At 44.2% G+C, this 66,110-nt stretch overlaps 1 protein-coding gene across 2 annotated transcripts; it reads left to right on the top strand.

The window, feature by feature from the left end:
- Positions 1 to 15,321: 15,321 nt before the first annotated feature.
- Positions 15,322 to 39,957, top strand: LOC103276277 (zinc finger protein 343-like). Of its 2 annotated transcripts, none has more exons than XM_008073685.1 (6): positions 15,322 to 15,579; positions 17,781 to 17,962; positions 27,709 to 27,855; positions 28,036 to 28,085; positions 29,480 to 29,606; positions 37,569 to 39,957. In XM_008073685.1, the coding sequence occupies exons 3-6, from the start codon at positions 27,741 to 27,743 to the stop codon at positions 38,555 to 38,557; spliced, it is 1,281 nt and encodes a 426-aa protein (XP_008071876.1). In that variant the 5' UTR covers positions 15,322 to 15,579; positions 17,781 to 17,962; positions 27,709 to 27,740; the 3' UTR covers positions 38,558 to 39,957. The 2 variants fall into 2 exon arrangements, with proteins under 2 accessions (XP_008071876.1, XP_008071877.1); XM_008073686.1 differs by having other exon boundaries at positions 17,777 to 17,962.
- Positions 39,958 to 66,110: the final 26,153 nt, after the last annotated feature.

The raw sequence follows: 66,110 nt of genomic DNA, 5'->3' as shown, positions 1-66,110 counted from the left end.
TTTCCAGTTCAATTTTTGGAAGTAATGGCGGGGGCCGTCCAAACAGAATTTCGAAGGGGGTTAGACACTTGATGGAGGGGGTACACTTGGCCCTTAAGAGGGCATAGGGAAGGAATGTTACACAACCTTCGCCAGTTTCCAGGGTTAATTTGGTCAAGGTCTCTTTAAGCGTCCGATTCATTCTTTCTACCTGTCCTGAACTCTGGGGATGATAAGCACAATGTAAGTTCCAATTTATCCCCAAGGTTTTTGCAATACCTTCAGTAAGTTTAGAAATAAATGCTGGACCATTATCTGAGCCTATTGAGATAGGTAGACCATATCTTGGTATGATGTCATTTAAGAGTTTATTTACTGTTACAGAAGCAGTTTCAGTTTTTGTAGGAAATGCCTCGACCCATCCCGAGAAGGTGTCTAACAAGAATATGTATATTCATATTGCCCAGGTTTGGCTTCTGTAAAGTATATTTTCCAATGTCTCCTGGGGGTTAGTCCCCTATCTCGGACCCCTTGGGTGGATACACTGACCTTAGCATTGTTAGTCTGGCATGACACTCAGCTTTGAATGAGCTCCTGGGCGAGCTGGTCCAGATGAGGGAGATAGAATTTTTTTCTCACAAGTTTGGTTAGTTTTGTCCTTCCCAAATGAGTACCCTTGTGGAGCTGCCTTAGGATTTGTTGTCCCAGGACTTGAGGGAGGAAGGTTCTGCCATCCTGAAGTTGAGGCATCTGTCTGGGTTTGAGGTTGTCTGCAATTTTTGTGCAGCGAGGAGGTCCTCTTCTGTATACTTTGGTGGCTTACATAGAACTGGAGGATGCTGTGCCAACAGGCAGGTGGTTTTGCAGTAAGTAGCTTCTCTGGCTGCTTGATCTGCTTTTCTATTTCCTATTGCCTCTTTTGAGTTTCCTTTTTGGTGGCCTGGGCAATGATGATGGCGACTTGTTTGGGGGCCCATATTGCTGCCAGGAGGTCTAAGACCTCCGCTTTATATTTTATAGTTTTCCCCGCTGTGGTGAGCAATCCCTGCTCCCTGTAAATTGTCCCATGAATGTGCAGTTGCAAAAGTGTACCTGCTGTCAATGTAGATGTTGACAACTTTTCTTTCACCTGCTTTTAGGGCCCCAGTTAGGACAGTCAGTTCTGCTTTTTGGGCTGATGTTCCCTGCAGAAGAGGCTCAGCCCAAATAGTTCACTGTAGAGTGACCACCGCTGCCCCTGCATACCTTACCCCATTCTGGATGAAACTGCTGCCAACTGAGAAAAGTGTTAGATTGGGGTTTGTTCTCGGGACATCGGTTAGGTCCCAGCGCAGCTTCTGGAACTCAGTTGTTTAATAACAACAATGCAGCGGCCCCGTGGGACTTTCTTCCGGTAGCAAAGTTGCGGGGTTTAAGCTGGAGGTATGCTGGAACTTGATGCGGGGTTGATTTAAAAGCAGCGCTTGATAATGGGTTATTCGGGTGTTTGACATCCATTTGTTAGGGGCCCCTCGGAGTAAAGACTCTACTGCATGCATGGCCGTGACAGTCGGATTCTGCCCCAATGTTAGTTTGTCTGAGTCCTTTACTAACATGGCAATGGCTGCTATAACCCGCAGGCAGGGCAGCCATCTCGAGGCTACTGGGTCCAGTTTTTTGACAGGGAGGCTACCGGCCTGTTCCATGGGCCGAGCTTTTGGGTTAGGACCCCCCAGGCAACACCTCATCTTTCTCCACATAAAGATGGAATGGTTTTTCAATATCCAGCAAGGCCAGGGCCAGAACTGAGACCAGGATGTTTTTAAGGGCTTGGAAAGCTTTGTCCCCTTCCAGTGTCCATTTAAACTTAGCCTCTGGTCTCTTGGTTATTTCATAGAGGGGTTTTGCAAGTTCAGCAAACTTAGGGATCCATAGTTGGCAGTATCCTACAGCTCCCAAGAATTCCCAGACCTGCCTTTTGCTTCCTGGGGCCAGGATACCTGCTGTAGCCTGAATGCGCTGGGCAGTCAGGGATTTTTTGCCTCCTTCGAGGTTATACTCAAGGTTTGTGTCTACAGTTACACAGAGCTGAGGCTTTTTTGCTGACACCTGATACCTCAGAGTCTGAAGTTCTTTAAGCAGGTGCCTAGTGGCACGCAGGCACTCACCTTCTGATGTAGCTGTGATTAACAGATCATCTACATACTGTAGCAGAGTCACTTCAGGGTGCTGTTGCTGGAAAGCTTGGAGGTCTTGGTGGAGAGCTTCATCGATCAGCGTGAGAGAGTTTTTAAATCCTTGTGGGGGTCGTGTCCAGGTTAACTATTTTCCCCTTTTTCAGGATCTGTCCATTCAAAGGCAAACAATTGTTGGCTCTGCTTAGCCAATGGGATGCTGAAGAAGGCATCCTTAAGGTCCAGGACAGTGTATACCTGCCTCTCTGGAGTTAACCCGCTGAGGAGGGTGTACGGGTTGGGGACTGTGGGATGGATATCCTCCACTTACCTGTTGACTTCCCTGAGGTCCTGGACAGGGCGGTAGTCTCCCATGCCTGCCTTTTTGACAGGAAGAAGCAGGGCGTTCCAGAATGAGTGGCACGGCACTAGGATTTCAGCTTCCCAGAGACGCTGGATGTGGATTGCTATGCCTTTTCAGGGCTCTGGGGATATAGGGTACTGTTTTACCCTAATGGGCATTGCCTGACTATTGAGCTGTACAATGACTGTCGGTTGATGGGATGCCAGCCCAGGGGAGTTTAATTTGACCCAGATTTGGGGAAACGCAGTCTACAGCTGAGCCAACAGTATGACTGAGCCAGCAGTATGGCGCTTGAAGAGTCAAGAGGGGCCCCACCTTCTGTTAACACCTATTCCTGACTTAGGGGAACAGTAACAATAATTTTTGATGCCCCTGGTGGGTTTAGGTTTACTGCTGCCGTGGATTCCTCAAAACCTATGTTGGCCTTAGGCTTGTGTAAGAGGTCACATCCCAGGAGCGGGTATGGGCAATCTGGCCTTACTAGGAATGAATGAGTTACTTTCCCTTTTCCCAAATTTATTGTTCTTTCAGTGGCCCAGGGGCATAATTGAGTCCCGGTTGCCCCCTGGACCAAGGAATGCTTATTCTGAAGCAGGCCATTGTACTTTTGGAGAACTGAATACTCAGCTCCTGTGTCCACTAAGAAGTGGACGGGGCTTCCCCCCACCATAAGTTTCACACTGGGTTCTGGGGGGGAATTGACAGAGCCCTGGCTCTATCAGTCAGTTTGTAATTGAAGCACAGGAGCAGATTTCGGTGGGCACACCCCCGGAGGGCACTCTTATGGTTGGGGTGGCCTGTCTGGGCAGTCTTTTACCCAGTGACCAATTTTTTTTACCGTAGATGCATTGATTGTTTGCTAGTGGAGTTTTTCACCCGGTGCCAGTTCCTCTTTTCCCTGTTGGCTGCTTGGGCTTAACTCCTGTAAACTGCTGGTACTGCTTTGGCCATCTTTTTGGCTTGTTGGTTTTCAAGTGAGTCCCTGCTATTAAAGACCTTCTGGGCTACCTCGGTTAATTCTGATAAACTTTTTCCTTCAAATCCTTCAATTTTCTGCAACTTTTTTCTTATATCAGGGGCCCACTGGAAGACAAAGGCTATAACTAAAGCCCTCCAGTTTTCTGGAGCCTCTGGGTCTGTGTGAGTATACATCCGATAGGCCTCCATAAGGTGTTCCAGAAAAGCCATGGGAGATTCCTGTGGGCTCTGAGTTACCTCACTTACCTTAGACACATTTGTGGGCCGCCTGGTGGTGGCCCAGAGACCCCTAATTAGAGTCTGGTGATAGGTGGTGAGACACTCCCTACCGTGATTGGTGTTCAGGTTCCAATTAGGCCTCTCAGCTGGGAAGACATGGTCCACATGGTCCTGCTCTGCTAGTCTGCTGTCCGGTCCCAGGACCAATTTCCTTGCCTCCTGACGGAATTGTTCTCTTTCCTCTACAGTAAAAAGGGCTTGAAGGAGCTATTGGCAGTCATCCCAAGTGGGCTGGTGGGTGAAGAAAATAGTCTCTAAAAGGCCTATGAGGCTCTGAGGTTTTTTAGAGAATGCCGGATTTTGGTGCTTCCAAATGTAAAGATCACTAGTAGAGAAAGGGATAAAAACCATAAAGGGCTGGCCTCCCAAACCTCCTGTGTCTAGTCCCGGGGCTTGTCTCGGGGGGGGACTGTGGAAGTTTGTGGTTCTGAGTTCCCTGAAGATGAGTCAGGGCTAGTCGGTTTATCAGGGGTGGTGGGCCCTCGGGTGACACATGGGGAAGAGGGGGGTGGAGGGGCTGATACGAGAACCCACTCCTGGAGAGTAATGGGCTGAGAACCTTGTGGGCCCACTGTTCCTGCTCAGATGTAGAATGGGGTGAGGGAATTTCATCATCCTCCAGTGGGCTCTGGAGGACCGAAGGTTTGGCTTTTAGAGTTTCCTGTAGGGCTAAAACACAAGAAGAATTAGCTTTCTTTTTGGCTTTCTTCATCCATGATGGCTGCTGCATTACCAGGAGGTACCAGGCAGTGATGTACAGGATCTGGTCCGGGTGGTGTCGATAGATGAACTGTTGGACCTTCCCCACTATGGCAGAGCTGAAGGTCCCCTCTGGTGGCCAGCCGCAATTAGGAAATGTGGGCCATTCGAGGGAACAGAAGGTGGTTAGGATTCCTTGGTTTACCTGATAACCCGACTGCCGTGCCGCTCCTTGGAAATCCTTGAAGTGGCATAAAACCAGTTGCAGATGGTTGTCAGGCTTAGAGCACTGCTGCCCCATAATATTGGTAGCAATGACAGACACAACAGTGACTAACACTGAACAAATAAAGACAATAACACAAACTGAACAGACAGACCTAACTACCCAAGGGCAATACCAGAGGGCCCAGTGATATCTCACTGGGACCTCAGACCCAGGAATTAGTACTGCATCCAGCTTTCCTGTGGGTCCAACCAGAAGTGCACACAAACAGAACAGGAACTTGACTCACCTCTCAGAGGGCTCTGGGGATGTTGTGCATCTGCCAGAGGTGTCAGTCAGTCGTTTGCGAGTTCACAGACAAATACTGAGGTTCATGGGTATGCAGACCCACAAGGTCAGCTGGTGATTGGGGCTGGGGATGAAGCTCTCGGATATCCCAGACGAGCTCCCAAATGAAATAGGGACTGAGCGCTTAATTCACAGACATTGACACCAAAAGTACAAGTTATAAAAAGGAGAGGTTTATTATCCAAGAGCCGGCAGGCGACCACTTGCCTGCTGGACATGCAAGTCCCACAGCAAGGGCCCCCATTTGCTGTAGGGTCTTGCTTAAATGGGGCAAAACCACATTGGGACTTTCCAAGTGGGTCAAACTGCAACATCCTAGAAGCCTAGGTACTTTTCAAGCAATGCTAGCGGGGTTCACAGAAGTGAAAAAAAGCTGTTAAACAGTTTAACCTAGCCAGCAGGTGCTGTTGTCAGTTTCCAGAAGAGAACTTTTAACTGTGCAAAGGCTGAGTACATGCTTAACTGTGCAAGGGCTGAGTTCATGCTTAGTCTAATTTTTGACATTATAGATGTCTTTTTAAGCCCCCTTCCATAGTACTTCTCCAAGAGATTTATTTCCTTAAGCAACAAAAACCAACAAAGACAGCAGGGGTCCAACTGAATCCATTTCTTTTCCCCCCTTTTCCTGTAGTTTACTAAAAAGTAAATTAAAACCTTTTATTATCTGTTGATGAGAACAAACTGTTTGGAAAGATGGGTTATTTTTGTATTTAAGGCATTTTTAAAATATAAGAGCATTAAGTTTATTTAAATGGTTGGTTTTCATTCATTTTCAATTGTGAGCAGGCAGATTTGCTAGGAACCACACCCCCCCCCACCCCATCCCCCCAGACACACAGATCACTGAACCAAAATTTGAGAGGTGCTGGAGAATGCAAAAGGTTGTCACTAGGCTTTTGGAGAAGTTAGGAGGTGTGGGTAGTTAGCCAGGAGTGGCAAGTTTCCAGGCCCACATCCCACAGACTATACCCAGTTTATAAGACTTTCTCTGTCAGTAGAAGTTAGTGGTGGTAAAGTTATCAGATTTTTTTTTTTTAACAAGTATCACATTACAAACAATGGAACAATGGTGTGCTGATATGGAGAAGGGACACTGGGCTTAGTGGTTAGTTTCTTCGAGAGATGGGCCTGTGGTATATTAAAGAAGGAATTAATTAGAATGTTGAAAAGAGTTAGTGACCAGCCTGGGCAATTTGGCAAGACCTTGTCTCTACAATAAATCAGAAAAATTAGCTGGATGTGGTGGCATGCACCTGTAGTTTCAGCTACTTGGAAAGTTGAGACTGAAGGCTCACCTAGCCAGCAGGTCGAGGCTGCCATGGCCGTGAGCATACCACTGCATTCCAGCCTGGGTGACAGAGTGAGACTCTGATTCAGAAAGGAAAAAAAAAAGAACCCAAACCACAGTTTATCTTGGGGTGTCTTCCTGAGGGAGAGAGGTTCACTTTACTTAGAGATGAACTTTCCAAAGGGGTGTTATTGGAAGAGATCTCTCTGATGTCTGGAGCAACATGAGTTTACTCTTCATAGGGGTATCCCACCTGATAGAGGGGAATCCTGGCCATAGACCAAGATGCTTAAGTCTGGACCTAAAGCTAGTGACCCTGGGTGATCAGACCAGGTCATGGAAAGAGGGTTGAGAAGAGACTCACCAATCTGGCACTGGCTGGGCTTACTAAGTTCAATGGGGTTCAGAGCAGGAAGCCCAGCTGTCCTCAAAGAATATTTGGGGAAAGAGAGAGCGAGGTCTGAGTCTCCCTAAACACGTGTGGGTTTGCTCTAGATGAGTTTGCAGCTGCCAGTTGTGCCACACATTGGAATTAAGGACCTCTGACCAAGAGAGATAGGCGAGAGCCTTCCTCCCTTCCAGGCAAAGCAGTCAAATCCGTTCACCCTCTGGTCTTCAGACTACACCAAGGAGTTCCCTGGCCAGAAACCATCAGTTACCAGAGAGTTACTAGAAGTACTCTGCTGGAAGACTTATAAAGGAAAGTAAACTCTTGTCTCACCCAACTGAGCAATGGTGGTATGATGCCTTCCCTTCAGAACATTCTGATCCACTGGGGAGTCACCCCGGCCAAAAACCTACTGATGTCTCTGGTTTTGGATGCAGTTAACTTAAGCAAGAGTCTTGAGTTGGAAGAGGAAAGAGAGTGGGGATAAGGTCCTCTTAGAAGGGATCCCTGTGTGGGCCACCAAAATGCCAAGTGTGGTGGCAGACTAGGTATGGCCTGAGTCATGGGTTGGTAAGAAGAATTTATCAAAACAGTTAAAAACCAAGAAAGGTAGATTTATTAAAGTGAAATATGTTATGAGAGGCACAACAGGCAGAGACAGCAGAAAGTGTCTGCTGTTTGCAAAGAAGCAGGGTCTTAAGGGGTATTTTTATAAAAGAGGTGTGAGGGTTTAGTGGACTGGAATTGTCTTTGGGAGGAGTCTGCAGTGACTGACTGATTGTGGTGTTTTGTATCTTTAAGTTAGTTAACAGAAATAGTTAACTGCAAGAAATGATTAACTACTTTTTGTTTACTGCAAAGGTTTTGCAGCTGGCTAACCAGCCTTTACAGTTCTTTGTGGTTATCAGTAAGTTTCCTTGTAACATTTGTAAAATCTCACCCTGAAATTTACTTCCTCAATTTACCCAATTGATGCTAGCCTAATTGGACCTCATATTCTTGCACAGTTTTTCAGGAAAGGGTCTATTGACCTCACCAAGTTGCCAACGAATTTTGTGACACAAACAGGATTAACAACTTGCCCCAGGACAAATCTCATATGAGTGTCAAGAACAAATCCAGCCTCTGACCCTGCCCACGCCCTTCCTTAGAGGATCAGAGGAGAAGTGCCTGTCACCAAGCAACCTTGGTGAGCAGAGGTGACAAAGGAACTACCATGTTGGTAGCCTCTGAAATACACACAGGACAGTTCAGCTCAAGCTTTTAACCTTTTCTCTTTGTCACACAACCTTGGTCTTGGACCTAACTGGTTCCTGCAGTACCTTCTTCCTAGCCCCAGAGAATAAGGGCAGTGAGGGGACACTCAGCTGCATTCCCTGGTTTCCTGCTGTAGGACTGCTGCACCTAACCCCTCTCTCCACTAAGGCTATCCCATTGCAGGAGCCCTGTCCATGTGGGGTACAGTGTGGGCTGACAGTGCAGCCACTGGGCAACCTTACCCAGGGCAATGAGGAGCAAGCTCTTTGCTGGGGGGTGCTCCAAGTGTCTCCCCTGATGAGTGAGGACCCTCAGGAGTCCTTTGCCCTGCCATTTAGAGTTCTCTTTTTCCAAAGGAGAAAGGTTTTTTACAGCATCTTCATTTCTGGAGGAAAATTCCCTCCAGATACGCTTATCACTTCTCTCATTCCTGTCTGTCTGCACTGTGGCATATACCACTTTTTTTTTCCACAAAAGATAATTAGCACCCTAGGCTCTGGGGATTCACCAGTGAATGAAACAGGGACCACTGTCTTCAGGGTATGATGACTTTATGCTGTCTTTTTGCTAGTCTTAGCCTTGGTGCGTGTAGGGGCAATCTAGGAAGCTACAGAATTCTTCTCTCCCGTAACAAATTCTGTCTTTCACAATAATTGCTATGGAATTCAAAATCCAATGTGGGGAGTCAGAGGCTGAACACAGAATATTTTGCTTTTTTCTTTGCATACCTTTCATATCAACTCCAACGGCTCCTGAGATAAATACACACCGAGGAAAGAGGGAGTTCTCTCTCCTTTTTTTTTTTGAATTGGAGTCTCACCCTTGTCGCCCAGGCTAGAGTGCAGTAGCATGCTCATGGCCACCACATCCTCGGCCCACTGGGCTCAGGTGATCCTTCTGCCTCAGTCTTCCAAGTAGCTGGAACTATAGGTGTACGCTACCACGCCCAGCTAATTTTTTGATTTATTGTAGAGACAAGGTCTCGCCAAGTTGCTTAGGCTGGTCTCGAACCCCTGGGTTCAGGCCCTCTTGCCTCAGCCTCCCAAAGTGCCACTGCCGCCTGACCAAGGGAATATGAACAAGAAAACCACAGTGATGTGTGAAAATGATTCCCCATGTTGCATGCATGTAGTGCAATGCTCTGCACTAGGTTCCTCCCCGGAGCACTCCCATCGGCCTCTTTATTCCTCACAGTAGCCTAGTAGGTGGTGTTGTCACCCCCATGTTTTAGGTGGAGAAAATGAAAACAACACAGAGTCCTTGTGTCCCCTGGGCAAGTAATGACAAGAGATTAACTGAGCAGTGGCCTGAAAGTTAGAATATGTGATTTTATCTTGGGTCAACCATTACATCTTCAAGTGCTTTTGGAAAGGTGTCTCCTTTTTGGATCTCAGTTCCTCGTTGTTCAGAGTTAGATTCTGCAGTGGACATGATTGGTGTCCTGCCCAGACTCCCTTTCAGAGAAAGTTTAAACAACCCCCTGGGCTGAAGGCTCATAGCTGGCTCCTTCCATGAAGAAGAACTTTTCTTAAATGAGCAGAAGCCCCCAAATCCTGAGGTAACCCCACCATCATGCCTGAGGCAGCCTGAAGACACCAACAGACTGACATGAAGGTATGACAGCCTGGTCTCTGTCAAAAGGTGGGACAACATTTAGTGTCATTCACATTCCAGAGCTCCCTGTAGGATCAGCCAAAAGCTAGACTGTAGCACGGTCTTTGCTCATCCCCTTGCCCTGCCCTGTCCTCCTTCTTACTCCTTCTTCTGAGCGCACCACCTCCCCCAGTTCCACCTCAGGCTCTGCTGCCAGAGCTCCAGACCTACAGTTACCATTCCTAGAATAAAGGGCAAGAGCCACCCATCCTCCACTCTAGGCTCGGCCAGGAACTGGGTGAGCTAGACTGGCAGGGATGCAGGGCACAGGGAGGTGAGGGCAGGGACGAGGATGTCCACCTGACCAAGAGGAGACAGGAGCTGAGAAGAGGGCAGGACAGGCTCGGGTACTACTCCCCCACCGACTTGTTAGCTCACCTATTGAACATGGTGTATCTCTGGACCAAAAGGCAAGGCTTCAATAACCTATCTGTCCTCCTAGCCTCTAAGGACTACTAGGAGTCTACTGCCTTCTCCCCTGGGAACTGAAGGTGCACTTGTTACTCCAAGGGCAGGTGACGATTATTGCCAGATATTAGCTATACAGACACGAGCAGCACGGCCTGCACAGCCCACGTGCAAAACTGTGTGGGTGACTATGTGTGGTGACCATAACCAGAACACCCCGAAACCCTGAACAGTTAAGAGAGGGCTTTTGGGGGTTCCTGCTGTTACTTTTCCCCCCCACCAGCCTAGGAGACAGAGTCAGGGAAAGAAAGTAGGGAACCAAGACTTAGCTCTGTTACCTCTGCCCATGCAAGGTAAGAACAGTCAAGAACTGCAGAACTCCTCAAAGCACATATGTTAAAGGAGCAAAATTAAATCTATTTCTAGGTGTCAACTGAATCAGACAGGCGATAAATCCCTCTTCAGTCTCTCACTACTATGAACAAGTTACCGAAGCTTCCCATGCCTTTTTTTTCATCTGCCATGTGGAGGTAAATCTGCTAGACTCCTACAAGACCCCTTTAGGGACTGAGTGAGACGATGTGACCATAACCAGAACACCCCGAAAGCCTGAATAGTTAAGAGAGGGATTTTGGGAGTTCCTGCTGTTACTTTGCTCCTAGCCTGAGCCTGCAGTGCTCTGGGCCCCTCTTTTACCAGGGCATGGCCGAGCACTTTACTCCTGGTCCACAATGCTCCTGCTACAAAAATCCTTATTTCACTGCCTCACGGAGACATGGCCACATGGTAGTAGAGGGGTGACCCTCACCTTGTCAGCTGTCTCATCTCCGGCCTCTGCTGTGTTCTGTCCATCCCATTGGGCTCTAGGGTTCATCTTCTATTCCACAGAGCAGCAGTAAGCCCAAGCTGTGGTGTGTGATTGCTCATCCCCAACACTTTGGGAATAATTCAGTGTGGTCAAACCCAGTGTGTGTATAGCAGAACCCAGGGCAAGATGGCCCCAAAAGACAACTAAACAGCTTTCAGATTTTTGGCCACTTGTGCCACAGGAAGTACCCCCATCCCCACTCCACCCTCTTTGGGTGTTTTGAATTCCACCTACCACTTTATTTCTAGAGCTCATTCCTGCTAGGAAGACACAGCTCATCTGCTACACTGGAACATGGTATTCATGTGCACAGCTCAGGGTGGAGAAAAAGACCTTCACTGACACTGAGGGTCCCCCTGTTTTTATTTTATTTTATTTTTTGCATCGGAGTCTCACTCTGTCACCAAGGCTGGAGGGCAGTGGCACGCTAACGATCACCGCAATCTTGACCAGCTGGCTCCGGGGATCCTTCCGCCTCAGCCTTCCAAGTAGCTGTAACTACAGGTGTACACTACCATGCATGACTTTTTTTTTTTTTTTTTAATTTATTGTAGAGATGAAGTCTCACCAAGTTGCCTGGGCTGGTCTCGAACCCTTGGGCTCAGGCAATCCTCTCATCTCTGCCTCCCAAAGTGCTGGGATTACAGGCATGAGCCACCACACCTGGCTTGTTTGCTATTGTAAAATTCATTATTGAATCATAAGACTTCTTTATGTCCTCTGAACACTAGATCCTTATCAGCTACAGGACTTGAAAATACTATCTTTCATTCTATGGGTTGCCTCTTTCTTTTGGTAGTATCCTTTGGGGCCCAATATTTTAAGTTTTGATAAATTCCTATTTACTTTTTTCTTTTGTTGCTTGTGCTGTTGATGTCAGATCTAAGAAACTGTTTCCAGATGCAAGGTCATGAATATATACTCCTTTGTTTTTTTTCTGAGTTTTAGTGTTTATATTTATGTCTTTATGTATTGTAAACACTTTTTGTATAAAGTGGAAGATAGAAGTTCAACTTCACTCTTTTGCATGTGGTTATCAAGTTGCCATCATAATTTGTTGAAAAGACTATTCTTTCCCCATTAGGTGGTCTTGGCACTCTTGCTGAAAATCAACTGACCATTGTGTATGGGTTGATTTCTTGACTCTCAATTGTATCCATTAGTTTAATAATCTATCAGTGCCGCAGGGTTTTGATAATCAAAACTTGGCATTAAGTTTGAAATTAAGAAGAGTCCTTTAACTTTGTTCTTCTTTTTCAAAACTGTGTTGGCTATTTGGGATCCCTTGAAATTTCATGACTTTTAGGATTAGGTTTTTTCATTTCTACAAAAAGGCCACTGGAATTTTGACAGGGATAACTTGTAGATTGCTTTGAATATTGCCATCTTAACAATGTTATGTCTTCCCATATGTAAACACAGGATGTAGTTTCATTCGTTTAGATCTTTTGTTGTTGAGATCATAGTTACTTATAGAAATATAAGGTTTACTATATGTAACATCATTTATGAATATAGTTTTACTTCTTCCTTTTCAATTTGCAAGGCTTTAATTTCTCTTTCTTCTCTAATTTCTCTGGACAGACCTTCAAGTACAATGTTGAATAGAAGTGGCAAAAGTGGGCATTCTTGTCTTGTCACTACCCTTAGGGAAAAAACTTTCAGTTTTCACTGTAGAATAAAATGTGAACTGTTGGTCTGTCATTAATGCATCCCACGCTGTGAATGGAGGCTTCAAGTTGGCTGGGGATCCAGAGAAGGAGGTGGGGCAAGGGTAAGCGAACACTCTGCAAAGTTTTCCTAACTTTTCTTTTTAACAAATCGACTATAAGCTTTGGAGCAATTTTAGGTTCTTAGCAAAATTAAACAGAAGGGAGAGAGATTTCCCATAGACATCATCTCTCCTTGTGTTTTTATTTTAATTGTTCATGTATGTGATTCACATGATGAATAACTGTCACAATAGAGCACAGAGAGATGTTGAGGAAAGACCCCAGATCCAGGGCTGGATTCTGCCCACAACTCACATGACAGCCTCCAAGTCAAGTGAAGAATTCTGTGAATTCTGTCAGGACTCAGGAAACTTATGTCTGTCTCCTGGCTCGCAGTGGCCTTAGGGGTCATTTTATCTGTCTCTTAAGTATTGGAAAACAGAGAAGTCTCAGAAGGCTGAAATAGGGAAGGTAAAGAGAAATAAGAGAGTGGAAGGAGGGATGCTGTTGGACAAAAGAAAAATAAAACCTGCCAACCCAGAAAATCCTCTACACAAATGTAGAAAACAGCATTTTTTTTTTTTGAGTTGGAGTCTCACTCTGTTGCCCAGAAGTGCAGTGGCAAACTCACGGCCACTGCGGCCTCCACCTGCTGGGCTCAGGCGATCCTTCCACCTCAGCCTTCTAAGTAGCTGGAACTACAGGCACGCATCACCATGCCCGGCTAATTGTTTGATCTATTGTAGAGATGAGGTCTCACCAAGTTGCCCAGACTGGTCTCTATCCTGTGGGCTCAGGCAATCCTCTCACCTTGGCGTTCTATATTTGATTTTTTTGTAGCTACAAGTTCTCATTGCCCGGGTTTGTCTCGAACTCCAGGGCTCAAGAAATCCTCTTGTCTCTCCCTCACAAAGTGCTGAAATAGGCATGAGCCACAGAGTACAGCCCAGGTTTATTATTTAATAACTTAAACCAGAGAGCAAAGCACACCATAGGCAATCTGATAATGAGATTTCAAAGACAGAAAAAAAATCTATTTATCTACTTGAGTAGATACAATCCATGATAAACATGTTCTCAAGATTAATGGCAATTTGTCCTCCTGGAAGAGGATTTGATATTCTTTGCTGTGCAATTTTTCTTTCTTTTTTTGAGTTGGAGTCCCACTCTGTTGCCCAGGCTGGAGTGCAGTGGCATGATCACAGCCAATACAGCCTCGACTGCTGGGCTCAGGCAATCCTTCCGCTTCAGCCTTCTAAGTACCTGGAACTACAGACACATGCCACCACGCCTGGCTAATTTTTGATTTATTGTAGAGAAGAGGTCTTGCTAAGTTGCCCAGGCGGGTCTCTAACCCAGGGGCTCAGGCAATCCTCTCACCTCGGCCTCCCAAAGTGCTGGGATTATAGGTGTGAGCCACTGCACCCAGCCTGTTGTGCATTTTTTCCTTGTTCATTCTAAATTCACCTGGTAATTGGGATAGGCATCTGTGCTAGTTAATTGCCCTTATCAATGAGAAAAATAAGACTCCTGTTGATGACTACCATGTGGTTACCATTTGGAGCTAGTACCTAAGCTAAATTCCCATGGAGACCTTAACGTTTACACATGAAATAACTGGCTCAAGAGGCCTTTAAGAAATAGATTCTTATTTCTTAATAAGTGTTGTGTTGTGGGGGTGTTGTGGCTCAAGTCTGTAATCTCAGCACTGTGGGAGGCAGAGGAGAGAGGATTGCCTGAATTCAGGGACTTGAAACTAGCCTGTGCATCATGGCGAGACCTCGTCTCTACAATAAATCAAAAAATCAGCCCGGTGTGGTGGCACATGCCTGTGGTTCCAGCTACCTGGAAGGCTAAGGCTGGAAGGATTACCTGAGCCCAGCAAGTTGAGACTGCCGTGGCTGTGAGCATGCCGTGCTGCTTCAGTCCAGCCTGGGCGACAGAGTGAGACTCCAACTCGAAAAAAGAAACAGAGTCCTACTTTGTAAAAGCTGGCAAAAAGCTTATCCAGCCTTTCAAAAGAATTATATCATGTCAAAAGGGCACTTACAGATAGATTTCTCATGGAAACACTCTAAGGGAGGCAGGGCAGCTTGACTTCCTTCTGGCTACAGGAAAAATTCAACTTAAGTTTTACTTATCGTTACGACTTAAACTCTCCCCCCAGGAGGTGAAGAAGGCCTGCTTTGCGGAACTCTAATTGACATGGTGAAGATGGAATCCGTTAGTTGAGCTCTCCAACAGAATCTCAGATAAGAGGCCAGAGAGCCAGACTCCAGCCTATGTGAGGCTTCCACCCTCCAGGATGAGAGTCTGTCACTGATATGAGGACTTCGGCAGCAGGAAAATGACTACAGGGCACCTAAGGGGGTGCACAAGAGTTGAGGATAAGGGATCGAGTGTGAAAGACGGCTCTGCCCAGTGTCTCCCCCTCAGGGACAATGGAGATGATCCCAGGGGCTCGCGGGCAGCACGAAACGGAGCCGGAGCCCAGGAAATTGCGCTCCGCAAAAGCCGGAAAATCAGAACTCAAAGCATCAGCGACACCCAGCGCAGCACCGGCCAGATTCGCCAACCTGCAGTGCCTTCGGCGCGGAGCCCCCGGATCTGGAAGCGACGGGGAAAGCTGCCGCAGAGGCTTGTGGGGGCTGAGGCCCTGGTGGAGAATGAGTGAAGGCTACGGAGGCTTCGCTGCGGAGCCGACCCTATTAGTGGCATGGGAATTTTAGGAGGGGCGAGGAGGCTGTCGCAGCAGCAGCCGCTGTCCGGGTACTTTAACCTCTGCGCGGCCCAGAAGCAGCTCGTGGCGGCCAGTGGGAGCCGGAACCTGCGGGATTCTGGAAACTGCTTCTGGGTGGGTCGGCGACCGACGGCGGAAGGGCCGGTCCCGCGGGCTCCGGTAGGCGAGGCCTGCCTGGGTCTCTGGCCCCAGGATGCCCTTTCCGGTTGGAGGAGGAGGTCGGGAAAGGCCGGGCCGAGGTTAGGACTCGGGGTAGAGTGTGGCGAGTAGGAAGTACGGGCAGCGGGCGGCGCGCTGGGGTAGCTCGGGATGGCGGGTTGGGAAGTTTCGTTTTGGGCTGAGGGAGCGCAGCTAGGGGCTCACGCTTGGGGAGGGGCAATCTGGTGAGACCTGGACAGCCGGGAACCTCGGGGTGGCTGGGCTCCCCGCGGACCCCCCTTCCCGGCTGGCCAATAGTGATCTGAACTCTGTCTTTTTTGAAAAGGGTGGGTCTATTCTGTGCCACACTCCTTTGAATTAGACTGGCGGCCCCAGGCGTGCATCCTGTGGCTTATTTGGCCTGTGCGGATGCGTTCGGCCGGACCAACAGAGCGACATCCTCTGTTTCCGGCGTGAGGACGTGGCTAGGTTCTTATATCCTCGTGTGCTTTGTGTGCAAGTGGTGCGTTAGGTCGGAGTACCAGCGGGGCCTCTAAAATGTTAGGTCAGACCCACCGGGGGCTTGTCTGCGATCTGGTACCCGCAAAAGATGCAAAGAACTGCACAGAAGTTAGATTGCAAAATGTAGTTTATTTTAGACAGCGAAGCGATTCACCTCCCCAAGACAGGAGACGTGGCCAAAGCTAGGGATCATAGCGTCCATAGATCCGGGTGCCACAAGGCCCAAGCATTGCCGAGCAAAGCAATAGCAAGTGAATGCTCCAAGTTGCGTGCTTTTAAGCCTTCTTTTTGACGATGGCGGGCAGGTCGTTAAGGTGATTGGCTGGTCGCCTGCCGCACGTCATCACGCAGGGGACGGGTAAACACAGGCGCTGACGTCAGGTGATGGTCGGTAGGCAAATTGGTTGCCATGGTAATAGGGTCTGTGTCGCGAAGGTCAGGAGGAATTGTAGGTTAGCTTGATTTTTTTATTCAAATATTTGGAATAGAAAAGCGAATTAGTAAAATACAAGCTGGGAGGTGTTGTAAAACAACATGCAGTAGCCACCTCTGAGAAACTGATTGTGTCGTTGGCTGGTGATCAGCGTTGGCTAGTGATTAGCGGGTAAATTCAACTGTTAGGAAAACATGACAGAAGCTAAGCAATGTGAAATGGCTGCTCATTGGGTATACTGACTCCATCGTATGTCCTGAACAGTGTATATTGGTCCTGCATGTGCGAGTGGTTGTGGGAACCCAGAACTGATGGTGAATGTGAAGGTTTTTGTCTTTGTGGTTTTTTGGGATGGTGCTGGATATGTCCCAAGTGGTGACTGGGTGAGTGGTAGTGGGAGAAGGAGTGTGTCAGGTCTTGGTATATCTTGCTTTGTCGAGGTTGGGAGGAGGGGTGGATGGAGGTGACCCTGACTTTAGCAAAATATCTCAGGGGGTCTGGTGGAGTGTCTTGGGTCTGGAGTCTCTGGGGTTTCGGGGGGTGGTGTCCTCTAGTAATGATGGACTGCATTACTGTGACCTGTATCTAAGGCAGTTTTTTGAATGAGGGCAGGCATTCTCTGAGACCTGTTATCCTAGGGTTTGCTGTGCGGCAGGTGGCCACTCTGTTTGTGCCAAAATTCCCGAGTTTGGGTGTCATGTGGGTAGCCATTTTGGCTGAATCCCTGTTTCCTTTTCTGTTCTTCTCCCAAATGATGGAGCCAGACCTCTGGCTTGGGGTTGTAAGAGGTAGGGTGGTAACTTCTGAGGGCACCTAGTGGGGCCCAGATATTAGGTCTGTAATTTTGTGTTTAATTTTTTCGTAATCCCCATGGATCTATCACCAGATTCAACATTTAACTTATCGCCATTCTTGTTTCATCTACATTCCTTCAACCCTTTGTGTAGATACTGTCTGCGATTTGTCTGACCCTCAGGGGGATGGTCACTACTGACCACTGACCAAACTGGCTAAGGGCATGGCATTCCACAACTAGGCTTCGAATCTCAGCACTTTGTAGCTTTGTCAGTTTGAGCAAGATTGTTAACTGAGTCTCAGGTTATCAGAAGACCTAACTCATGGAACTTTGGGAGATGAAACTTGTACAGTGCCTGAAATTGTCTCTGATATACAGTAAACTTTAGTATGCATTGACTATTACTAATATTATTAGAACTTGAGGCCCGCAGGCATTAGAAGGATGACTATTTAGCAGCAGCATGTCAGGATAGGCTCTGTCCCCTAGGAGCTGTCTACATTCTTTTTTCCTGACAGGTCTGAGGCATTTTTTTTTTTCCTTAAAGGAAGAGGAGACCCCCTCAGTTTAACCTTGGAGATTTCCTGCCTGGTATCTAGAGGCCAAGAGACATTCATGATGCTCACACTATCTGTTCCATTTTCGTGTCCACGTTCTCAAATTCCTGCCTGTCAGGAGAGGCCTGTCTGTTGAGCAAGAGAGGACTTCCGTGCTTCTGACAAGCTACTTTCAGGTGGGTGCTGCTTACCTTTGATGGTCCTATAGTGTTACCATGACTGAATTTCCTTTGTGCATGTTGAATACCTTGTGCCCTGCAGTGTACCATTAGAGACTTGAGGTTCTGTTTGCTTCCCCAGGATAGAAGGGCTTTTTAAGGGCAAGGGCCTGCCCAGGGAATACTATCCTGGACCGAAGCTGTCATTCATATAACCACCATCTTTACCTCAGCAACATTTCTTCCTGGCTGCTGGATTTCCAGGTCTGTGTCAACTGCTACGAAATGAAACATGATGGTAAATACCGTCTATCAAGCTGTCGTTTGGTGCCAGGCATTTGGTTTACAGTCACCACAGTGTTTTAATCCCTCTCAATTTGAAAGTTAGGAATCAAAATTGCCATTTTACAGATGTGACATTTTATCGATGTTAAGAAACTTACCTGTATAACATGCCTGGATTAGGTGGAATCAATATTTATAGCTTCTTTAGTTTTTAATAGTATACAATTCTTTTCGAGTTGGAGTCTCACTGCGTCACCCAGGCTGGAATGCAGTGGCACGCTCACAGTCACCCTAGCATCTGCCTGCTGGACTCCAGCGATCCTTCAACCTCAGTCTTCCAAGTAGCTGGAACTACAGGCGAGTACTATCATGCCCAGCTAATTTTTTTTTTTATTGTAGAGGTGAGATCTCACCATGTTGCCCAGGCTGGTCTTGAACCCTCAGGCTCAGGCAATCTTATCGCCTTGGCCTCCCAAAGTGCTGGAATTACAGGTTTGAGCCACTGTGCCCGGCCCAATATTGTACAATTCTTAATAGTGTTTTTTGAAGAGCAAAAATAAAATCATTTTGTTTCATAGTTATTAGAATGTATATTTTATTTAAGAATTCTTTGCCTACAGCAAAGTCATGATGATATTCTCCTGTGGTTTTGTTTTTTTTTTTAAGAAACTTAAAGGTTTAGCATTAACGTTTAGGTTTATGATCCAACTTGAGTTAATTTTTGTGTGTGGTTTGAGGTTTTGAGGTTTGAGGTGATACTTGCTGCATCACATTTGTTCAGCAGCCCTCCTCTTAGGCTGAATTGCTTTGCTGAGTGTTGCATTTTCCTGTGTTGAAAATTTTGATCCATTGTTCATAAGCATGACAATTGGGTTTTCATGCACATATGTGAGATGTGTCTTCTGTAACCTATTTACAACATTGGCAAATTACCCAATATACATAAAACAATATGATAAAAAAACAAAATCTCTTGACTGTGTAAACATGAGTCTATTTCTGGAAATCTCTTCTTTTCATTAATGTAATCATCTTACATAGAGAACACACTGTGTTGATAAGTGCAGCTTTATGTTAAGTCTTGGAATCATGTACCCTAAGTCCTCCAGCTTTATTCTTTTTTGAGGTTGTCTTAGCTATTCTAGGTCCTTTAATTTTCTTTGTTTGTTTGTTTGTTTGTTTTTTGAGTCAGAGTCTCACTCTGTCACCCAGGCTGGAGTGCAGTGGTGTGCTCACAGCCATCGCAGCCTTGACCTGCTGGGCTCAGGCAATCCTTCTGCCTCAACCTTTTGTTTTGTTTTTTTTGAGTTGGAGTCTCGCTCTGTCGCCCAGACTGGAGTGCAGTGGCACGTTCCCAGCCACCGCAGCCTCGACCTGCTGGGCTCCGGCGATCCTTCTGCCTCAGCCTTCCAAGTAGCTAGAACTATAGGCGCACGCTACCACGCCCGGCTAATTTTTCATTTTTTATTGTAGAGATGAGATCTCACCAAGTTGCCCAGGCAGGTCTCAAACCCGCAGGCTCAGGCAATCCACTCACCTCAGACTCCCAAGGCACGGGATTACAGGCTGAGCCATCAAGCCCGGCTGTGCCTCAACCTTTCATGTTGCTGAAACCACAGGTACACGTCACCATGCCCGGTTAATGTTTGGATTTATTGTAGAGACTAGATCTCACCAAGTTGCCTAGGCTGGTCTCAAACCCCTGGGCTCAGGTAATCCTCTTGCCTCAGCCTCCCAAAGTGTTGGGATTAAAGGCATGAGCCACCATGTGGGCTCAGCCTGCTCATTTTTATGTGAGTGTGTAGTAGTCTCTCATTGGGGTTTTGATTTTCTCTAATGATCATTGACATGGATGATCTTTCCATGTGCTTGTTGACTATTTGCTTAATTTTTTTGAAGAGTCTATCCAAATCTTTTTGCCTAGTTTTAATTTGGTTACCTGTTTATATCTACCTATTGTCGAGTATCTATTTTACCAAGACTTTCTGTGAATCTGTGGCTTGCCTTTTCATTTTCTTGACGTTTTTGAAGGAGAAAAAAGGAAATCATTTTGTTTGACAACTATTAGAATTTGCTTCTTAAGAATTCTTTGCCTACACCAAAGTCATGATGATATTCTCCTGGTTTGTTTTTTTTTTTGAGTCAGAGTCTCACTCTGTCACTCAGGCTGGAGTGCAGTGGCACGCTCACAGCCACTGCAGCCTCGACCTACTGGGCTCAGGTGATCCTTCTGCTTCAGCCTTCCAAGTAGCTGGAACCACAGGCATGTGCCACCATGTCCAGCTATTTTTTTTGATTTATTGTAGAGATGAGGTCTTGCCATGTTGCTTAGGCTGATCTCGAACCCCTGAGCTCAGACAATCCTCTCACCTCTGCCTCCTCTGCTGGGATTACAGGCTTGAGCCACTGCACCTGGCAGTCTCCTATGATTTTTTTTTTGAAGCTTAAAGTTTAAGCTTTTACTTGAGTTAATGTTTGTGTGGTTTGAGGCTTTGAAGTTTGAGGTGATACTTGTTGCATCACATTGGCATATAAAATTATGTGAAGCTGATGTCTCTTGGTATGGCAGGTGTGGGGACTGTGTCCTTTATTTTTGTATTATAGGCACAGCCATAGATCCTCCCACCTTGAAGTTGCAACTGATAGTGGAGACTGGGGCTAGAGCAGAATGAGTTAATGGTCTTGGGACCTTGTGGCAATATGCTTCACTACTCATCAAATATCCTGGCATCTTGCCATGTGGCCTCTCCTTATTGGTGTGTAGTCAACCCTGTTGAACTCTGGAGTGATACTGAGACTTGATTTGCCAGTGAGCTATGGACAGAATTCTCTCTTTGGGTAGAATGTTTAAGAGCCATGTATTGTTTTCCATCCTGTTTCTCCCTTGAGCACTTCTGACCATTTTTCAAACAGCAGTTGCACTATTGGCTTCATTCCTGGAGTTAAGAGGACTTTGAGCACACGTAAGTTGCCAGATGGATTGACATGGAGCCCGAGTGAGAAATAAGCCCTCGTTACATTAAGCCACTGAGATTATGAGGGAGGTTGTTTGTTATTACAGAACAACTCAGTTCATCCTGACTGATACAGACCCCTTTCTTCACTTGACTCAAGATTCTGTTCTGGATGAATTTCAAAGTGTATTTGCTTACTTTTTGTCCTTTCATTGAGTTATTTTTTCAGTGGGCATTATTTTAGGTAATGTTAAAGAAAAGGGGCCTTGGAATAAGAATTTTTTAGTTGAGACCTTGCTTTATAAATGTTAGCTACAGCTGGGCATGGTGGCTCATGCCTGTAATCCCAGCAGAGGAGGCAGAGGTGAGAAGATTGCCTGAGCTCAGGGGTTCAAGACCAGCCTGGGCAACTTGGCAAGACCTCATCTCTACATCAAAAAATTACCTGGGTGTGGTGGCACGTGTCTGTATCTCCAGCTACTTGGAAGGCTGAGGCAGAAAGATCACCTGAGTCCAGCAGGTGGAGTGTGCCACTAAACTCCCGGCTAGGGGACAAAGTGAGACCTCAACTCAAAAAATAATAAGAAAAACTGTTAGCTACAGATACTAGTATTGCTAGGAGGGGAAGAGCTATCTTTATCAGCTGAGACTAAGTTTTTCTGCTATAAAACATGGCCCCTAAATCTTAGTAGCTCACACAGCAATCTAACCTCAAACACAATGTTACTTTTCCTCCTTTGTAGGTTAGCTTTAGCTCTGCATCATGACCTTTAACAGTAGGACCACTGGGAACATGCTGTTCTCAGATCAAGATAAATGGTGAAGTTATGCAATGCTCAGAAATGGCATTGTTGACTGAGCATGATGACTCATGCCTATAATCCCAGTGTTTGGGAGGTGAAAGCAAGAGGACTGTCTGAGTCCGGGAGTTAGAGACCAGCCTGTGAAACTTGGTGAGATCTCATTTCTAGAGTACATGAAAAAAAATTAGCCAGGCAGGGTGGCATGTGCCTATAGTTCCAGGTACTTGGAAGACTGAGGCAGGATTGCCTAAGCCCAGCAGGTCAGGGCTGCGCTAGCCATGAGTGTGCCACTGCACTCTTCCTAAGTGACAGAGGGAGATTTTGACTCAAAAAAATAAAAACAGAAGATTGATGGTGGCTCATGCCTGTATCCCAGCACTTTGGGAGATGGAGGTGAGAGGATTGCCTGAGCCCACAGGTTTAAGACTAGCCTGGGCAACATAGCAAGACCTCATCTCTACAATAAATAGTAATTAAAAAAAAATTAGCAACACATGGTGGCACATGCCCATAGTTCCATCTACTTGGAAGGCTGAGACGGAAGAATTGCCTGAGCTCAGCATGAGCATGCCACTGCACTTCTGCCTGGGCAACAGAGTGAGACTCTGACTCAAAAAAAAAAAAGATAAATATTTCAACATTTCATGCTGATATTTCCAATCCAAATTTAGGAATTCTGGACTTTTAGAAGCTAATTTTTTCAGTGTCATGTTTATATCTCCTTTCTTCTACACCAAAAATCCTATTTCTCTAGTGCAAGGAATTGATAGAATTTAAATATTCCATAATTACTCATTTGCTTTAGAAGGAGACTTGGTTCAGATAACTTCTCTAAATTCACAGAATTTCCTCCTCTGTTACATGTTTATTCCTTTGGCTCTATCATTACACGGTCACCCCAGTTAATTGTATACCTCTTGTGAAAGCCAAAACTTCTGTTCAGGAACCCTTTCTTCATGGCTCTAGCTCATGATTCTGGTGACTACTTCCTCCACCTGTAAACCTGGTGTTGGTAAAAACCCTTTTGCTTTTGTTGCAGATCATGCCTCTGAATAGCCATTACACTCCAACCTGGGCAACATAGCTAGACTCCATCTCTAAATTTAAAATAGAAAAAGTGTCACTGGTATTAGAAACAAATAGTGTAATAGCTTAGTGCTCTTGGGAAGTAATATTGACCAAGAATTGAGAGAAAGTTGGAATGTTCATGTTTTATGTCAGACAGTTAGCTGGAAAAGGTGGCATGTACCTATAGTTCTAGTTTCTTTTCTTTTTTGAGTTGGAGTCTCACTCTGTAGCCCAGGCTGGAATACAGTGACATGCTGCTCACTGCCACTGCAGCCTCACCCTGGTGGGCTCAGGTGATCCTTCTGCCTTAGCCTTCAAGTAGCTGGAACTGCAGGCATGTGTCACCATGCCCAGCTAATTTTTTTATTTATTGTAGTGATGAGGTCTTGCGAAGATGCCCAGTCTGGACTCAATCTCGTGAGCTCAGGCATTCCTCTCACCTTGGCCCCCCAAAGTGCTAGGATGATAAGCATGAGCCACTGTGCCAAGCCTACTTTTCTTTTCTGTAGTGCTCTTGCTTGTTTTTGGTGTCCATGATATAATATGTTAGGAAGCATTTCTAAAGATGTTTTGGAGCCCTAAATATTCATTACAGGAATGACTTATTTCTCAAAGTTTTGCTAGAATTGGCCAGTAAAATTATGTGAAGCTTATATCTTTTGGTGTATCAGGTTTCGGGACTACTTCTTTACTTTTGTTTTCTAGGCACAGCCATAGATCCTCACACCTTGAAGTAGCGATTAATAGTAGGGACTGGGGCTAGGGGAGAATGAGTTAATGGGCTTGGGACATTGTTGCAGCATGTTTCACTGTTCACCAAATATCCTAATATGCACTCCGTGTGGCCTCTTACAGATATATGGCCTACTCAGTAGTGTCGCCGAGACTTGATTTGCCAATGAGCCATGGACAGAATTGTCTCTTTGGGTAGAATTTTTAAGAAAGTCTGTGTGTTAGCCGGGCTCAGTGGCTCAGCCTGTAATCCTGCGCTTTGGGAGGCTGAGGTGAGTGGATTCCCTGATCCCGGAGGTGCGAGACCCGCCTGGGCAACTTGGCGAGACCTCATTTCTACAATAAATCAAAAATTAGCCGGGCGTGGTAGTGTGTGCCTGTAATTCCAGCTACTCAGAAGGCTGAGGCGGAAAGTTCTCCGGAGCCCAGCAGGTCGAGGCTGTGGTGGCCAGGAGCAGCCACTGCACTCCAGTCTGGGCGACAGAGTGAGACTCCAACTCAAAAAAAAAAAAAAGAGTCTGTGTGTTGTTCTCTATCATGTTTCTCCCTTGTGGATTTATTCTGGCCATTTTCCAAGTAGCGACTGCACTGTTAACTTCATCCTGGAGGTAAGAGAACTTGGAGCACAATTGCAGTTGCCAGATGGATTGACATGGAGCCCGAGTGAGAAATAAGCCTTCAGTACATTAAGCTACTGAGACTCCAGGGGAGTTTATTGGTTACTACAGAACAACTCAGTCCATCTGACTGATGCACACCCATTCTTTACTTCACTCTGAAGGTCCTATCTTCTGGGTGAATTTCAAACCCTATCTGCTTACATTTTGCCTTTTCATTTAGTCATTTGTTTAGTGGGCATTGTTTTAGGCACTGGTGAAGAAATAAGAAATGAGGTGAGAAAAGGGTTGATGGAACTTTGTGATTAGTTCAGACCCTGTTCCTTTGTGTTTGGGGTTTTTTTTTTTGAGCTGGGTTCTAACTGCCGCCCAGGCTGGAGTGCAGAGGCACGTTCCTGGCCACTGCATCCTCGACCTGCAGGGCTCTGGCGATCCTTCTACCTCAGCCTTCCAATTAGCTGGAACTACAGGCGTGTGCCACCACGCCCAGCTCACTTTTAGATTTATTGTAGAAATGAGTTCTCGCCAAGTTGCAGAGGCCAGTCTTGAACCCCTGGGCTCTGGCAATCCTCACCTCAGCTTCCCAAAGTGCTGGGTTTATAGGCATGAGCCACTGCCCCTGGCCTCTGTTTTATAACTGTTAGCTACAGATAAGAGCTATCTTTTTCTGCGGAGGTTAAGTTGTATTACTGTGATACATGACCCCTAAATCTCAGTAGCTCACACAGCCATGTAACTTCAAACCCAGTCTTGACTCTTCCTCCTTTGCCTGTTAGCTTCTGCTCTGTTCCATCACCTTTTACAATAGGACCACAGTACCCTTTAGGAGCATGCTGTTCTCAGATCAAGAGAAATGGTGAAGTTATACAGTTTACAGAAATGGCATTGTCAGTTGGACATAGTGACTGATTCCTGTAATCCCAGCAATTTGGGAGGCGAAGGCAAGCGGATTGTCTGAACCCAGGGAGTTGAGACCCGCCTGTGCAACTCTAGAATAAATGAAGAAAAATTAGGCAGGTGTGATGGTATTTGTCTGTAGTTCCAGCTACTTGGAAGGCTAAGGCAGAAGGACTGTCTGAGCCCAGCAGGTCAAGGCTACAGCAGCCAAGAGTATACTGCCTAAGTAACAGAATGAAATTTTGACTCAAATAAATAGTATGCTATCTTAAAGACATAAATAAATAAACAGACACATAAAAATTAAAGAAATGCCAGCCAGGCACAGGAGTCACACCTATAATCCCAGCACTTTAGGGGGCCGAGGTGAGAGGATTGCCTGAGCCCTCGGGTTTGAGACCAGCCTGGGCAACTTGGTAAGACCTCATCTCTACAATAAATCAAAAATAAGCTGGGCATGGTAGCATGCGCCTATACTTCCAGCTATTTGAAAGGCTGAAGCGGACGGTACAACTGAGCCCAGTAGGCTGAGGCTTCGGTGGCTGTGAGCATGCCACTGCACTCCAACTTGGGCAACAGAGTGATTCCAACTCAATAAATAAATAAATCAAACGAAATAAATAAATAAACAAACAAATAATAATTTAAAAAGAAATGGCAGCCGGGCACAGTGGCTCACTCCTATAATCCCAGCACTTGGGAGGCTTAGGCGAGAGGATTGCTTGAACCCATGGATTTGAGACCAACCTGGGCAACTTGGTGAGACCTCATCTCTATAATAAAAAAAAAAAAAAAATTAGCTGGGCTCGGTAGCTCAGCCTGTAATCCCAGCACTTTGGGAGGCCGAGGTGAGTGGATTGCCTGAGCCTGCGGGTTCGAGACCTGCCTGGGCAACTTGACAAGACCTCATCTCTACAATAAATCAAAAATTAGCTGGGTGTGGTAGCGCGTGCCTGTAATTCCGGCTACTCGGAAGGCTGAGGCGGAAGGATCGCCGGAGCCCAGCAGGTCAAGGCTGCGGTGGCCAGGAGCGGCCACTGCACTCCAGTCTGGGTGACAGAGTGAGACTCCAACTCAAAAAAAAAAAAAAATTAGCCAGGTATGGTGGCATGTGCCTGTAGTTCCAGCTACTTGGAAGACTAAGATAAGAGGATCGTCTGAGCCCAGTAGGTTGAAGCTGCGGTGGCACGCTCATGGCCGTGAGCAGAATGAGACTCCAACTCAAAAAAAAAAATGGCACTTTCAATTTCATTCACGTTTAACTTGCAGGGCAAATAACAATGTCAAGCCTAATGCCAGCATTTCAGGGAGGATGAATTATTTTGTAGAGAAACAAATAACTGGAAACAAATATGATAAAATCTACCATAAAGGACTATTTTATTCTAATCACTAGGATTAGATTAGCAAAAGAAGAAGATGCATTTCTTCTTACAAGACGCTCACATTTTACTAAAGATGGACATGTAAATAGAGAAATTGCAATATGGTGTGATTAAGATGAGATGTTCAGGTTGGACAGAAGAGAAACTGATCAACTCTGTCCATGGTATTGGGGAATGAATTACTAAGAGTTTCTTAGAAGAACCCATCTGGTACTACAAGGCCATGAGGCCACAGTTGGCTTCATTTGGGCTGAGATTCTGGACAGTCTCTGAGGAGCTTCTGAAGGTGGCATAGCTTCTAATAGTACTTGGCCCCTTTGGGCCCACATGAGTGGAGGCTCTGACTCGAGCCCATCTAGAGACAAAAATGCATATGTCTGATGAGGTCATTTGGTGTACAGATGTGACAGGTGGGGGATTATAATTTCAGAATCATTGTGAGGTCTGGAGCTGTCTCAAGTAAGAAGGACTCAGTTTAGAGCCTCTAAACTCCTAGAGTGCAGAGACATAGGAAATTGAACATATGTGGGAGCTTCTGCCAGGGCAGTCAGAAGCTGATTGGTCTGGAAGGAGACATTCAGAGACTTTATCTACTGGCACTATATTGTGTCTTCTTTCTGACTCAGGCTCTCAGTAGCCAAGACATGGAGTTTGAATCTGAGATACAGAGGTGGAAGAAGTTATAAATTTTGAAAGCCAAGGGATGGTGGAATAAGACAGATTTGAGGGCCTAAAAATGAAGGCAGAATGAGTGAAGGGGAAAAAAAAAATCCAGGAAACCCCTGTAGATGGAGACTCCATGTTTGTTGATTGAGGAGGGTGTGAGAGGACAGGATCCCTGCTGAAGAGGCATAGGCTTAGGGCCTCCAATAAATGCCCCAGCAGTGTCAATTGCCTCTCCATCCCACAGGTCCTGGCTGCATGGAAACGAGATGGACTTTTACAATTGAGGTTGGAAGAAGTCACCCCAGGCAGCAGAAATCCATCTTGAGATGAAATAACATCTGTTTTGCTCTCTTGCAGGATTTCAAGTTTGGGCTACCTCTGGGGCCACGATGTTGTCTGATCCTTCTGCACTGGGAGAGCAAGACCAGGAGAAGATTTTGCCTTCAAAGAATGGGAAAGATAGGGAGATCCTGAAGAAATTGACTCAAAATCATAAGGCGAAAGGTGGGAATTGTTGAGGGCTTAGAAGGGTAAGGAGGGGGCCATACTCCAGGTTCACCTGAGAATGCTATTGAGGTAACAGTTGAGTAAAGTGACTGCTTCTTCAATTTTAGAGCTCAGAAGAGTTACTCCGAGAACATAATGAGAGGCCTGGTTTCTCATAGCCTCTTTATTTTCTCTTAGCTTTGACTTCTAACTATACTGAAGAAAAGGAGGGAAAGCCCCAAATGCTGGTGAGTAGGGTTACATTTTTTATTTCTGAACTGATGACTCATTTCCTAGAGAACAGACATATATTCTCTTTTTTGGGAAAGGAGAATGTGTCCAACATTTAGGTACTGGCAGAAATATTAGGGCTTTATTTAAAAAAGGTGCTTGCCTGGTGCGGTGGTTCATGCCTATAATCCCAGCATTTTGGGAGGCAGAGGTGAGAGCATTGCCTGAGCCCAAGGGTTCAAGACCAGCCTGGGTAACTTGGAAAGACCTCATCTCTACAATGAGAAAAAAAATTAGCTGGGCATGGCAGTGTGCACCTGTAGTTCCAGCCACTTGGAAGGCTGAGGCAGAAGGACTGCCTGAGCCCAGTAGGTTGAGGGTACATTGGCTATGAGCATGACACTGCACTCCAGCCTGGGCATCAGAGTGAGACTCTGACTCAAAAATATAAAAAGGAAAGAAAAAAGGTGGTTGAAATATATAGAGAAAACAGAGATTTTACAGAACCCATCTAGTAACCTGAACTTTTCAAAAATGCTCATGCCAGAATGATGTTCAGGTCTTGTGTATTCATACTCTCCAGAGCCTGCTTATGAGAATACGTGGTATTTAGTTTTTTGTTTCTGTGATAGTTCACTTAGAACAATGGTCTCCACCTACATCCATGTTGCTGCAAAAGACTTGTTCTTCTTTATTGCTATGTAGTATTCTATTGTGTATATGTGCCACATTTTCTTTATCCAGTGCACCCTCAATGGACGTCTGTTTTGTTCCATGTTTTTACTAGTATTAATAAGCTGCAATGAACATACCTATGCAGGTGTGTTTTTGGTGGGATAATTTATATTCCTCTGGGTATATTCCCAGAAATGTAATTGCTGGATCTTGTGGTAACTCAGTTTTACCAGGGGAGAGAGGGCTCGCTAGAAGCCCAGACTTCACCCACTTGCTGTTTTCTTGTTTAGCAAATCCTCACATGTATCCCACAACTTGAAAATAAAATTAAAAATTTTGAAAAAAGGCAAGACAAAATAAAGAAGATCATACTGACCCTATCTGTTCACGTCCATTTTTCTCTGTAGTCTTCTATTGTCTCCTTTATTTGTCTTTGTATTCTTCTATGGTGTTCACTTCTATTGTGTTAACTCCCAGTTTTCTCTGTATTCTATTGTTTCCTCTAACACTTCCCCACTCCCTGCTGCCCAAGCACAAGTCCAAAGTCTGTAATGCTTTTTCTAGCCTCTTTCTCAGTGTTCCCAAGTGCTGGGGTTACAGGCGTGATCCACCATGCCCAACAAGAATGATGTTCAGGTCTTGGGTATTCATACTCTCCAGGGCCCACCAGCTGTGTTCCTCACACGGGGAAAATTGAAGGTGGCTTGTTGTACACTAATTGACTGCTTGTTTGTAGGTACCTGTTACATTCAGGGATGTGGCTTTGATCTTCACGGAAGCAGAATGGAAGAGTCTGAGTTTAGAGCAGAGGAATCTGTACAAAGAAGTGATGCTGGAGAATTACTGGAATCTGCTCTCATTGGGTGAGGCTGTGCTCTTTCTTTAATTCAGTGGAGATTCCTTGATCACATATACTGTACAAAAAATGTCCTAGACACTTAGAATAATGAGTAAGTGAAGCGGTAATCCGTTGGGTTTACTTTGTAGTGGAAGGAAACTGACACCAAGCAAAAAGCTTCATATATATAGATATTGTATTGTATGTTAAAGAGTAATAATAGTATATAGTAAAAAATAATATGAAAATAAAGCAGGGCAAGGGGTTTTGGGTGTGACAGAGTGGCTGGCTGAACTTTATAATTGGGCACTTGAAATCAGTGAGGAGAACACATTTGATCAAAGAAATAATGTTGTGAGGAAGTTAAAACTCTACATATCTAAAATAAGAGCATTTCAGGTGGAGGGAATCACTGATGTGAAGACCTTATAAAAAGATGTGGTCTTCCAGTATAAGGAACTGCCAGGAGGCCAGTGAGGCTGGGGGCCCATTTACAAGGGGAAGGGAAGTGAGAGATGCCTTCTGCAACAGAAGTTAAAAGGAAGCACCAAACTTTTTATGGCTTTTGAGTTTTATAAACCCATTTTTTTGTCTTGAAACCTATAATGATTCTTTAAATCTAGGTTGATAAAAGCTATCAATTGCAAGATGACTCTTTTGTAAAGGACCAAACAGTAACTCTTTAAAGTTTTGTAGTTGATAAAGCCTCTGTAACAAAATATGATTAATTTGATATCTTACTCATTTTGTTATAAATCTTCAAAATCTGGTGTGCATTTTACACTAACCACAGGCCAGGCATGGTGGCTCATCCTGTAATCCCAGCATTTTGAGAGGCTGAGGTGAGAGGGTTGCCTGAGCCCGGGGGTTCGAGACCAGCCTGGGCAACTTGGTGAGACTCCATCTCTATAATAAATCAAAAAATAAGCCAGGCATGGCAGCGTGTTCCTTAGTTCCAGCTACTTAGAAGGCTGAGGCAGAAGGATTGCATGAACCCAGAAGGTCAAGGTTGTGGTGGCCGTGAGCATGCTACTGCATTCCAGCCTGGGCAACAGAGTAAGACTCCAATTAAAAAAAAAAAAATAGACTAACCACATTTGAAGTGCTCAGTAGACATGGCTTGTGGCTACTATACAGGATAGTGTTGTTCTAGATAGTCCTATTTTTGGATAAATCTTGTAGAGATGAATCCCATTTCGGAGATACATAATAGTTTTAGGCAGGAGTTTCTGTAGGAGTGTCCTTCATTGGCATGGCTGTTTCCCTGACATGAATGAATCATGTTTTCTTTGTTTCATTTTCACCTTCTTTGATGTGTTTTTTATCTGATCCCTTCTGGTTTGAACTAGCCCCTTCGATTTGCTTCATCTAATTCATTATAGATTCATCCATTTCAGTCTGGTTCTTATATTTTTTATCTTTTAAAAAAAGGATTTGTTATTATGTTTAATGGTTCTAGTGTTTTCCTTTATTATTAGCTAGTCAGTATTATTAGATGTTGTTATATTTTTATTATTCTTTGGTCATATTCTCTCTCCCACTGTATATACATTTAACTGGTTTGGAGGAAAATGTTAGGATAACCTGGTTCAAATTAAACTTGACATTGAAAACCTGGATCCCTACCCAGCAGCCCAGTGGCTCATGCCTTTAATCCCAGCACTTTTGGAAGGTGGAGGCAAGAGGATTGCCTGAGGCCATGGATTCAAGACCAACCTGGGCAACTTGGTGAGACCTTGTCTCTATAGCAAAATAAAAAAAAGTTAGCCGGATGTGGTGGTGCGCATCTGTGGTTCCAGCTACTTGTAAGGCAGAGGCACAAAGATCACCTGAGCCCAGCAGGTCAAGGCTGTGGTGGCCATGGACATTCCACTGCACTACAGCCTGGGCGACAGAGTAAAACTCCTACTCAAAAAAAAAAAAAAGAAAAGAAAAGAAAACCTGTATTCCAATTGCATTCCTAAAATTGCTTCCTTTGTTTTGCTTGGCACCATAGTACTCTGTGGTTCTCCACTGTCTTATGTCTCTCTTTTGGGCTTTTTTCTTTTCATTGAATTGTAGGGGTTCATTGAAATTAATATTACATATTCCCTATCTGTGTCTGTATTCAGACCCTTTACCAATTTGTGAACTGTAATGATTTTCCTCATCACATATTATAATGAACCCGTATTCTATCACTATCTCATCTGTGCTTTAATTGTCATAGTTCTACTTGACTGCAAAACAGCACAAGTTTACTCTCAAACTTAGAAAAAATTGAGAGCATACTATTTTTTCTCCAAAACTCAACTTTTTTTCTTCATATATTCTATAATAACTGACAAGATTGGGTGCATTCCAGGGTGGTATAGCCATAGACTATTCTGTAATATAATGTCTCTTCTTCAAGAGCACTTTCAGAACTAAATAGCTGGATTATCCTTGAAATAATCTTTAATGCCTCCACAGGGAAACCTGCTGGGCTCAAGTGATCCTTCTGCCTCAGCCTTCCAAGTAGCTGGAGCTATAGGCGCATGTGAACACACCCAGCTAGTTTTTTTGATTTATTGGAGAGACAAGGTCTTGCCATGTTACCCAGGCTTGTCTAGAGAACTTCTGGGTCCAGGCAATCCTCTCACCTCTGTCTCCTAAAGTGCTGAGATTACAGGCATGAGCCCCTGCGCCTGGCCGTTTTTTCACTTATATTACCTTTGCTTGCAGTTTTTGTGTTGCTCAACTCTACTGATTCTGGATCCAAGCAAAAGGAGCAGCCTCTATCTGGGTCACAGGGTTCTCAAGGTATAGGGCAAAAGGGCAATGGCGGACCCCACATAGTGGCTCTTAAAACTTGTTTGAGCTGGGCATAGTGTCTCAAACCTGTAATCCCTGCACTTTGGGAGGCCAAGGTGAGAGAATTGCCTGAATCTAGGGGTTCAAGACCAGCCTGGGCAACTTGACGAGACCTCGTCTCTACAATAAATCAAAAAATTAGCCAGGCGTGGTAGCATGCACCTCTAGTTCCAGCTACTTGGATGACTGAGGCAGAAGAATCGCCTGAGCCCAGCAGGTCGAGGCTGTGATGGCTGTGAGCGTGCCACTGCCCTCCAGCCTGGGCGACAGAGTGATACTCCAACTCAAAAAAACAAACAAAAAAGTGAACTAACTTCCCACTAACTTTCAGTGGCCAAAGCAAATCCCCCAGCCAAGTCTGATATCATTGTGGCAGGCTCAATAGAGAGATAGTCAATATTTGATCAAAATACAATTTACTGTAAGAGGGAAGCTTACATTAAATCTTAAGAAAGAAATAAAGATCGTGGAGCTCACTGAGGTCTAGGAGGAGCATGAATCATCTAGAGTTATTACTATATTACCCACTTACTCATTCATCCCTTCTCCCTTTTTTTTGCCACATAATTTTATTTTATTGATTTCAATACCTTGGGAGATACAAATAGGTTTCGGTATGGACTTTTTAAGAGTACCCACCACTCGTGCCTGTGCATACTGTCCCCAATAGGTAATTTTCTTGTCCCTCTACTTCTCCACTTCTGAGTCTCCAGTGTTTATTATGCTATTCTCTATGTCTTTACATAGCTTTCATTTGGGGAACATACCTGTGAACTGATGTGGAGCATGTTCTTTGACACATGAAGTGAAAATAGTTGCAAAGAATATTTTAAAAACTGAGAAATGAGAATATTCGTCTTTTTCTTTCTTTCTTTCTTTCTTTCTTTCTTTCTTTCTTTCTTTCTTTCTTTCTTTTCTTTCTTTCTTTTCTTTCTTTCTTTCTTTCTTTCCTTCAACAAGGTGACACAGGATGAATCAACCAGATGCTAATAAGATTGGTTGTTTGTGAAGTTCTTAGTAGTTTTTCGCTTGGAACATACTAGTGTTTTACATACTCAAAGAAAAGAATGACATCAACAAAGAGAAGAAAAATCCCTATATCCCTAAAATAGAATACAGAGAGAAATAAATCTATCTATGTCAAAATAATAACATGACCACAGGGAACAGGGGAATACAAAAAAACCTAATTAACTTTAATCAGAGAGTTTTGAACACATTTCCTAAGTAAAACTGGGGCTGTCAAAGTATGGCCTACAGGTCAGATGTGTCTTAGTGGTTTTTTGTTTTTTGTTTTTTTTGTAAATAAAGTATTTGGAACATAACTATACTCATTCATGTATGTATTATTATGGCTGCTTTTGTTCTACACTGGCAGAGTTCAGTAGTTGTGACAGAGACCATGTAGCCTACAAAGCCTGAATATTTACTCTTTAGTGCTTTCCATAAAAAATTGACCAACTCCATCTTTACTGACAAACAGTTGCATACAGATCTTAAACTGCTTTTTTTTTTTTTTTTTTGAGTAATGGTTCACTCTGTCGCCCATGCTGCAGTGTAGTGGTATCATCCTGGCTCACTGCAACCTTGACTTCCATGGCTAAGTGATCCTCCCACCTCAGCCTCCAAGTAGCTTGGATTATAGGCCACAATGCCTGACTTTTTTTTTTGAGTTGCAGTCTCACTCTTGCCCAGGCTGGAGTGCAGTGGCATGCTCAAAACCACCCCAGCATCAACCTGCTGAGCTCCGGCGATCCTTCTGCCTCTGCCTTCCAAGTAGCTGGAACTACAGGCACATGTTACTGCGCCCAGCTAATTTTTGATTTATTGTCGAGATGAGGTTTCGCCAAGTTGCCCGGGCTAGTATTGAATCTGCAGGCTCAGGCAATCCTCTTGCCTCGGTCTTTCAACGTGCTGGGATTATAGGCTGAGCCACCAAGCCTGACCGCCTGACTAATTTTTAAATTTTTGTAGAGATGAGATCTCACTGTGTTGCCCAGGCTGATCTCGAACTCCTGGGCTCAAGCAATCTTCCCACCTCGGCCTCTCAAAGTACTAGTATTACAGGTGTGCGAGCCACCACACCTGGTTCTTGAATTGTATTTTATGTATTTTTAATAAGATTGTGGGTCAACTCTTCTGAAATTACATTCCTTGTATTTTAAGATAAAACAAATGAATAAATACTTTGATGATGCTTAGAGCCAAGTTTCTTAACTATATAGTTGTTCCTTAGAAATAAGTACTGTGGCTGGGCATGGTGGCTCACACCTATAATCCCAGCCCTTTGAGAGGCCGAGGTGAGAGAATTGCCTGAGTCCACAGGTTCGAGACCAGCCTGGGCAACTTGGCGAGACCTCGTCTCTACAATAAATCAACAATTAGCCGGACATGGTAGTGCCCGCCTGTAGTTCTGGCTACTTGGAAGACTGAGGTGGAAGGATTGCCAGAGCCCAGCAGGTCGATTCTGGGATGACTGTGAGTGTACCACTGCACTCCAGCCTGGGTGACAGAGTGAGACTCTAACTCCAAAAGAAAAAATAATGATACCTTACTAGTAAGATGTGGGGATTGGAATTATAATGAGTATACATGAAGTTCCTTTAGCAGGGTGTTAACTATAATGAGCTCTTCTATTTAACACAGAATAGGCACAAATAGCATTTCTTGTCCTTTCAGTGATGTGGAGTGTTGCAGACTGTGATCTGAATGATGTGGAATGTTTCTGGATAAGCCAAAGGAACAGCAACAAATCATAGTCAAAAAAAGACTGAGCTGAACGCAGTGGCTCACTTCTGTAATCCCAGCATTTTGGGAGGTGGAGGTGAGAGGATTGCCAGAGCCCAGGGGCTCTAGACCAGCCTTGGCAACTTGGCGAGACCTCATCTCTACAAAAAATAAATTAAAAAAAAAATTTAGCCAGATGTCATGGCATATGCCTGTGGTTTCAGCTACTTGGAAGACTAAGGTGGAAGGATCGCCCGAGCCCAGCAGGTGTACTGTACTCCAGCCTCTGTGGCAAAGTGAGGAACAAAAAAACCCCAAGACTGAAAGTTCAGGTTACACAAGTCTAGAATTATCACAAAATCTTTTAAACAGTTTTTGGTTTTTTTGAGTTAGAATCTTACTCTAGGGGGATGCGGAGGGAGATGGGATTAATAGTAGCAAATATCTGTCTGGGGATGGGGAAACACCTCTTATCAACAGGGTGCCTGAATGAAACATAATTGTACACCTAACCTTTAACTGTACCCCACAAAACCATAATAAAAAATATTGATTATAAAAAAAAAAGAATCTTACTCTGTTGCCCAGGCTGGGTTGCAGTGGCACAGTCATGCCCACTGTAGCTTCGACCTGCTGGGCTCAGGTGATCCTTCTGCCTCAGCCTTCCAAGTAGCCGGAACTACTACAGGCATGCACTACTGTGTCTGGCTAATATATATATTTGAGTTGGAGTCTCATTCTGTCACCCAGGCTGGAGTGCAGTGGCACGCTCACGGCCACCATAGCCTTGACCTACTAGACTCAGGCGATCCTTCCTCTCAGCCTTCCAAGTAGCTGGAACTACAGGCATGTGCCACCGTACCTGGCTAATTTTTTGATTTACTGTAGAGATGAGGTTTCACCAAGTTGCCCAGGCTGGACTTGAACCCATGGGCTCAACTCACTTCTAGCCTCCCAAAGTGCTGAGATTATAGACTGAGCCACTGAGCCTAGCCTTTAATTTATTTTTATGTTTATTTTTTATTTTTCAGGTAGGGTCTCACTCTGTTATTCAGGCTGAAGTGTAGTGATGACACATCCACAGCTCATCACAGCCTGGAATTCCTGGGCTCAAGTGATCCCCACCCCTCAGCCTCCCAAGTTGTTGGGATTACAGGGGTGTGCCATCACACCCAGCTAGTTTTTCTTATATCATTTACTTTACAGGCAAGGAGACACCCCAGTGAAGAAATATACTGTATAGTTTGGTAAAGAGGAAAAACATGAAAGGTTTTTAACTATTAAGCTGTGGTTTTATGGTGTTTGTGGTAATGAAAGTTTGAAAGCTAGCACTCTGGATAGGATAGAATGAGTTTTTAGGGACATAGTTGAATATAAAGATTCCACTGTCATTTGTCAGGCAGGAGCCTTCAATGAGGTGCAACAGGATTTTGGGGCCAATTACATGGTCATTTATCAGCATCAACTGCCTAGATCCAGTTGTGATAAAATACAACATTTAGTGCTAGTCATAGTGTCTCATGCCTGTAATCAATTCTAGCACTTTGGGAGGCAGAGGTGAGAGGATTGCTTGACCCAGGGGTTCAAGACCGACCTGTGCAGCTTGGCAAGACTTCGTCTCTATAGTAAGTCAAGAACTTAGCCGGGCTTGGTGTCACATACCTGTATTTTCAGTTACATGAATGGCTAAGGTGGAAGGATTGTCTGAACTCAGCAGGTCAAGGCTGCAGAAGCTGTGAGCATGCTACTGCACTGCTGCCTTAGTAACAGAGTGAGACTCTGACTCAAAAAAAAGTACCACATCTAGTTTTGATAATTTGTAGGTAGATGCTGCTGTAAATAAAAACATTTTCTTTTGTATTGATTTTTGAAAAACTGAAAGAAGGGCAAGTATTAGATTGGTCTGGTGCCAGAATCCTGAAATCATGGAGTTCGTTTTTCTTGTTCACTGCCGAATTCACAATACTAATACTAATAGTACTTAGAAATTGTCTCATAATTCTAGGCCTCCTAAAATTCAGATGTATTTTATGTCTATCAAGTCCTTTTTATACTAAGAAAAGTGATGGATTTTCCACATGTGTCTTAGAGACTGTTATCTGCAAGCAGAACAAAGAGTTGTAGACAGTATGTATCCATGTAAGATTTTATGGCTCAGATGGTTTCTAAAAAAGGAAAAGATTAACTATGATTGAACCTGTTTACAGAGCACAATGACAGATAGAAGATGTTTTTGTTGTGATTTTCTGGATTGCAATGGAAAATGTGATACGTAAAAATGGAATGTAAAGAAATTATTTGTCAGAAGCAAATTGTGTTGCCAATGAGAGTCGTGGCATTAGGACACTCTCTGTGCTAAGACAAGGCAGAACAGCCTGGCAGCCCCATTGATGGCTTTTCTAACTGAAGACTTTTCTTTCTTCAACAGAGACAAAGCCAGGAACCTACCCTTGTTCTTCCTGTCTTCTGGTCTCCTGTCTGCAAGTACTCAGCCAACACATGCTTCAGGTCTTCTGGGGCTTATGTGCAGAAAATCATTCCCATCCAGGGAATTCCAGCTCAGGCCTTCAGGAACTGCAGGTGCACCAGTATTCTGATCAGAACTGCTGGAGTGAAAATGCAGAAGGTCAAGAGAGAGAAGGTGGTTGCAAACCCTGGTCAGCAAGGACAAAGGAGAGAGAGACATCAAGGTCATTTTTCAGCCCACTCCAAGGACAGTCAGCGAGTCCAAGAGAGGGCAACATGGTGGTAGAAATAGAGTCCAATTCGGCCCAAAGGGTAAACCCTGTGCAGTCAGACAAAGGAATGAAGGAATTAGAAGCCTCAAGATTTGGAGCAATCAACTGTAGAGAATACAGCTCAGAATCAAACTTCATTAGAAACTCCAGGACCTTCTTAGGTGAGAAGCCCTATGTTTGCAGTAATTGTGGGCGAGGATTTAAAAACAGGTCATACCTCAACAGACACTACCAGACACACTCGATGGAGAAGCCCTATATTTGCAGTGATTGTGGGCGAAGCTTTAAAGGTTGGTCAGCCTTCAAGAGACACCATCAGACACACTTGATGGAAAAGCCCTATGTTTGCAGTGATTGTGGACGAAGCTTTAAACATAGGTCAGCCCACAACAGACACCATCAGACACACTCCAAGGTGAAGCCCTATGTTTGTAGTGATTGTGGGCGAGGCTTTAAAAAGAGGTCAGCCCTCAACAGACACCATTACACACACTCAGTGAAGAAGCCCTATATTTGCAGTGATTGCGGACGAGGCTTTGAAGGTTGGTCAACCCTTAAGAGACACCATCAGACCCACTCGATGGAGAAACCATGTGTTTGCAGTGATTGTGGACGAGGCTTTAAACACAGGTCTGCTCTCAACAGTCACCACCAGATACACTCAATGGAGAGGCTCTGAGTTTGCCGTGATTGTGAGTAAATAAGTCAGCCCTCAACAGTCACCACCAGACACACGATGTTTGCAATGATTGTGGGTGAGGCTTTCACCAAAAGTCACCAGAGAACACATTCAGAAGCGAAGCCTTATTTGTATGGGGAGTGTGGGAAGAGCTTTAGAAAGAAGTTCATCCTTAATAGACATCAGTGGACTCACTCAGGAAAGCCTTATGATTGCAGCAATTGTGGGAAAGGCTTAAGCTGAAAGTCACACTTCATCACACACAAATGGTCACATTCAGGGGAGAAGCCTATGTCTGCAGTGATTTGGGGTGAGGCTTTAGCAAGAAGTCACATCTCATCACACACCAGAGGATAGACTCAGTGGAGAAGGCTTATATTTGCAGGGAGTGTGGGTGAAGCTTTAGTTGGAAGCCATATCTCGCCAGACACCAGAGGAGAGAAGCCCTATGTATGCAAGGTGTATGGGCGAGGCTTTTGTCACAAACCAACTTTTGCCATACATAGTAGTAAATAAATACTTGAGAGAGAAGTATTTTCAGGGAGTGTGAGAAGAACTTTAAAAGTAAATCCATGCGTAATAGACATCAGTGCATTCACTCGGGAGAAGTCTATGTCTGCAGGGAATGTGAGCGAGGCTTTATCCAGGAGGCACTTCTCACCAACCGCCAGAGGACACACACTGAGATGAGAAATTCTTTTCGGGGGGTTGGGGTATGGGCAAGACTTTAATGACAAATTGACCTTTGTCATTCAGGAGGGGACACACTTGGGAGAGAAGCCTTAAGTGTACAGTGAGTTGGCCAAGGCTTTATCTGGAAATTACTCCTCATTAATCAGAGGACACACTCAGGGGAGAAGCTTTACGTGTGCAGGGAGTGTGGGCGAGGCTTTAGCCGGAACTCAGGTCTCATCAAACATCAGAGGACACACTGAGGGTACTGCAGGACAGCTAGCATAGCTCAGATATAGACAGTTTCTCACAGGCAGACTTAGATAATTAGGAAGCTAGGTGGTCAGGTATCTGTATCTGTGTACTGTCTTATTGGGACATAACTCTTAAGCAACTACATACTGACTGAAATCCATACCCATCCTTGGAATATGGGGCAGCTGGCTGTAAGAACCAAGAACAGGACAGTATACTAGAGACAGGCACAGTGCGCTAAGAGAAAACTTAATTACAGCAACTTTTCTGATTTTCTTAACAGTTCCTTGTGACACTAGCAAAATTTAGAAATAAAATAAGAATTGACACCTGATCAAAGCTTAGCTTAGAAACAGTTTCTTTAATCATCATTTTGGAAATACATAAAGCCCTTTTTAACATAAAGTCCACCCACATTCTCTCTTGAATGTGTCATTTGATTTTCTTTTCTAATAAACCATACTTGAAACCTCTCTGTGTCTCACTCTGAAATGCCTTCCAGCGGCAAGCCAAGGACCCACAGGACAACTACATCCCATGCCGCCCGGCACTATCTCTGGCTCCCAACTATGGGGCTTAAGAGACTTGGGAGTCACAGTTGTCACCCCATGGATTTGTAAGTGGTGCCACATCCCCTGATTTCCTCTTCCCAGGCTCTGCTTATTGCCTGTTACTCTTTCTTTTCAGCGTGATATGGGATCTCTTTCCTGTTGCCATGTTTCTGCTCCCTCCATCCAGGTGACTGGCCCTCCCTGACCAAAGTCTGGTGAGGCGGGGAGATGCCAGATTCCTGCATCATGTAGACTTGAGACACAGGTGATCTTTCCTGATGGAAGACATCGAGAGGGTGGAAGAAGCTAAAGCTTCGTTCCAAGTAGCTACTGGAAGGCCCATTCCATACTTCATCCCTTGTTTATACTTCTCTTATAACAGTGGGAAGTAAGGTTTTCTTTGATGTGTGAGGAGTCAAATAATTCTTAGTTTCAGCATTTTGCCTGCTGGTTATATTAAATTTTTAAAACGCAGTTGAGCCAGGTGTGTTGACTTTCACCTGTAATCCCACCATCTTGGGAGGTTGAGGTGGGAGGATCACTTAAGCCCAGTAGTTAAGACTAGGCTAGGCAACATAAAGCTTATTTCTAAAAAAAAGAAAAAGAAGACTGGGCTCGGTGGCTCAGCCTGTAATCCCAGCACTTTGTGAGGCTGAGGTGAGTGAATTGCCTGAACCCGCGGATTCGAGACCAGCCCGGGCAACTTGGCGAGACCTCATCTCTACAGTAAAAAAAAATAGCCGGGTGTGGTAGCGCACACCTGTAGTTCCGGCTTCTTGGAAGGCTGAGGTGAAAGGATCGCCAGAGCCCAGCTGGGGTGGCTGTGGCCATGCATGCCACTGCACTCCAGCCTGGGTGAAGGAGTGAGTGAGACTCCAACTCAAATAAAATGAAAAGAAATGCCGTTTATATAGGTTTTTTTGCAAAAGGGAATTTGGTCATCTTACTGTCTCTGGCTGCTTACTTCCAGAAAAATAAAGCCTTAGATTCTGGGTGCTGTTTGTGTGGTGTGGTAAGGCATGGAAACTGGCCATTCCTATCTGATTGCCCACCCCTTAACTCTACAAAAGCCCCATGCCAGCCTCTCGTGTCCTCTGGAACCATCTCAAATGCAGTTCTGTGATGTACAGTGATGGAGATGTGTAGAAACAGACCGTTTATTTAAGTTCAATTCTCTTAGATTTCTTAAATGTTTTTAATACAAAGATGCTAGCCAGGTGCGGTGGCTCACGCCTGTAATTCCAGCACTTTGGGAGACAGAGGCAAGAGGATTGTCTGAGCCCAGGGATTTGAGACCAGCCTGGTCAACTTGCTGAGACCTCATCTCTACAATAAAAAGCCAGGTGTGGTGGCACGTGCCTGTAGTCCCAGCTGCTTGGAAGGCTGTGGTGGAAGGATTGCCTGAGTCCAGCAGGTTGAGGGTACAGTGGCTATGAGCAGGCCACTGCACTCCAGCCTGGGCAACAGAGTGAGACTCCAGCTAAAACATAATAATAATACAAAGATGCCCTGTCCATCTAAACAGTTTATTCAAATCACCTTGATTAAATATAATTTGTGCAAAAAATGTATAGGTAAAAAGGAAATTACAACCAAGAGTTTAGTTCATGGCCTCAAGTCCCAAGGAATTCATGGGAAGTCCTGCAGGGTCAGTCAAGGGGACTTGAAGATGCTTGGATGTCCAGGGACCTTCAGAGATACAGGGATGCCTGGCATAACTGATTATTGTCCTTATCTTGTTCAGAATTTGCCTTTGAAGTATGTAAACGGTTACATTCCAAATCTATTTTCGCAAGGGTTCAAAGGCAAAACAGCATTTTTTCTTGAGGAAAACAAACAGAAACATGGGTAATAATCTATGCCCTTGAACTCTTCATTAGGTCTTTTTATATATATATAAATTGAGAGTATTTAAAATGGACAGTTTAAATAAAAGAAGTTAATATTTTGTTGTAATGAAGCCTGGCTTCAATATAAATGAACATAGAAGCCTTCAGGAATGCCAGAGGAGTCACCCAAACCCAGAGCTAGGTACTTGCAGGGGTCCATTGCAGCCCCCAGGACTTTGTGCTTCTTGGGCGGTTCTGATTATTTTCTGCTAAGCCTATGTCCTGCTTTTAGGTCAGTGGTACCTTGTTTATTCTCTGCTGGTTTTCACTTCCTAGGGAATTGTTTAGAATCCAAAAATTTGATTCTGAAGTACATTTGAATGGTCCTCTCCATTGCCTTTTTCTCCCTCCCTTTAGCCAGGAACAAAAGAATTAAAAAGGAAATCTTTAAAAGAGAATGGAAGCTGGGCACAGTGGCTCAGCCTTTAATCCCAGCACTTTGGGAGGCCGAGGTGAGAGGACTGCCTGAGCCCAGGGGTTTGAGACCAGTCTGGGCAACTTGGTGAGACCGCATCTCTATAATAAATCACAAAAACTAGCCGGATGTGGTGACATGCGTCTCTAGTTCCAGCTACTTGGAAGGCTGAGGCAGAAGGATCACCTAAGCCCAGCAGGTTGAGGCTGCGGTGGCCATGAGCATGCTCCTGCACTCCAACCTGTGCGACAAGAGTGAGACTCCAACTCAAAAAAAAAAAAAGAGAGAGAGAATGGAGGTGGGAAAATGGCCCCTTTGGGCAACCCAGCCTGTTGTATGTTTGAGAAAAGTTGAAAGCCATGCCTGGTTTTCTGAAACTCCACTTGGTTAGATATTAAGGCCAATGTGCACAGTTTAAAACTGTTGGGCAAATTACAGCAAGGAAAATTTAGAACTCAACGGGTTAACCCTCAAATATAGGGTCAAATAAAGTATTCTATTTTTTTAGTTGGAATCCCACTGTGTTGCCCAGGTTGTAGTATAGTGGTACGCTCATGTCTACTGCAGCCTTGGTCTACTGGGTGACAATGAGTGTGCCACTGCACTCCAGTCTGGGTGACAGAATGAGACTCCAACTAAAAAAAATAAAATAAACTGCTTTACCTGGATTTTGTGCACAGACTTTATTAGATCTTTGTTTATATGTGTGTATGTATGTCATTTTTTAATTTTAATTTTAATTTTTTTTTGAGTTAGCGTCTCACTCTGTCACCCAGACTGGAGTGCAGTGGCCGCTCCCGGCCACCGCAGCCTCGACCTGCTGGGCTCCAGCGATCCCTCCCCCTCAGCCTTCCAAGCAGCTGGAACTACAGGCGCACGCTACCACGTCCGGCTGATTTTTTGATTTATTGTAGAGATGAGGTCTCGCCAAGTTGCCCAGGCAGGTCTCGATCCCATGGGCTCAGGCAATCCACTCACCTCAGCTTCCCAAAGTGCTGGGATTACAGGCTGAGCCACCGAGCCCGGCTTGTGTATGTATGTTAAATGTGTTTGCATATATGTGCATGTTATGTGTTGGGTCTGGCATGCTGCCAAGTTGACTTATAAGTAAATAGTACTTATAAATAAATAGACCTAAATATTTTCCAAGTTGCTGGTTTTGGGGTTTTTTTTTTGTGTGTGTGTTGGAGTCTCACTCTGTCACCCAGACTGGAGTGCAATGGCCGCTCCCGGCCACCGCAGCCTCGACATGCTGGGCTCCGGCGATCCTTCCACCTCAGCCTTCCAAGTAGCTGGAACTAGAGGTGCGTGCTACCACGCCCGGCTAGGTTTTTTTTTTTTTTTATTGTGGAGATGAGGTCTCACCAAGTTGGCCAGGTGGGTCTCGAACCCATGGGCTCAGGCAATCCACTCACTTCAGCCTCTCAAAGGTATGGGATTACAGGCTGAGCCACCGAGCCTGGCTCCAAGTTGCTGTTACTTTAATGATCTTTGGTAAATAAAAATGACTTTAAAATTGTTTTTTTTTCCTCTTTTAATTTTTACTTTAAAATTGTGGGGTACAATTCAGGGAAAAATATGGAACACTTCACAAATTTGCGTGTCATCCTTGCGCAGGGGCCATGCTAATCTTCTCTCTATCGTTCCAATTTTAGTATATGTGCTGCAGAAGTGAGCACTAAAATTGTTAATAAAATGAAAATTATTAAGAAGATGAAAGGGCCAGACACAGTGACTCACCGCTTGTAATCCCGCACTTTGGGAGGCAGAGACAAGAGAATTGCCTGATTCCAGGGGTTCAAGACCAGCCTGGGCAACTTGGTGAGATCTCATCTTTACAATAAATAAAAAAATTAGCTGGATATGGTAGTGCATGGCTGTGGTTCCAGTTATTTGGCAAGCTAAGGCAGCAGGATCACCTGAACCCAGCAGGTCAAGGCTGCAATGGCCATGAGCATGCCACTGCATGCCAGCTTGGGTGACAGTGTGAGTCTCCAACTAAAAAAAAAAAAAGTGGGGGAAAAGTAATTGTCATCATACATTTTTGTCTAGGTGTACTAATTAAATAAGTTTTGCATCTCACTCTGCTAGATATTTTAAGGTGTCAAGATTCAATACAAAGGTTATGAGAGTATAAACCCAGGCAAAATCAGAATGATCATTGCACATATGATTTTTATTTTTGACAAGTAAAACTGGTTTAAGATTGATAGTTCTACAAAAATTGCTGAATCTTCTGAGTTAGCAACAAAATGCCCATGCATTTAAGTTTCTTATAATATTGAGGTGGGCGCCTGTTATTCACAGGATATAAAAATGGTGAACAAGAAAATAAAGTGATGGCTAACCTCATCTAATATCTCAGTTTTCATACTAATTTCATATGTAAACTGCTAAAAATGACTAAAATGAGCATAAATGAAATAGCATTTATTGGTGAGCTTTTTATGTAACTTAAAATCTTAAAATTTTTAAAAAATCTTTTTTTTTTGAGTCAGAGTCTCACTCACAACCTCGACTTGCTGGGCTGAGGCAATCCTTCCACCTCAGCCTTCCAAGTACCTGGAACCATAGGCATGTGCCACCGTGCACTGCTAATTTTATTTTTTTATTTTTTTGAGTTGGAGTTTCACTCTGTCGCCCAGACTGGAGTACAGTGGCTGCTCCCAGCCACTGTAGCCTCGACCTGCTGGGCTCCAGCAATTCTTCTGCCTCAGCCTTCCAAGTAGCTGGAACTACAGGCGCTCACTACCACGCCCAGATAATTTTTGATTTATTGTAGAGATGAGGTCTCGCCAAGTTGCCCAGGCGGGTCTCGAACCCGTGGGCTCAGGCAATCCACTCACCTCAGCCTCCCAAAGCATGGGATTACAGGCTGAGCCATCGAGCCTGGCTTATTTTATTTATTGTAGAGATGAGGCCTCAGCATGTTGCCCAGGTTGGTCTTGAGCCCATGGGCTCAGGCAATCCTCTAGCTTCTGCCTTCTAAAGTGCTGGGATTACAGACTTGAGCTACCATGCCCAGCAAAAAATAATGATAATAATAATACAATCTTGAACATTATTTTAGAATTTCATTAAATTTCTAGGCTGCTATCAGTTAAGGAAAAGTTGTGATATGGGGAATTGTGTTTCTAAAACTGTGTTACAGTTCTCATCTGTACAAAAGCTGATGTCTGATGATATCTGAACAAACAATTCAAGATTTCTTGCCTTCCTGGTTTTCTACTGAAATGTAAACTTAAAAAGAAATATAATAATTTTACATAACAAATGATTTTCTATGGTAAATTTTGTCCAAAAGTAAAATAACTGAGAAGAAGAAAGTACAAGACAAAAGTCCAAGCATGTTGTAGATGGTCTGTGTGAGTTGTTATAAGACATGACTAAGTTGACTATAATCAAAAGGGAATTATACCATATAATTATAGCCTTTTAAAATTTTGTTCTCCTTGCTAAAATGAGATTTTCTTAAGATATGAATTGTTGTTAATAAAATTACAAGAGGTTTTGATTTTTAATTCTGTGATCTGTTTTTTTTTTTAACACTTTTTAGACTTGTGTCTTAGAGGTTCAACTTTTGCTGTGTTCGGCTTTTCCCCCCTTTGAGAAGTTCTGAGATTCTTCTTCAACTTTCTTTTTTTTTTAATCAGCTCTTGTAACTGTTTTTCTCCCTCCAGTTATAACTGTTGTTGTGAACTGATACTAAACTGTTTATCTTGGTCTAGAAAAGCAATGTTTTTCTCCAGTGTAACTTAATACTGTACTCTTGGTCTTTCTTGGTAGATCTAAACTTCAGTGTAATTGGGAATCTTCTTATGTTGTTCCCAATAGTCCAATAGTCATGTATTCCTCAGCTTAGTACTGGTTTATTGATTGTTCTATAGTATATTGTTCATAAATGACCCTAGGTACACTTTTCCTGTGTTTGATTGAAGGAGTTTTGTTTTTTTTTTAATTTTTATCTTTTTTTACTTCCAGATTATCTAAATGGGTTTCCCATAAATAAAAGCAATAACAGTATTTAAAAAGTTTTATTTTTCCTTTTTTGGTAACTGGTCTAAGACACAAAAATTTTACATTTCATTAAAAACAATTCCTGGCTGGGTACAGTGGCTCATGCTTATAATCCCAGCACTTTGGGAGGATGAAGCAGGAGGATTGTTTGAGTCCATGAGTTCAAAATCAGCCTGGGCAACAAAGTTAGAGCTCATCTCTATTGAAACAAAAAAAATCCATCTTGTTTTTTGATTACATGGGAAAACAAAACTTAAAAAAATTGAAGGCCTTACCTTCATGTAACTTTTGTCATTGCATTTAAAGTTTTTTTGCTGTTGTTGTTGTTGGAGTCTCACTCCATCACCCAGGCTGGAATGCAGTGGTACACTCATGGCCACTGCAGCCTCGACTTGCTGGGCTCAGGTGATCCTTCCACCTCAGTCTTCCAAGTAGCTGAAACTACAGGCACAAGCCACCATGCCCAGCTAATTTTTTTGATTTATTGTAGAGATGAGGTTTTGCCAAGTTGCACAGACTGGTCTTAAACCCATGGGCTCAGGCAATCCTGTCACCTCAGCTTCCCAAAGTTCTGGGATTATAGGCATGAGCCACATGCCTGGCTGCTTTTAGTTTTAAGTAGCATCTTGATGAAATGATTAACTGTTATTTTACATTAATTTGTAATTCTACTTTAATAAAAATATTCTGAGCCTTTCACATCTTTTTTTAAATGTTAAAGATGTAGGCTTGGCGGGGTTGTTCATGCCTGTAATCCCAGCACTTTGGGAGGCTTAGGTGAAAGGATTGCCTGAGACCAGGGGTTCGAGGTCAGCCTGGGTAACTTGGTGAGATCTCATCTCTACAATAAATCAAAAAATTAGCCTAGTGTGGTGGTCATGCCTGTAGTCCAATTACTTGTAAGTCTGAGGCAGAAGGATCACCTGAGCACAGCAGGCCCAGGCTGTGGTGACTATGAGTGTGCCACTGTACTCTGGAGGGCAGAGTGAGACTCTGACTCAAAAAAAACTCCCAAAAAACAAAACAGATGTAAGGTATAATTCAGGGTTTGGTATATACGTGGTCATTGTATAGGTTTAGGATCAGGTATTCATTTTAATGTTATGTGCCCCCCTTCCCTCCCTGGCAGTGATTCTCTATTGCCAATCTCAACCTTTAATATCTTTATTAAATGTTCTATTTTTTTTTTTTTTTTGAGTTGGAGTCTCACTCTGCCGCCCAGACTGGAGTGCTGCCAGCAGCCTCGCCTGCTGGGCTCCGGCAATCCTTCCGCCTCAGCCTTCCGAGTAGCTGGAACTACAGGCGTGCGCTACCACGCCCGGCGAATTTTTTATTTATTGTAGAGATGAGGTCTCGCCAAGTTGCCCAGGCAGGTCTCGAACCTATTAAATGTTCTATTAAATAATCTTTGTACTGTTATGTTATAGGGCTTTGACTTCTGGGACAAGACCCAAAAGGACAGTGACTTTTGCTAAATCACACCAGTCAGGGTCTCATCTTCAGGCCTAGGGAAAGGTGACAATCAAAATAAACTGCCTTTATAATATACAGGGGAAAATATTAAAATTATTCAATGTCTCTAAACTCATGAGTTATCACAGAAGAGATGGGCATGTGAGGTTGTAAGGGCTAATTTTATGTGCTAATATACAGAATTTTCTGCAGATTAAACATTAATATCAAAAGTACACTCACACAAGGCCAACATCTGAACCCGTGTCAGAATAACAGAGTTTTCATGGATCATTGTTCTGTTCTTTAATAGAAAATTACAAAAGTGCAGCCATTAAAAAAAAATGAAATCGTGTCCTTTGCAGTAACAAGAATGGAGCTGAAGATCATGATCCTATGTAAACAGACTGAGAGGAAGAATACCAGTCGCCACATGTTTTCATTCATATGTGAGAGATAAATGGTCACAAAGATGGAAATAATAGACACTGGGGATGCCAATAAGTGGAAAGGAGAAGGGAGTTAGGGTTCAGAAGGTACCTATGGGCACAATGTTCACTATATGGGGAATAGGTCACCTGAGACCCACACCTCTTCACTACACCGTATATCCATGTAGCAAACATGCATTTGTATCCCTGAATCTATAACTAAATAACTGTGTGTTGAATTGACATAAAATAATTTGTCATCTGTACATTCCTCACAACCACATGGGCATCCACTATAATGTATAATTTATTCAGAATTTTATTTTATTTTTTTCTCCTTCTCCCCTCCCTCCCTCAGACTTTATTTATTTATTTATTTATTTGAGTTGGAGTCTCACTCTGTTGCCCAGACTGGAGTGTGGTGGCATGCTCATAGCCACTGCAGCCTTGACCTACTGGGCTCAGGTGATACTTCCACCTCAGCCTTCAAGGTAACTGGAACCACAGGCATGTATCACCACACTCAGCTAATTTTTTGATTTATTGTAGAGACGAGATCTCACCACATTGCCCAGACTGGTCTCAAACCCCTGGACTCAGGCAATCCTCTCACCTAAACCCCCAAAGTGCTGGGATTACAGGCATGAGCCACTGCAACTGGCTCAGGAATTTTAATAAAGGAATGTGGACAGGGCAAACAGCCAAAACGGAGTAACTTCAGTCAGAGTGGCCGCCATTGTAACATTGCTTAGCTTGTCATGCATTTTCAGCAGCTTACTTTACCCCACCCACTAATCATTAACAAGGGAGAAAACTGGTTTCCCAGAGGTAGTTACTGATGATAGTCTTGCAGCCACACAAGGATGCTTTGTACTAACTACCCTTTTTTCCAAAGTATTTGTCTTTCTGCCATAAAGTACCAAGCTGATCTAATCTATTGTGATCAGCTCTTCCTGACCTACATGACACAGACCAACACCCCATCATCATGGCAACCTGCTTCCACTACAGGGAAGTTTTAAACGCTTTCAGCCTCAAGCATTCGCTGCCAAAGGCTCCTTCAGCTTTTGGGGCCCTCTTCAAGCTTGTAGGGCTGAATTCACCCTTTTTCTCTGATCTACTTGCTAAGTAATCTTTTTCTGACCTACTCTATGTGCAATTCTTTGCATCTTACTCACAACATTAGCTCAGCCTACTGACCTCTGACCTAACAAATGTATTTTTTATTTATTTTATTTATTTTTATATATTTTTTTTGGAGTTGGAGTCTCACTCTGTCGCCCGGACTGGAGTGCAGTTGCACGCTCCCAGCCACCGCAGCCTCGAACTGCTGGGCTTCAACAATCCTTCCATTTCAGCCTTCCAAGTAGCTGGAACTACAGGCGTGCACTACCACGCCCGGCAAATTTTTTGATTTTTGTTGTAGAGATGAGGTCTAGCCAAGTTGCCCAGGCGGGTCTCGAACCTGCGGAATCAGGCAACCCACTCACCTCGGCCTCCCAAGGTGCGGGATTACTGGCTGAGCCACCAGCCCGGCTAACAAATGTATTTTTTAAGAACAAGAACAGAAAAGAAAATTTAAAAATGTATAATAAGCTTATAAAAGTCTTACTCATAATCAGATTAATTAATATTACCTAGATAGCTCAAAAAATTAAAGTATATATATATTTTTTGTTTGTTTGTTTGTTTGTTTTGTTTTGTTTTATTTGGAGTCTCACTCTGTTGCCCAGGCTGGAGTATAGAGGTATGCTCCCGGCCACTGTAGTCTTGACCTGCTAGGCTCAAGTGATCCTTCCACCTCAGTTTTCCAAGTAGCTAGAACTACAGGCGCATGCCACCATGCCTGGCTAATTTTTTGATTTATTGTAGAGATGAGGTCTCACCAAGTTGCCCAGGCGGGTCTTGAACCCTCAGTCTCAGGTAATCCACTCACCTCGACCTTCCAAAGCTCTGGGATTACAGGCTGAGCTACTTAACCCGGCCTGTTTGTTTTTCTAAGATTGACTCCTCGACTGGATGCAGTGGCTCAATTCTGTAATCTCAGCACTTTGGGAGGCCGAGGTGAGAGGATTGCCTGAGCCCAGGAGTTCGAGACCAGCCTGGACAACTTGGCGAGAACTTGTCTCTACAATAAATAAAAAAAATTAGCCATGCATGGTGGCACATGGAAGGCTGAGGCAGAAGGATCGCCTTTGCCCAGTAGGTCAAGGCTGCGGTGGCTGTGAGTGTGCCACTGCACTCCAGCCAGGATGACAGAGTGAGACTCAAACTCAAAAAAAGAAAAAAAAAAAATGACTCCTAAGTATAAACTGATGTTAAATATCTTTTGTACCTAAAACTATCTAGATTTCCCAAATGGCCTCTAGATAATTCACAAAGACTTTCCTTTTAACCTTACAAAAGGAGAGGTGCCAGAAATAATCAGATTATTTGGTAGAATTTCATAGAAAAAGTGATCAAATCAAAAGAGATGCTTAGCCTTCTCCAGGTTAAACTTGTATGGGCAAACTATTCAAATATGTCAGAACTGTAGGTTCTTATATCCCAGAGATTTGTTAATGTCTTCTCTGTCTACAGTTATCAAAGTCCTGGTAGTACTTGCCTGATGTTAGACAGCAGTGCAATTATCAGCGATATAATTTTAAAAAATTATTTGGATACAATCTTTTTTGGAATGTGAATATCATACCTTCTAGACTAGTGCTTTTCTTTTTCTTTTCTTTTCTCTTTTTCTTTTTTCTTTTTTTGAGTCGCAGTCTCACCCTGTTGCCCAGGCTGGAGTGCAGTGGCACACTCATGGCCATCCCAGCTTCCACCTGCTGGACTCCAGTGATCCTTCCACCTCAGCCTTCCAAGTAGCTGGAACTACAGGCACGTGCTAACACACCCGGCAAATTTTTTTTTTTGGACTATAGAAATGAGGTCTCACCAAGTTGCCTGGGCTGGCCTTAAACCTGTGGGCTCAGGCAATCCACTTACCTCAGCGTCTCAAAGTGCTGGAGTTACAGGCTGAGCCACTGAGCCTGGCCAGGCCAGTGCTTTTCAATTGAAGATGCACATCAGACCTAACTGTTATATCAGAATATAGATGCTGGGCAAATCCCTTGGGTCTTCTCCCAATGTGGGAGCTTTTCTGTCCTCTCAATAAATCCTGCTTCCTCACTAAAAAAATAAAAATAAAAATAAAGATATATACTTATGACCTACCCCAGACATACTGAATTTTTATTTGATATTCTTCATATGTTCGTGACATACTTTTCTCTTTTTTTGAGTCAGAGTTTCACTCTGTCACCCAGACTGGAGTGCAATGGCCACTCCTGGCCACCGCAGCCTCGACCTGCTGGGCTCCAGTGATCCCTCCGCCTCAGCCTTCCAAGTAGCTGGACTACAGGCGCACACTACCATGCCCGGCTAATTTTTTGATTTATTGTAGAAATGAGGACTCCCAGGCGGGTCTCAAACCTGCGGGCGCAGGCTATCCACTCACCTCAGCCTCCCAAAGCACAGGATTACAAGTTTTTCTTATATAGTTGAATAGTTGGTATATTCTTGGTATGTTATGTACATTATGTCTTTAGATAATTATGTGTTATACCTCAAGATTTTTTCTCGGTAAATATCTATTTTTATAAATCATATATAATGTTCACTGTCTATGAAAACATGCTAATCATTATATACATTTTGCCAAAAACTTTTTTTTTGTTTTTTTGAGTTTGAGTCTCACTCTGTCACCCAGACTGGAGTGCTATGGCCGCTCCCAGCCACTGCAACCTCGACCTGTTGGGTTCCAGCGATCCTTCCACCTCAGCCTTTCAAGTAGCTGGAACTATACAGGTGTGCTCTACCACGCCCAGCTAATTTTTGATTTATTGTAGAGATGAGGTCTCGTTAAATTGCCCAGACGGGTCTCGAACCCGTGAACTCAGGCAATCCACTCACCTCGGCCTCCCAAAGTGCTGGGATTACAGGCTGAGCCACCAAGCCCGGCCACCAAAAACTTTTAAAGTGTCTTTATTATGTTTGCTTTGCATGCTACAGAAACATCAACTTTTCCTATCAGTTTCATTGTTGTCATGAAATGGCTCATTTTTGAAAATTTTCAGTAATAAGTTACCCACAAATATTTTCAGTCCCTGCCATCTACAAATACTATCCCTCCTCCCCAAAATACCCTCCACAGTTTTTATCTTCAACCAAGAACTATTTTAGAACCCCAAACTGGAAGGACCCCATCAGGTAACAACTAACATAGTGGAGAAACTCTTAAAGGGTTGGTTGTTGTATTCATGTCCTTAAACTTAAGAGACATAAACCATCCTCAAATTACTGGAAGACCATCTCTATTGGTGACCTCAAGCTGAGATTTCTTAGGAGCCCTCCTGAAGCAGACAGCCTTTGGAGGTAGACAGCTTGTGCCCAAGATCCATGGAACTACAGATAGTTGTTCTGTAATCACTATTCTTCTGTTTTCTTTTTCTTTTTTTTTTGAGTTGGAGTCTCACTCTGTCGCCCAGACGGGAGTGCAGTGGCTGCTCCCGGTCACCGCAGCCTCGACCTGCTGGGTTCTGGAGATCCTTCCGCCTCAGCCTTCCAAGTAGCTGGAACTACAGGCGTGCGCTACCACCCCTGGCTAATTTTTTTGATTTATTGTAGAGATGAGGTCTCACCAAGTTGCCCAGGCGGGTCTCGAACCGGCGGACTCAGGCAATTCACTCACCTCGGCCTACCAAAGTGTGGGATTACAGGCTGAGCCACCGAGCCCGGCCTATTCTTCTGTTTTCTATTCTTTTGTCTATCTGCTGTTCTCTCTCTCTGACTTAAGACTACTTTTTTTAGCTGTGTAACTTAGAAGACCTCTGTTTTTAATATTGCTGTTTACATCTTTAATCACTCCTTGGTATAAGTTCAAAACCCAGCTACAATTAACCCAGGAACTGGCTAAAGTGCACATTTTTTGTGGGGGGGGAACCACCCCATTTCCTTTGGTTCCAGTTCCTTGTAAGAAATCAGTTCATTTTCAAACATTGGGTAATTTTTTAGGTGGCAATTGCATAATAGGTCAGATGGCAAGAAATCCCAAACCATCATACCCTGGAATGATTCTGCCTTTTCCAAAACACTTCCTAGGGACATTTGCTGAGAGTTAGTCTTCATAACCAAATTTTCACTGGCATAGAATATGAATGGGCATTGGAAAACAGGTGGTATATTGTCTCACTTTTAAGTAAGATGCGTTACTTTTCTTTTTTGTGTGTTTTTTGTTTTGGACCTACTCAATAATCTCAAAACTACGCAATTCACTTTCTGACACCACACTATTCTTGGTGAATGGTGCCAATAGGTTACAGCATTATTTTACAGTCCCACAGGAATCTTGGCCAAAACCTGGTCATTGAGTGGTCACCAGTAACTGGTGTTACATACGGCACAAAAGCCTTCTGCTACTACTCCCAACATAGGTAGGTACGTATTACCTTGGTAAACTGTAAATACCTACTCTCAGGATTGTGTATTACATCACCTGTTGCTCTGTCCTCTAGGAAAAAAAAGTCAGTAGACTGTTTCATTGAAGAAAGAGAAAAACTGGACCTCGGTTCAAGAACTGAAATCCTAACTACCATAGGGAAACTCTGGATTTCTTCTTTCTCTCCTCAGGACTCTTCATTTCATACTTTACAAAGTAGAAATAGTAGAGAATATGTTACACACTATGGTTGAGAGAATAGCAGGTGGTTAGACGGTGCCACTAAGACTATGTAACTCATCTCTCAAGATGAGAGATCTTTATGATGGGGTGGTTGGTGGTTCAAAACAGAGCTGCCTGAGACATAATATTAGCTTCCCAAGGGGAATGTGTGCTGTTTTAGGGGAAGAATGATGTACCTTCGATCTTGCATACCTCTTCGAGATCTTTAATATTGTTAAAAAGATCCAGAAGTGGTAGGACGCAGTGATTCACGTCTATAATCCCAGCACTTTGGGAGGCCGAGGTGAGAAGATTGCCTGACCCCAGGGTTCAATACCAGCCTGGGCAACTTGGTGAGACCTCATTTCTACAATAAATCAAAAAATTAGCCAGGTATGCTGACATGTGTCTGTAGTTCCAGCTACTTGGAAGGCTAAGGCAGAAGGATCACCTGAGCCCAGCAGGTCGAGGCTGCGGTGGCCGGGAGGATGCCACTGCCCTCCAGCCTGGGTGATAGAGACTCCAACTCAAAAAAAAAAAAAAAAAAAGATCCAGGAGTAAATAAAGAAATCAGAAATTGAATGTTTGACCAATGACCCCATATTTCTCAATAAAGAGGACAGAAAAGCTCCTACAGTGGGAGGGGACCCAAGAGTGTTGTCCTTCGAGAAATTTTTTGCACACGTTCCTTTCTCATGCCAAGATTTTCAGCTAAGATTTTCCTAACTTTATTTATCAATGTTTATTTGGTCTGCTATGCTTCTTACAGTCAGCTGATGATTTTGATGCATAATTTGATGGAAGACTAGATTAGCATAATATAATTTATCCAAGGTAGAAAGGTGGTTGCTATAGCCAGTGAGAGATGTTTGACTTTTTTTTTTTTTTTGACTTGGAGACTTACTTTGTCACCCAGGTAGGAGTACAGTGGCACACTCACGGCCACCCTAGCATTGACCTGCATCCACCCAGGCTGGAGGGCAGTGGCATCCTCCCGGCCACCACAGCCTTGACCTGCTGGGCTCAGGTGATCCTTCTGCCTCAGCCTTCCAAGTAGCTGGAACTACTGGCTTGCGCTAGCACACCTGGCTAATTTTTTTTATTTATTGTAGAGACGAGTTCTCGCCAAGTTGCCAGGGCTGGTCTCAAACCCTCAGGCTCAGGCATTCCACTCACCTTGCCCTCCCAAATTACTGGGATTACAGGCTTGAGCTACCTCACCCAGCTGTGTTTGTCTTTTAAATGCTCTTCCTCATGGCTCTGGAAAGCTTCACTCTCCTCTTGGAAGAGGGATGGAACAAAACAAATATCAACACAGCTGTGACCCCTAGATAAGCCCTAGGCCTAAACCAAGCTCCCAGGGCAGAGAAGCAGAGACCAAGGCAAGGGATCAAGAAGGGACTTATGGGGCCCTATAAACACCAGCTCCATATTGCTTGAAAATCTGTGTATGTTTGCATCCTCTTCTGAACGCTGTGTCCTCAGCTAATAAAATGGTTTTCATTGTGATAAAAGGTATACCAAGCAGTCTTCCAAGCATTGTAGATATAACTTGGGGGTTAAACATTATTTTCCAAGCTGCAATTCCTGTTGTAATCTCATCCCCAACTGAACAAAATTCACATGGAATATGGAAAACAAGCCAGAATTTTTCCTTTAATCTTTCCCAAATCTCTCTGTCCAGAAAATAAGCTACTTTTTCCCTTTCACAGTTGCTTTTCAGTGGACACCACATAATGCATACTTCAGGAGCTAGAAAGGCAACTGTCTTGCTTAGAAGACCTCCAAGCCCAGATGCACTCCCTTAGAGGTGATAGCCCTCATGTGCCTGACTCAGAGAATTCAGAGCAAAACTCAGGCTGAGGAGAAGCTGGGGCGGCTTGTCCTCAGCAGTCCAGTGCACTTACCAAATGACACAGGAGTAGGGAGAGTTCTTAGCCTTCTTTTAAAGTAACAGAAAAATGGGCCAGGCACAGTGACTCTCATGTCTGTAATCCCAGCACTTTGGGAGATGGAGGAGAGAGGATTGCCTGAGCTCAGGAGCTCGAGACCAGCCTGAGCAACATGGTGAAATCTTGTCTCTACAATAAATCAAAAAATTAGCCAGGCCTGGTGGCATGCACATGTAATTCCAGCTACTTGGAAGGCTGAGGCATAAGGATCACTTGAGCCCAGCAGGTCAAGGCTGTGGTGGCCGTGAGCATGCCGCTGCACTCCAGTTTGAACGACAAGAGTAAAACTCCAACTCATAAATAAATAAACAAATAAACAAATGAATAATAAAGCAATTAAAATAAAATAAAATAATGGAATAATGAAGTGTAGTTATTTTGAGAAAAGAACTTCATATTCTTAGACTTTTATTTTTTCCTTGTAGCATATAAGCTGAAGGAATAGGGTATGAGGTCCCCTCAGAGGTGATTCAGAGAAGATTTAAAATGGAAATCTTTATGTCATTGGATTTCAGTTAATTTAATGGATTTCTAGTATTTAATTTCACTGCATCCCTTGACCATTTGGGTCCCTGAAGTGAAAAATTGGACTCATTTCTTATTTCCTGTGGGAAAGGAAAAATGACAGTGTGTTGGGGGGGTGGGCACTTTTCCACAGAAAAGGGTTTGTGCTTTAGGTAAAATGACCTTCATTTCAGTCCTATTCAAGTGCTTTTTGCCCACGGGTGGCTCCCGCAAGGCACAGCCCCTTCACAGCCGAGGCAAGGGGAATCCAGGTTGGGTGTGGAAGGGATGGCACCTGGATGGCAAGGAGAATGGAATGTGGAGAGCCAGCCCCGAGCATCCTACAGGCAAGCACCATAGCCCCAACCCCCTGTGAGGACGGGGTTTCTCATCTGGCCACCATGGCGCATAACACTTTCTCACACTCACTCCTTGTCTTTAAGGGAGGTGAAGAGTGGATGCGGAAGGCAGGTGGGGTGGGGCAGCTGCCGAGGGGCAGCTCCAGGGTCAGGGCAGGAGGGCTGTTGAGATGCCACTGGTGCATCCCCAGCCCCCCCCACCGCCCAGCTCCTTGGTTCCTCTTGTTTCTGGGTCTCTCCCCTCAGCACAGAGTTGCCTCCCTGAGGACTCAGGGTCCCAACAATGGAGGAGCTGTGAGTGGCAAGAGGGGAAGGGCTTGGCAGAGGGGACCAATGAGGTGTGTTCTGGGCCAGCTCCTCCACCTATGACATGTCACGGTGGGACCCAGATGAGGCCCTTCCTCTCAGGATGCAGGGGAGAGCTCCTCCAACCCCCGCCCCCGAACTCCATTGCTCCCCAAGATTCTGTTCCTCACCTACAAGTGGGGTGCAGGTTCTAGCTCTACCTGGGATAGAAAGAGGAGAAAATGACGTCCCAGCCATGATGTTTGTGACACGAAGTGCTGGATGCCAGCCTGTAGGTATGACTCCTGCCCCCTCCTCTGAACCATCAGTGGCAACCAAGGGTTTTGTCTTCCACCTGTGGCTTCCTTGGGCTCTCCAGTAGCAACCTGTCCTGCAAGCTCTTGGGCCTGTCTTCTGAACAGACCGTTTCTAATGCTCATTTGGGCAGTCTTAGTTCCTTGACTTTTCTCGATCAGCACTGAAGGTGGAGCAGGAAACTCAGGCAGCAAGTTAGAGGCCCTCAGCCAGGTACCTGGGACTTGACACTGCACCCATTACTCCAGGGCAGGCGCTGATTACTGCCAGATATAACCCAGATTGACATGAGAGGCATGGCCAACACAACCCACAAGGAAGATTGTGGCCAACTGGTGATTACAGGTCATGGTATTTTATTCACCTGCTTCTCCCCACCACCCTAGCAGGCAGAGTCAGAGAAAGAGAGTAGGGAGCCAGGACTCAGAGCTCTGTTACCTCAGCCCATGCCAGGTAAGAACAGTCAAGAATTGCAAAGCTCCTCAAAGCAAATGTGTTAAAGGGGTAAAATCAACTCCATTTCTAGACATCAACTGAATCAGACAGGTAGCAAATCCCTCTTCAGCCCCCCACTACCATAAGCAAGTTACTGAAGCTTTCCATGCCTCCATTTTTTCATCTGCTGGGTGAAGGTAATTCTGCTGGATTCCTACAAGAGCCCTTTGGGGACTGAGTGAGACTATGTGGCCATAACCAGAACATCCAGAGCCCTAAAGAGTCATGAGAGGGCTTTGTGGAATTCCTGCTCACTGTGACTCTGTTCCCAGCCTCAGTGCCTGAGCCTGCAGTGTGTTTGGGCCCTACTTTTACCGGGGCATGGTCGAGCTCTTTACTTCTGCTCCATAATGTTCCTGCCACAAAGCTGCTTACTTCACTGCCTCACTGAGACATGGCCACATGGTGGTAGAGGGGTGGCCCTCACCTTGTCAGTGTCCCACCTCCGGCCTCTGCTGTGTTCTGTTTGGCCCATTGGGCTCTAGGGTTTTTCTTTTATTTCAAAGAGCAGCAGTAAACCCAGGCTGTGGTGTGTGATCACTCATCTCTAACCCTTTGAGGATAACTTAGTGTGGTTGTAAATCAGAATGTGTTGTAGCAGAGCTCAGGGCAAGAGCTCACTCTTCCTAGCAAGACACAGCTCATCTGATACACTGTAACAGGGTATTCATGCACACAGCTCAGGGTGGAGAAAATATCCTTCACTGAGTCAAAGTTCCCCTGTGCTAAGGTCAATGGGAGATCACTAGTCCTTCATTGAAATGCTGCTCAGTGCCTGTTGACCACAGCAAGAGTAGCTGGAAAGAAAGTGGGGGCTTTACATTGCGGTATACATGTCTATCAGGGACAACACTGATCTTTCTTATTCACTAGGGCAAGTTCTCAAAAGTCTTTACTCTTCTAAGCTTTGCCTTATTGTCTGGGAGCCCTTGGCTACCTGTTTCTATTTCTCTGCGAGGCATTGAAGCTACGTGGATTCTGTTTGTGGGCCTCACCTTAGAACAGTGTTTCTCAATCTCAGTATCAGTTACATTTGGACCGATTACTTGTGCGAGAGCTGGCCTGTGAATTATGTTTAGCCGCATCCATTTAGCCTCTGACAACTAGATACCTGTAGTATCTCCCCCACTCACTAGGTGACACAACCAACAGTTTCTTCAGGTGTTACCAATTGTAGGGTGTATAGCTGTCACACGTTGAGAACCACTGCTGCAGGGTGATGGGTCAGGGATAAGACACCCACTCCTAGTGTTTGTGGGCCTTTTCTTCTGGACAGGGCAGAATTCCCAGAGAGAAATCTTCCCATGTCTTGACTGGGGAATACACTTTAGCTGTCATTGTTTGGGAAGCTGAGGAAGAGAAGAGGGCTGAGAGGATTTGGATTTTCACTCAATCTTCTTGTTTTCTTAAGGTTCCTCATCTTGCCCTCACTGTATCATCCCTCAGTCCAGAATGTCCCACTTTGTCAGCCTTGTCAGAGCCAACTATGAATCTGCAGGAATGAGAGAGACAATCTGGGGTTCAACTTTTTGTCGTTTTTAATAACAACTTTACAGCTAAGCATGGTAGCTCAGGCCTGTAATTCCAGCACTTAGGGAGGCTGAGACAGGAGAATCAGTTGAGCCCCGGATCTTGAAAAACTAAGTTAGATTTACTTATGGTGAGCTAGAGATCATTAGCTCAGAAAGGCAAACCAATAAACTTGCTCAGAAAGACACAACTCAAACTAAACATTTTTTTGCAAGTTTGAGCCAATACAGATAAATCTATGTACTATTCTAAACCCACTTCTTATGAGAAATTAGAACAAAGCCTATATGAAATCAAGCTCAAAATCACTCATTTAAAATAAAATGCACGAGCTTTTTTTTATGTGCTGTATATATCAGAAACATAGTCACTTCAAAAGTACCATCTTAGCGCATGTTGGAAGTGACACAAAATCTCAACTCTGCAACATTGCTGCCTACCGAGCTGGGTCAGCCCTGTCATGAATGCATCAAGGCCATGGATGAGGTGTTGGATGAGGTGTTCTCCAGGTGACCTGACTTGACAGACCAGCCTCTCAGGGATCCCAATGTGGAATATTTCACTGATGGCAGCAGCTTCATAAGGGAGGGAGAATAGTTTGCAGGATACTCTGCAGTAACCCTGCAGTCCAGCATCGAGGCAAAACCTCTACCAAAAGGGACTTCAGCACAAAAGGCAGAATTAATTGCGCTAACCCGAGTCCTCCAGCTAGTGGCAGAAATAAATGTCAATGTATACACTGACTTTAAATATGCCTTCATCACTCTCCACGCACACGGGGCTTTATATAAGGAGAAGGGCTTAATCAACTCAGAAGGGAAAGACATAAAATATGGTAAAGAAATTCTTGAACTCTTAGATGCCGTACGGGCCCCTAAAAAGGTAGCGGCCATGCATTGCTGGGGACACCAGAGGGGAGACACAATAGTTACTCAAGGAAACTGGAAGGCAGACCAGGAGGCAAAACTTGCGGCCTCCCAAGGAACAACGAAGTCAACGACTTTGGCCACTACATTGTTCCCAAGTCCGTTGGCAGAATGGGACCCTAATTATTCACAGTATGAGCAAACTTGGTTCAAAACTGAAGATGGGAATTATCTCCCAGGTGAATGGTGGGAATTTAAAAATGGGCAAGTTACTGTCCCTGAGGCTTTGACCCCAACCTTTGTCAAGAATTTTCATCAAGAAGCTCATATGGGCTGGACAGCACCCAAGACTACATTTGGCCAGCATTTCTATATACCCTGACTCTCCAGTATAGCTCATGCAGTATGTGAACAATGTGAAGTATGTGCCCGAAATAACCTGCAACAGGGGCCTAAGATCTCTCTGTGAGTGCAGAGTGTTGGAGGGGCCCCATTTGAAAACATAGTTGTGGACTTCACTGAGCTTCCCCAGCACCGAGGCTGTAAATATCTGTTAGCATTTGTGTGTACTTTCTCAGGTTGGGTAGAGGCCTTTCCTACCCACACCGAAAAGGCACATGAAGTGGCACGGCAGATTCTAAATGAAATCACTTCCTAATTCAAAATCCCAATCACTCTAGGATCAGACAATGGGCTGGCATTTGTGGCCAAGGTAATACAATCAATGGCAAGGGGCTTAGGAATCACATGGAAATTACACACTGCCTATTGCCCCCAGAGCTCTGGAAAAGTAGAATGGATGAACCGAACTCTAAAACTACAACTGGGTAAACTGTGTCAGGAAACTCACTTGCGATGGGACCAGCTATTGCCAATTGCTTTGCTAAAAATCAGGTCTAGCTCCACTAAACAGGCAGGGTTTACCCCTTTTGAAATTCTTTGCAGGCTCCCTCTCCTCACTGTTAAAGGTATAAAAGGAGATTTAAAAAGAGGTGGGTAATCTTACTCTAAGACAGCAGATGCAGGGTCTAGGCTCAGTTCTCACTGCTTATACATCATTGGGTTAAAGAGCAGCTACCTGTGAGCTTAATCACAGATGCTTACCCCTTTAAACCAATGGATGATGTATGGGTAAAGAAATGGAACATCAACCGGGCTCGGTGGCTCAGCCTGTAATCCCGCGCCTTTGGGAGGCTGAGGTGAGTGGATTGCCTGAGCCTGCGGGTTCGCGACCCGCCTGGGCAACTTGGCAAGACCTCATCTCTACAATAAATCAAAAAATCAGCTGGGCATGGTGATGCATGCCGGTAATTCCAGCTTCTTGGAAGGCTGAGGTGGAAGGATTGCCAGAGCCCAGCAGGTTGAGGCTGCGGTGGCCGGGAGCGGCCACTGCACTCCAGTCTGGGTGACAGAGTGAGACTCCAACTCAAAAAAAAAAAAAAAAAAAAAAAAAAAAGAAATGGAACATCCAGCCCCCAAAGTCCCTTTGGAGAGGTCCATTTACTGTTATTTTTCCACCTCCACTGCAATAAAGGTAGCCGAGGTAGGTCCCTGGATTCATAACAGCAGAGTGAAACGCCTTCTGAGACTGGGAGTGCACTGCTAATCCATCAACGCCCAGGAAGCTGACTCTCTGAAGAAAACATGCTGTGACCCCAGGACCTTAGAGGACTTCAGCCCTGCTTTAGTCACTCCAGAAACTGACTAATCCACACGCAGCAGAAGCTTGAGGAATCAACCATCAAACAAGCAAATGGACTGTGTTTTTAGTGTAATGCAGTGTCATTACACTTGCTATTGTTTGTTGCTGTAATTCTTGCTTGGGTTTCGCTACAGGTTTGGCATTGGTTGCTCCAGACAGCTGGACCCGTGGTGAGAGGTTACTGTCAGCACTCTTTTATCTCTTTTGGACAGGATGTATAACCATTGTCTATTGTTACTAATCTGGCTTCCCTTTGTAATTTCAAAGCCCTCTGCTTCATGTGACTCATGTATTTGCACAACCAGGTTGGGTCAAGGAGTTAACAAGACTCTCCTTTACCAGACCCATTTCTCTGTATGGGGAACTATTTCAGGGACCTACAGACATAATGAGACTATCTTTCTATTTGTCAGCAAGAAAATCAGTACACCTGTTTTAACCCACAATACCCCCCCTGAGTGAAGAATGGCTAGAGGTTCATGGCACCAAGGAGAAAGGGTATTTTAATTAACCAAGCCCTAATCACTGATCCCCGCCAACTATTGTCTGTGTTCTTTGATGCCTGCTCAGCCATAAATGAAACCTACTGGTATGCTGTAACCCACAGTACTGGTATTAAATCCTGTGGAAGCCTAGCCTGGGAGAGGGAGTATAGGCTCAATAATAAGAATATATGTAAACAGCCTGCAAATAGAATGTTGTCCCCATGTTATAGTTTATCTAAATTATTTTGTCCTCATTGGGGCTGTGTATCATGGGCCACTTGGAGAGGCTGAGGTAAAGTGTGTTCCTTCAAAACGGTGTTGCCACCTCTAATTGTAAATCAGGAACCTGCAATCCCGTTAATTTTACCATCTTTAACCTAGAAAATCTGGGATAAAAAATGAACAGTCAGCTTGGCATACATATCCATGGGCGAGATCTTGACTCTGGAGCCCTACTATGTGTCAAAAGAGTCACAATCCCACTCCAAGCCTCCTCCCCATGAGGTCTTTTACTCCTTTTATGAAGAAATAGAAAGTAGTCCCACTCCCCTCTCCATTATGACTGGAAATCTGTTCCTAACCTTGGCAGAAACTTTTGCTCAGTCTCTAAAGATCTCCTCTTGTTATGTATGGTGTGGGAACAAATATGGGAGATCAATAGCCATGGGAAGCTAGAAAACTGGAACCCCACGAGCTCCACAATAAAACAGGTTATCCCAGCTCTGTCAATGAAATTTGGTTACTTAAAACCTCAATTATAGAAAAAAATTGACTTACCCAATGGGGAATAAAGTTTAACACTCCTGTTGGGAGTCTAACATGCTTAGGCCAAAGGTATTATAATGCCATGACTAACAAAACTCAGTGGTGGGGGTCCCCAGACCACCCTGAACCAAACCCTCACCCTCTGTCTAACTTCCCCTGCCTCCGACAGGCATGAAATGCTATTGACACAAACATCAGCTAGTGGACCCCAAATGGACTATATTGAATCTGTGAAAAAATAGCCTATACTGTACTTCCTTCAGACTGATCAGGAGCTTGTGTGTTAGGGTCTTCCCTTTTCATACTCCCACTTGCAAAGGGAAAACAACTGGGAATCCAAATATATAAAACCTGAAACTCCCCCCAAAAGCAACGTACTCTACAAATTGGTGACTGGAAAGATAATGAATGGCCCCCAGAGCGTGTTATCCAATGCTATGGACCAGCTACCTGGGCACAAGATGGATCTTGGGGTTATCGGACCCCCATTTACATGCTAAACCATATAATTCGATTACAGGTGGTTGTTGAAATTATAACTAATGAAACGGCAAAGGCCTTTAACATATTGGCCAAACAGCAAACTAAGATGCGCAATGCCATTTATCAAAACCGCTTAGTTTTAGATTACTTGCTTCTGAAGGAGGGATTTGTGTAAAGTTTAACTTAAGCAACTGCTGCTTACAAATAGATGATAAGGAAAAGGTCATGGAGAAAATCACCAATTGGATAAAAAAGTTTGCTCATGTCCCAGTCCAAACCTGGAAGGCTGGAACTCAAAAAAACTGTTTAGAGGCTGATTCTCAACTTTTGGAGGATTTAAACCCTCATAGGCATTGTACTTATGATGTTGGGAAGTTGTCTAATCCTTCCCTGTCTAGCTCCCTTAGTTATAAGGTCTGGTTCCAGCCTCACTGAGGCCATGGTTGAAAAAAAAACAGCAACGCATGTAATGCTGTTATGGAAGTACAAACCCTTAAACCAGAGTGATGCTCTATAACCCTAGAAAGGGATTTGAGCATCAAAGGGGGGAATGAGGCAGGGAGCCCTTCCCCCCAAGCCTTATAAGATAAAAACCTTCCCAGGATAATGAAAGAGTTCTTCTAGCACCATAAGATAAGAACTTTCTTGGATGATTCATATTAGAAAGGAATGTGGCCCCAATCTGTAATGTGCAAGTGTAGCTCTGTTGTAAGCTTGAGCTATTAAATACCCAATTAGTCAGTATGTTACTAATATGTAAGCCTTATCGGGGGACAAGGAAGCTAAAATTGTATAGTGAAACCCAGCTCAGAAGCAGCCACTGTACTCAAAATTATTCTGTTGACTTAACAGGAATATTGATTAAACTATGTACGACCAAGAAGCAATTTGTAAACAAGCAAAGAACCAGACATTCCCTTAAGAAGTGTGAAATGGTGAGATACAGGAAATATAAATGTCTTAGAGCCAAATTACCTGAATCTAAGCAGAATGAGAGAAAATAATCTTACAATCACACATTATTCTCTAAATTTCCCGAATTTTTTGTGACTTGCAACACATTAGGATGAATCTAAGAAGTTTGAGAAAATTTCGGAATCACACATTCTTATGTAAGGTAACTTTCCTCTGGTGGATTAGAAAGTATATATAAAACCAAGCAGAAAAGTTGAAACAGACAGGAAACCACACTTCCAATGAAGGTCCAAGTCCAGTTTCAAGAGCCTTTTTTATGAAATGTCTCGTTGCGAGTTAGGGTATATTTAGATGAGACTAAGCTGCTATTTCAAACAAATTCAGAATCTATCATTTTTCCTGAATTAGTGTGCTCCACAGAAATAGAACTAATGGAGCGTGTATGTATATGTATCTTGTGTATATAAGAATATGTGTGTGTGTATGTATACGGAGAGATTTATTGTAAGGGATTGGCTCATGCAATTATGGAGTCTGGTAGACTGGAGGCCCAAGAGAGTTCATGGTGCAATTTCAGTCCAAAGGCAGTCTGCTGAAGAATTCCCCTTTGTTCAAGGGGGCTGGCATTTTTGTTTTATTTAGTGAAGTGAGGTGAGTGTGAGGGCAAGGTTCAGAGTCAGTGTGAGTTGACAGTCAGGTTCAATGTTAGGATAGAGTGAGTATGAGAGTGAGCCAGAGGTTCATGGTCAAAGTGAAAGTCATTGTCAGAGTCAGGATTAGGGTCAGTGTTAGAATCAAGGAGAAATTCAGGGTCTCAGTTATAGTCAGCATGGAGGTGAGGGTCAGGTTGGGTGAGGATGATAAAGAGGGTGAGGGTCGAGGACATGCTCACAGTGACGTATAGGGTGAGGGTGAGTTTGATTTTGAGAGTGAGCTTCAGAGTCAGGGTGAGGGTTAGTTTCAGGATAAGTGTCAGAGGGAAGCTATATCTAGTTATACCAGTTATCTGGTTATCTGCACGTTTCACTACTTCTTACTAGATACTCAAACATGATATCAGAAGAGTTGGGATGTATGTACATTTTTTAGATTCCTGGCTTACTTTCATTGTTCCAGTTAGCACTGGTTATCTGTTCTAGTTATCACTAGTTATCTGGTTATCTCTAATTCTCACTACTTTCTCTAAAAAATAAGTTACAGTTAAGGGAAAGATCTATTTCTGAGCTTCTTTTCTTACTCTAATTATCTAGTTACCTATAGCTATGCTCATTATCTTTATTTGCTTATATGATTATCTTGGTGTTACTAGTTCACAAAAGAAACTTCAAAAGTTGTAAAAATTTATCAGAAGTTCTCTTATTTCAAATCAGAGGTAATTAAAATGAACCAAGACTACTTGTAAGAGTAAGCTATCTAAGTGCAAAACAAGTTTAATATCATATTCATTCTTCTATATTTTATTTTATTTTATTTTATTTTTTGAGTTGGAGTCTCACTCTGTTACCCAGACTGGAGTGCAA

The sequence above is a fragment of the Carlito syrichta genome, unplaced genomic scaffold (assembly GCF_000164805.1).
Source record: "Carlito syrichta isolate Samal-C Ts95f unplaced genomic scaffold, Tarsius_syrichta-2.0.1 Scaffold316020, whole genome shotgun sequence".
NCBI lineage: Eukaryota > Metazoa > Chordata > Mammalia > Primates > Tarsiidae > Carlito > Carlito syrichta.
Note: the sequence above shows the minus strand (reverse complement) of the source record. Positions and strands in the feature narration are given on the sequence as shown.

Coding starts and splice junctions, on each gene's coding strand:
- LOC103276277 (XM_008073685.1), top strand. CDS start 27,741: ATGTTGTCTGATCCTTCTGCACTGGGAGAGCAAGACCAGGAGAAGATT. Junction 27,856..28,035: donor TCAAAATCATAAGGCGAAAG/GTGGGAATTGTT, acceptor ATTTTCTCTTAG/CTTTGACTTCTAACTATACT. Junction 29,607..37,568: donor CTGGAATCTGCTCTCATTGG/GTGAGGCTGTGC, acceptor TTTCTTCAACAG/AGACAAAGCCAGGAACCTAC.